The following is a 53,229-nucleotide window of genomic DNA, read 5'->3' on the forward strand; positions in this document are numbered from 1 at the left end:
GCTCCTAACACTGCAGACAGTGGAATGGGTGCTCCTAACACTGCAGACAGTGGAATGGGTCAGCTCCTAACACTGTAGACAGACGGGTCAGCTCCTAACACTGTAGACAGTGGAACGGGTCAGCTCTAACACTGTAGACAGTGGACGGGTCAGCTTCTAACACTGCAGACAGTGGAAAGGGTCAGCTCTAACACTGGGCAGACAGTGGAAGTGGAATGGGTCAGCTCCTAACACTGTAGACAGTGGATCGGGTCAGCTCCTAACACTGCAGACAGTGGAATGGGTCAGCTCTAACACTGCAGACAGTGGAATGGGTCAGCTCCTAACACTGTGGTGGGAACGGGTCAGCTCCTAACACTGCAGACAGTGGCTCTAACACTGCAGACAGTGGAACGGGTCAGCTCTAACACTGTAGACAGGCAGCTCTAACACTGCAGACAGTGGAATGGGTCAGCTCTAACACTGCAGACAGTGGAATGGGTCAGCTCCTAACACTGCAGACAGTGGAATGGGTCAGCTCCTAACACTGCAGACAGTGGAACGGGTCAGCTCCTAACACTGCAGACAGTGGAACGGGGTCAGCTCCTAACACTGCAGACAGTAGAATGGGTCAGCTCCTAACACTGCAGACAGTGGAACGGGGTCAGCTCCTAACACTGCAGACAGTAGGGGCGGGGGAGACTCCCCTTGCAGACAGTGGAACGGGTCAGTCACACTGCAACATCAAACTCTGCAGTCACACGACTTGGCCTGAGCAGAACAATACAAGTCACTTCCAATTGCTGGACTACGGCCCACTAGTTAGTGTTAAACAGGCAGCTTGTAAGTTACACTGCACACAGTCAGGAACACACAGACAACATGCAGGTGTATCTGCTCGTATGAGTTGATGTTAACACACCTTCCCTCTGCCAGGTATTTGAGACCCTTGGGCCCAGCGGTCGTCACCTAACAGAGGACATAGTCTCTCTGACAGAGGTGAACTCTGTGTACATCGTCCAGGAGTACATGGAGACAGACCTGTGTCAGCTCCTGGAGAGGGGTCTCCTCTCTGAGGATCACGCCAGACTCTTCATGTACCAGCTGCTGAGAGGCCTCAAGTACATCCACTCTGCCAACGTACTGCACAGAGACCTGAAGCCTGCCAACTTGTTCGTCAACACAGAGGACCTGGTGCTGAAGATAGGAGACTTTGGACTGGCCGGATCATGGATCCTCACTACTCACACAAGGTAAGAGGCTAGTTAAACTAACAGTCATTACTGTCTGTAATAACCATGTGATACCTGCCTAGCGTTCTGGCTTTATTGCCCAGAAACCAACTGGGCTAATCCCTCGGGTGACGCTATCAGCCTATCACCACACTACACCGCAGGGAAGTTAACAAGGAGGTATGGTAGTTCCTGAAGTCGCGCCTCCGTTTCCCTTCCCAGGGAAATGTTTTCCGCTGAGATAAGGACCCTGGGAACCAATATTTCCGTTGAGGGGTGGGACGCATCCACATCCTGCCCCGGTGCCGAGGACAAGAGTTTAGACTGTTGACCAGGCTGTGTGGTGTTGACCAGGCTGTGTGGTGCTGACCAGGCTGTGTGGTGCTGACCAGGCTGTGTGGTGTTGTCCAGGCTGTGTGTGGTGTTGTCCAGGCTGTGTGGTGTTGTCCAGGCTGTGTGGTGTTGTCCAGGCTGTGTGGTGTTGACCAGGCTGTCCAGGCTGTGTGGTGTTGTCCAGGGTGTGTGGTGTTGACCAGGCTGTGTGTTGACCGGGCTGTGTTGTCCAGGCTGTGTGGTGTTGACCAGGCTGTGTGGTGTTGTCCAGGCTGTGTGGTGCTGTCCAGGCTGTGTGGTGCTGACCAGGCTGTGTGGTGTTGACCAGGCTGTGTGGTGTTGTCCAGGCTGTGTGGTGTGGTGTCCAGGCTGTGTGGTGTTGTCCAGGCTGTCCAGGCTGTGTGGTGTTGACCAGGCTGTGTGGTGTTGACCAGGCTGTGTGGTGTTGACCAGGCTGTGTGGTGTTGACCAGGCTGTGTGGTGCTGTCCAGGTGTGTGCTGACAGGCTGTGTGGTGTGACCAGGCTGTGTGGTGTTGACCAGGCTGTGTGGTGCTGACCAGGCTGTGTGGTGCTGACCAGGCTGCCTGGTGCTGACCAGGCTGTGTGGTGTGACCAGGCTGTGTGGTGTTGACCAGGCTGTCAGGCTGTGGTGTTGACCAGGCTGGTGGTTGACCAGGCTGTGTGGTGTTGACCAGGCTGTCCAGGCTGTGTGGTGCTGTCCCAGGCTGTGTGGTGTTGACCAGGCTGTGTGGTGCTGACCAGGCTGTGTGGTGCTGACCAGGCTGTGTGGTGTTGTCCAGGCTGACCAGGCTGTGTGGTCCAGGCTGTGTGGTGTTGACCAGGCTGTGTGGTGTTGACCAGGCTGTCCAGGCTGTGTGGTGCTGACCAGCTGACCTGCTGTGGTGCTGACCAGGGCTGTGTGGTGTTGGCCAGGCTGTGTGGTGTTGACCAGGCTGTGTGGTGCTGACCAGGCTGTGTGGTGTTGACCAGGCTGTGTGGTGTTGACCAGGCTGTGTGGTGTTGACCAGGCTGTGTGTTGACCAGGGTGTTGACCAGGCTGTGTGGTGCTGACCAGGCTGTGTGGTGCTGACCAGGCTGTGTGGGTGCTGACCAGGCTGTGTGGTGTTGACCAGGCTGTGTGGTGCTGACCAGGCTGTGTGGGTGCTGACCAGGCTGTGTGGTGTTGACCAGGCTGTGTGGTGTTGACCAGGCTGTGTGGTGCTGACCAGGCTGACCAGGCTGTGTGGGTGCTGACCAGGCTGTGTGGTGCTGACCAGGCTGTGTGGTGCTGACCAGGCTGTGTGGTGTTGACCAGGCTGTGTGGTGCTGACCAGGCTGTGTGGTGCTGCCAGGCTGTGTGGTGTTGACCAGGCTGTGTGGTGTTGACCAGGCTGTGTGGTGCTGACCAGGCTGTGGACCAGGCTGTGGTGTTGACCAGGCTGTGTGGTGTTGACCAGGCTGTGTGGTGCTGACCAGGCTGTGTGGTGTTGACCAGGCTGTGTGGTGCTGACCAGGCTGTGTGACCAGGGTGCTGACCAGGCTGTGTGGTGTTGACCAGGCTGTGTGGTGCTGACCAGGCTGTGTGGTGCTGACCAGGCTGTGTGGTGCTGACCAGGCTGTGGTGTTGACCAGGCTGTGTGGTGTTGACCAGGCTGTGTGGTGTTGACCAGGCTGTGTGGTGCTGACCGGGCTGTGTGGTGTTGACCAGGCTGTGTGGTGCTGACCAGGCTGTGTGGTGTGACCAGGCTGTGGTGCTGACCAGGCTGTGTGGTGCTGACCAGGCTGTGTGTGTGGTGCTGACCAGGCTGTGTGGTGCTGACCAGGCTGTGTGGGTGCTGACCAGGCTGTGTGGGTGTTGACCAGGCTGTGTGGGTGCTGACCAGGCTGTGTGGTGCTGACCAGGCTGTGTGGTATATATTGTGCACCAGTCAGGCGTTCAAACTTCAGAGATGTGGAGATGAGGCTGATATGTCTGGCTCTGGGAGAATGTAGGTTGAGGTGTCTCTTTCCCCAGTCGTACACTGCTCTTCAGACAGGACTCTGAGGGGAGAGCAGGAGTCACAGACGAATGAAGAAAGGGGGTGAGGAGAGAGCTGAGGAGTGGAGTAGTCACCATGCAGCTACAGGTGTCTTAGATTAGTCATCACCGGGGCCTGTCTGGTGTGGGACTCGGCCCTCTCTCTGGCACAGCACAGGATTCACTCGGGACTTTTACAGTTAGCTAGGCCTCACACTTTCTCACACACTGCACAGCCCCGTGCCAGAGTCTTTTACAGCGAGGCCACAGCTTCACACACAACTCAGCCCAAAAGCAGCTGGTTTTAGTGGCTCATATCGCAGATCAAGTGTTGACTCGCTACTCTCCAATGACGCATCGCTAGAGAACACTCTCTTCTTTGAATAGCAATCGTGCTGGGGACACAGCAGGAAACTGGCATTTCCGTGTGTGTGTGTGTGTGTGTGTGTGTGTGTGTGTGTGTGTGTGTGTGTGTGTGTGTGTGTGTGCTACAGGTGCCTGTTTGAAGTTGGAGAGATTTTCTCACGATCTTCAGTCTCTAGCCAGACACCCCCTCCACATTCCGTCCTCTTCCTGCCTCTCCTCGCCCCTATAGCAGCTCTGTTCTGCTGTGTGTTTTCCCTTTCTAAGCAGGTTTTGTTTTGATGAGGTGGAGGCAAGGGACCGGCCTATTGAAAAGACCCTCTGCTGATGTCAACTCTTTTTGTATTTCCGTGGACTGCAGAAGCTTGTGTGTGTGTGTGTGTGTGTGTGTGTACATGCTTCTCTCTCCAGAGGATCACGGCCATTTGGTGTCGCATTCCATGTACCATCCAGAGAGCCTGGACACACACACAGCCTGAGTGGACGGGGGGGACAACCACTTGACTCACGTGCCCCTGCCTGCCCAAGCTGCCCTGCTGTTGGGGTAGCTGGCTGGCCCTGCCTCTCTGCATGCTATTTGTACAGCTCACTCTGTCTAAATAAAGAACCAGCCCATTTGCAGCAACTAACCTTGGTCTCTGTCGGGACACTGGCAAGAACTTGCACACGTCTCAATGTATAGATATTCTATAGTGTCTATATAGATGCTATATTTGAGCAATATGGCCCGAGGGGGTGTGGTGTATGGCACGACGTAATGCCTGGATACAGCCCTCGGCCGTGGTATATCGGTCATATACCACAAACCCCGAGGTGCCTTATTGCTGTTAGAACCTGGTTACTAATGTAATTAGGGCAGTAAAAATGTATGTTTTGTCATACCTGTGGTATACGGTCTGATATAACACGGCTGTTAGCCAATCAGCATCCAGTTTATAATAATATATCTTATATATCTTCAGACCAGAGACTGATTGGCTTAGTTACTGATTCCATGTGGGCCCTGTGTTGTACTTAGTATGACCAGAGATGGGCCCTGATTGGCTTAGTATGACCAGAGATGGGCCCTGATTGGCTTAGTATGACCAGAGATGGGCCCAGATTGGCTTAGTATGACCAGAGATGGGCCCTGATTAGTATGACCAGAGATGGGCCCTGATTGGCTTAGTATGACCAGAGATGGGCCCTGATTGGCTTAATATGACCAGAGATGGGCCCTGATTGGCTTAATATGACCAGAGATGGGCCCTGATTGGCTTAATATGACCAGAGATGGGCCCTGATTGGCTTAATATGACCAGAGATGGCCCTGATTAATATGGCCACCATTTGTCTCTGATTGGGTTTAGGTGATTGGGTTCTTATGGAGATTACATTGTCTGTTTCTCAAACTTCCTTTAGGCTCTATTGAAGTTTTCTGAATTTGTCCCATCCCCCCACCCTTAGAAATATTCTGAACTCTGCTAGAGGATTGGGTGGTTCTGTATGTTGAGGGGTTTGTGTGAGAGCCTGTTGTGTGCAGAGTTTCTCAGAGCCTCCTCAGCCTGCTTCTGTGGGACCTGCAGCAGTCAAACACCCAGTGGCCCACCACCAAGAATGTCTGGAATTCACGTGCAGGCAGGAATCAAGCATCCTGTGCATTTCCCTCCCAGTCAGTCAATCATTCCTTTGTCCTGCCTATCGTGGGAGCCTTTCTCCAAGCCTAGAGCTGCTCTCAAGCTGCTAACGTAGCATAATCATGCCTTGAGGTTAAGCAGGGAACGTGGCTGAGCTGTTACAACCAGTGTTAGTTTAGCATTTAGCTTAGCGTGCCCTTGGGCTTACTAGACGCATTGGGTTCGGCAAAAGCATTGCATTTGCGTCCGTTAGCATTAGCAATAGCATCCCTTTTTCGGCTTGGCACAGTGAGCATGGCAGGGACTCGACCGGGACCAGAGTGAGCTAGCTTAGCAGTTAGCTTAGCTTAAGTGTGCCCTTCAGTGAAGCAGGTCAAGGGTCATGGCTGTGTTGACTAGCATTAGCTGAGTGATATGACATCTGCTCAGTGAGGCAACTTGACCTCCTATTTTACAAGATGTAATCCAACCCTGAAGATTTCTTAATGCAAAATGGCCTTGACATACATACTGAGGGTTTGTTTATCGGAATATAAAACGTTTTATTGAACCCAGTTTTGTTCTAGGAAGTTAGATCAAATGAAGACAATAACATGCCGGTCTTTACATGTGAGCAACAAGTGGTTTAAGGGGTGTTTTTTTTTATTTTTTTTATTAACCAAGTAAGTTAGTCATTTTCCAAACAAGTGGTTTTCATCTAAAACCCTGAAAAGACGTCGGTGTGAATGAGACGTATATCTCCTAAACACCCTCCAGGCCTGTGTGTCAATATGAAGAAACAGCAGACTGGTAGGTTTGCAGATGGTCGCTGCTCTTGATGTGCAGGTGTACATTTCCTGGAATGTTATAAGGAGAGAGGAGGGGGGCTGAGACGGGGGAGGGGGCTGAGACTGGGGAAGATGGGGGCTGAGACAGGGGGGAGGAAGGGAAAAATGTGGGGGGGCTGAGGGGGATGGGGGAGGAAGGGAAAGATAGAGGGGAGAGAACGTCATTCCACCACCACACATGCTTCCTGCTGTAGCTCGGATCACTCCACCACAGTCCTCCTCCCATGACACACATACTCACGTTGACCCAATTACCCAGCTATAGCAACACACACACACACACACACAGTCCTCTTGGCTCACCGCTTCCACTCCAAGGTTCACAAGGTTTTTAAAACGGCAGGGAAAAACTTACTTGAGTCGTGTGTATTCGCCTTTTATAAGCAGAGCAACAGCTCTAAAAGAAACCATTCTACATGCCTAACACATCTCCTGGGGATTAAAGCTGTGTGTATAAATCCATGCCTAACACACATCTCCTGGGGATTAAAGCTGTGTGTATAAATCCATGCCTAACACACATCTCCTGGGGATTAAAGCTGTGTGTATAAATCCATGCCTAACACACATCTCCTGGGGATTAAAGCTGTGTGTATAAATCCATGCCTAACACATCTCCTGGGGATTAAAGCTGTGTGTATATATATATATATATATATATATATATATATATATATATATATATATATATCCTATATATATATAATGTATAATATATATAATAATATATGACATATATATATATCCTGGGGATTAAAGCTATATATATAATAATGACATGCCTAACACACATCTCCTGGGGATTAAAGCTGTGTGTAAATGGCATATATTATTACACATCTCCTGGGGATTAAAGCTGTGTGTATAATGACATGCCTAACACACATCTCCTGGGGATTAAAGCTGTGTGTATGTGTGTGTGTGTATATATAAAGCCAGTCAGTGTGTGTGTATAGCTAGCTTCGTGTGGTTCTCTGAGGAAAGCTAGCCACTAATCCTCTGTCACCAGGTTCTCTGAGACAACCCTATAGTACTCTACAACTGCTGCCTTCCTCTCCTTCCTCTTATTTTCCTCCTCCCTTCCTCTTCATCCTCCCTCTCTTCCCTTCCTCTCCCCTCCCCCCCCCCCCCTTCCTTCCACTGAGGTGTTAGCCACCCATCTGAGACAGAAATATATTATGTATTTTGTTTTCGAAACCACATTGCACAAATGAATCTAAAGTAAAAATGTAAACTATTGTACCCAGAAAAATGCTTTACATAGAGAACCATAGCAGCATGGCTGTTCTTCCTGTCATGAATGGAAGACCCACTGGCAGTGAGAACAGCACAGTGCTCAGTGAGTGGAAACAGGCTCTTCTCTCTGTCTCACACTGGGCTAGATAACACGGCCTCTCTGACTGTTACAAACCTGTGGCTTTGGTCTGGTCTGGACAAATGTGTGTGTGTGTGTGTGTGTGTGTGTGTGTGTGTGTGTGTGTGTGTGTGTGTGTGTGTGTGTGTGTGTGTGTGTGTGTGAATTCTCATGAAATGAGTTAGACAATTAGTTAGAATGTTCACTTGTTGTAATCTGCTGTGGATTCTCAGAACCTCTTTCATTCTAGACTTCTTATGCAACATTACAGGCAGTCTACCATGCTGGTTGTTGCCAAATCTCTGACTACAGTCGTCTTGACTGCTGGGAACTGCTTGGAGTTTCCTCATTTGTGATAGTGTATTGACTGATTTCATGACATTCTGCTGGCTGGTTGGCTGGCTGGTTTTCTAACTGCTCCTTCAGTTGCTTAAAAGCTGCTGATGCAAGAGCGACATCTACCCATTTCTAAATATATCCACCCAGCCAACCGGGCCCTGGTGTTGCTTAGAATATCCACCAGGTTTTGTTAAGTAGATCATTTCTCCTGTCTCTACATCTAGATCATTCTGTCATTCAACCTAGATCATTTCCAGTTGGTGCACATGTCTCTTGGCCCGCTAGCTGAGCCTTGTTGTCTCTTGGTCCGCTAGCTGAGCCTTGTTGTCCCTTGGCCCGCTAGCTGAGTCTTGTTGTCCCTTGGCCCGCGAGCTGAGCCTTGTTGTCTCTTGGCCCGCTAGCTGAGCCTTGTTGTCTCTTGGCCCGCTAGCTGAGCCTTGTTGTCCCTTGGTCCGCTAGCAGAGCCTTGTTGTCCCTTGGCCCGCTAGCTGAGCCTTGTTGGCCCGCTAGCTGAGCCTTGTTGGCCCGCTAGCTGAGCCTTGTTGGCCCACTAGCTGAGCCTTGTTGGCCCACTAGCTGAGCCTTGTTGGCCCACTAGCTGAGCCTTGTTGGCCCGCTAGCTGAGCCTTGTTGGCCCGCTAACTGAGCCTTGTTGGCTAGCTTAGCCTTGTTGGCCCGCTAGCTGAGCCTTGTTGGCCCGCTAGCTGAGCCTTGTTGGCCCGCTAGCTGAGCCTTGTTGGCCCGCTAGCTGAGCCTTGTTGGCCCACTAGCTTAGCCTTGTTGGACCGCTAGCTGAGCCTTGTTGGCCCGCTAGCTTAGCCTTGTTGGCCCACTAGCTGAGCCTTGTTGGCCCGCTAGCTTAGCCTTGTTGGCCCGCTAGCTGAGCCTTGTTGGCCCGCTAGCTGAGCCTTGTTGGCCCGCTAGCTGAGCCTTGTTGGCCCGCTAGCTGAGCCTTGTTGGCCCGCTAGCTGAGCCTTGTTGGCCCGCTAGCTGAGCCTTGTTGGCCCGCTAGCTGAGCCTTGTTGGCCCGCTAGCTGAGCCTTGTTGGCCCGCTAGCTGAGCCTTGTTGGCCCGCTAGCTGAGCCTTGTTATGAGCTGAAGACATTAGGCTGCTTAGTATGGGACTATCCTACCTGAGCTAATTCATTGATTTATTGGTATGTCCATAATAAAGGAGGCCATGGTTACAGACTGGTGTTCATTACATTTAGAAGGTCAACACAACTTGTGTGCTTCTCAAAATTGTATAATGATACACACAGGGTGTGTGTGTGTGTGTGTGTGAGCCTTTTTTTTTTTTTACCTTTATTTAACCAGGCAAGTCAGTTAAGAACATGTTCTTATTTTCAATGACGGCCTGGGAACAGTGGGTTAACTGCCTGTTCAGGGGCAGAACGACAGATTTGTACCTTGTCAGCTCGGGGGTTTGAACTCGCAACCTTCCAGTTACTAGTCCAACGCTCTAACCACTAGGCTACTCTAGCGACAGAGACCGAAACAGCCAGTTCACCACTCTGACGTAGCAGGGAACCAAACAGAAGCAAATGGAACACAACGGGGAGGGGCCTACCTGAATTTGTCCAATAGAAACTGGTTTTCGTTGCAAAATGTTTTCCAGTTGGATTAAATGGTTTCAGTTGTGAAATGTTTTTCGACTAATGATTTCTCCCCAGGTCAGAGGGTGTTGTTTTACCACTGTAACACACACACACACACACACACACACACACACACACACACACACACACACACACACACACACACACACACACACACACACACACACACACACACACAGCATGGGACCTTGTGGGGATCTAGAATTGATTTCCATTCAAAATCCTATTTTCCCTAACGGCTAACCCTTAAGCTTAAAATAGCCCTTGTCCTTGTGGGTGTGATCTTGTTTTACTGTCCTTGTGGGGACTTTTGAGGATGGAAAAACAAGACGGGGCACTGGTTTGGTGGGTGCCTTTTGTGTTACAGGGCCTGAGGGCAGACTGGCAGGCAGCGTATTGTTGCTGACTCTACTGTCCCGGAAGTACAGATTGTTGTGTGTGAGGCAGGGGGATTATCCTGCTTTCTGTGGCTGCTGACTGGGCCTGTGTATGTCTCCTCGCTCTTTCTCTCACTGTTTGTGCGGCAAAGGGGCCAGAGGCTGTAGGGGCCAGAGGCTGTAGGGGCCAGAGGCTGTAGGGGCCAGAGGCTGTAGGGGCCAGAGGCTGTAGGGGCCAGAGGCTGTAGGGGCCAGAGGCTGTAGGGGCCAGAGGCTGTAGGGGCCAGAGGCTGTAGGGGCCAGAGGCTGTAGGGGCCAGAGGCTGTAGGGGCCAGGCGCGAGAGGCTGTAGGTGGAGGAGTGAGTGAGTGAGTGAGTGAGTGAGTGAGTGGGATTGAGCTCTGGGACAAACGTACGTGTATCTCCTGCCGTCACTGAGGATACTGCAGGCAGGTCTAATGTGACAGGGCCCGAGCAGAGCTCTAGTAGCTTTGATCTACCAGGGTGGGTGACTGGCTGCTGGGTAACTCAAACAAACAGCAACGGCGGCTGTCTCCCAAATGGCAGCCTATTCCCTTTACAGTGCACTACTGTTGACCAGGGTCCATGTAGGGAATAGGGAGCGGTAGGGCTTTACAGTGCACTACTGTTGACCAGGGTCCATGTAGGGAATAGGTGAAGTTGACCAGTCCAGGGCTTTACAGTGCACTACTGTTGACCAGGGTCCAGGTGAGTGGAAGTTGAGGGAATTGTAGTTGTAGGGCTTTACAGTGCACTACTGTTGACCAGGGTCCATTGTAGGGCTTTACAGTGCACTACTGTTGAGGGTCCCTTTACAGTGCACTACTGTTGACCAGGGTCCATTGTAGGGCTTTACAGTGCACTACTGTTGACCAGGGTCCATTGTAGGGCTTTACAGTGCACTACTGTTGACCAGGGTCCATTGTAGGGCTTTACAGTGCACTACTGTTGACCAGGGTCCATTGTAGGGCTTTACAGTGCACTACTGTTGACCAGGGTCCATTGTAGGGCTTTACAGTGCACTACTGTTGACCAGGGTCCATTGTAGGGCTTTACAGTGCACTACTGTTGACCAGGGTCCATGTAGGGAGCTGTAGGGCTTTACAGTGCACTACTGTTGACCAGGGTCCATGTAGGGAGCGGTAGGGCTTTACAGTGCACTACTGTTGATACAGCTTTGATGAGTCTCTGCTTCTCAACCATTAAGAGGTCGTTAGCAGAATGTAGTTAACAGGATCAATGGTGCTTTTGAAGTCTATACAGACCTGGAGAGAGACCACGCACGCACGCACGCACGCACGCACGCACGCACGCACGCACGCACGCACGCACGCACACACACACAGTAGGATGACAACTGTTTCATTCATTGAAATAAACTAGTAACCTATAGGTCTGTGGTTTAGGTGTATCTCATAAGAGCTGATAAACCGGTTTCAGTCACATTCTGTTTATTCATTCTGAACACACACAGAGCGAGAAAGAGGGGTTGAGTCATTCTGAACAGGGAGAGGGGTTGAGTCATTCTGAACAGGGAGAGGGGTGGAGTCATTCTGAACAGGGAGATTGGAGTCATTTGAGTCATTCTGAACAGGGAGAGGGGTCCATTCTGAACAGGGAGAGGGGTGGAGTCATTCTGAACAGGGAGAGGGGTGGAGTCATTCTGAACAGGGAGAGGGGTGGAGTCATTCTGAACAGGGAGAGGGGTGGAGTCATTCTGAACAGGGAGAGGGGTGGAGTCATTCTGAACAGGGAGAGGGGTGGAGTCATTCTGAACAGGGAGAGGGGTGGAGTCATTCTGAACAGGGAGAGGGGTGGAGTCATTCTGAACAGGGAGAGGGGTGGAGTCATTCTGAACAGGGAGAGGGGTGGAGTCATTCTGAACAGGGAGGAGAGGGGTGGGTCATTCTGAACAGTGGAGAGGGGTGGAGTCATTCTGAGAGAGGGGTGGAGTCATTCTGAACAGGGAGAGGGTTAGAGTCATTCTGAACAGGGAGAGGGGTTGAGTCATTCTGAACAGAGGAGAGGGGTGGAGTCATTCTGAACAGGAGAGGGGTGGAGTCATTCTGAACAGGGAGAGGGGTGGAGTCATTCTGAACAGGGGAAGGGGTGGAGTCATTCTGAACAGGGAGAGGGGTGGAGTCATTCTGAACAGGGAGAGGGGTGGAGTCATTCTGAACAGGGAGAGGGGTGAGTCATTCTGAACAGGGAGAGGGGTGGAGTCATTCTGAACAGGGAGAGGGGTGGAGTCATTCTGAACAGGGAGAGGGGTGGAGTCATTCTGAACAGGGAGAGGGGTTGAGTCATTCTGGAACAGGGAGAGGGTTGAGTCATTCTGAACAGGGAGAGGGGTGGAGTCATTCTGAACAGGAGAGGGGTTGAGTCATTCTGGAGAGAGAGGGAGGGGTCCTATGAATTCAGCTTTATCAGGCTCTTGCTCCCGTTCAACTCTTAGTGTGCACTTCTCACTAAAGAAGTATTAACTCACCCTCCCCTCTTCCTCTCTGCGTCCTCCTCCAGGGTCATCTTTCTGAGGGCTTGGTGACTAAATGGTACCGGTCTCCTCGCCTGCTGCTCTCTCCTAACAACTACACCAAGGCCATTGACATGTGGGCTGCCGGATGCATCTTCACCGAGATGCTCACCGGGAAAACGCTCTTCGCAGGTCAGTCAAGCACAGACTCACACGGGTGACCGGTGAGGCAGGTTCACTTGTGCCACTGAACCGCAGGGCAGAAATGTAGGCCACAGGCTTCATGGCACGTGGGTTCTGGCAGAGCTCACACTCTCTGACATGGTGTGACTGATATGGGGCAGACAGTTTTAAGTGGTGCCACGGGGGGGGGTTTGGATATGGAGCTGCTTGTCTATATCAGTGTTAACTCTGGGGGGGTGTAACCTTGAAAGTTAGCTTGCTAACTGAAGTAACCTGAGAGTTGGCTAGCTAGCCTGAGGTAACCTGGGGAGTTGGCTAGCTAACCTGAGGTAACCTTGAAAGTTAGCTTGCTAACTGAGGTAACCTGGAGAGTTGGCTAGCTAAACTGAGGTAACCTTGAAAGTTAGCTAGCTAAACTGAGGTAACCTGGGTAGAGAGTAACCTGGAGAGTGGGGTAGCTAAACTGAGGTAACCTGGAGAGTGGGGTAGCTAAACTGAGGTAACCTGGAGAGTGGGGTAGCTAAACTGAGGTAACCTGGAGAGTGGGGTAGCTAAACTGAGGTAACCTGGAGAGTTGGCTAGCTAAACTGAGGTAACCTGGAGAGTTGGCTAGCTAAACTGACTGAATCTTATGCTTAGTGACCAGACAGAGAAGCATCAGGTCCTGTTTTTAGAGTCTTTGGCATCACTCACTCGACCGAGGATCGAACCCCTCCACCCCCCTTCAACCTTTCAATCTCAGGATGGACACAAACCACAAGGCCACTGAGTTGGTGGTCTGACAGTTGGGTGTAAACGAACCCTGTGTTTTTAACCCTGTGTTGAACCGGTGTTCTTGCAGGAGCCCATGAACTGGAGCAGATGCAGCTGATCCTGGAGTCCATCCCTGTGCTGAGAGAAGAGGACAGGCAGGAGTTACACAGTGTTATCCCCGTCTTCATACACGGTGACATGTCCCAGCCGCACAACCCACTGGCCAAGCTACTGCCCGACGTCAGCCCACAGGGTGAGTCTAGACTCGCACTCGTGTAGACACATACACAGTGACATGTCCCAGCCACACAACCCACTGGCCAAGCTACTGGCCAAGCTACTGGCCAACCCACTGGCCAACCCACTGGCCAAGCTACTGGCCAACCCACTGGCCAAGCTACTGGCCAAGCTACTGGCCAAGCTACTGGCCAAGCTACTGGCCAACCCACTGGCCAAGCTACTGGCCAACCCACTGGCCAAGCTACTGGCCAAGCTACTGGCCAACCCACTGGCCAAGCTATAGGCCAACCCAAGCTACTGCCCAAGCTACTGCCCGACGTCAGCCCACAGCGTGAGTCTAGACACACAGTCACACTCGTGACGTACACACACACCCACGCCACGCCGCACTGGACAAACTGATGCCTGACATACCACCAGGTGAACACACACAAACTAACACACTCCTATTCTATACCATATTGGCCCGTACACGCCACACTGCACCATGGTAAATGCGCCTCTTCCCTTCCAGCCCTGGATTTCCTGCAAAAGATCCTGACCTTTAACCCCATGGACCGTCTGACAGCAGAAGAAGCCCTAGCCCACCCTTACATGTCTGACTACTCCTTCCCCCTGGACGAACCCGTCTCGCTGCACCCCTTCCACATAGAGGATGAGGTGGATGATATCTTACTGATGGACCAGGGTCACAGCCACACCTGGGACAGGTACATGGAGACGTACTGTAGTCTACATACACACACTGGGGTTCCATGGAGACGTACTGTAGTCTACATACACACACTGGGGTTCCATGGAGACGTACTGTAGTCTACATACACACACTGGGGTTCCATGGAGATGCACTGTAGTCTACATACACACACTGGGGTTCCATGGAGACGCACTGTAGTCTACATACACACACTGGGGTACATGGAGATGCACTGTAGTCTACATACACACACTGGGGTACATGGAGATGCACTGTAGTCTACATACACACACTGGGGTACATGGAGATGCACTGTAGTCTACATACACACACTGGGTTCCATGGAGACGTACTGTAGTCTACATACACACACTGGGTTCCATGGAGACGTACTGTAGTCTACATACACACACTGGGTTCCATGGAGATGCACTGTAGTCTACATACACACACTGGGGTACATGGAGATGCACTGTAGTCTACATACACACACTGGGGTACATGGAGATGCACTGTAGTCTACATACACACACTGGGGTACATGGAGATGCACTGTAGTCTACATACACACACTGGGGTACATGGAGACCCACTGTAGTCTACATACACACACTGGGGTACATGGAGATGCACTGTAGTCTACATACACACACTGGGGTACATGGAGATGCACTGTAGTCTACATACACACACTGGGGTACATGGAGATGCACTGTAGTCTACATACACACACTGGGGTACATGGAGATGCACTGTAGTCTACATACACACACTGGGGTACATGGAGATGCACTGTAGTCTACATACACACACTGGGGTACATGGAGATGCACTGTAGTCTACATACACACACTGGGGTACATGGAGATGCACTGTACATACACACACTGGGGTACATGGAGACGTACTGTAGTCTACATACACACACTGGGTTCCATGGAGACGTACTGTAGTCTACATACACACACTGGGGTACATGGAGATGCACTGTAGTCTACATACACACACTGGGTTCCATGGAGACGTACTGTAGTCTACATACACACACTGGGTTCCATGGAGACGTACTGTAGTCTACATACACACACTGGGTTCCATGGAGACGCACTGTAGTCTACATACACACACTGGGGCATGGAGATGCACTGTAGTCTACATACACACACTGGGTTCCATGGAGACGTACTGTAGTCTACATACACACACTGGGTTCCATGGAGATGCACTGTAGTCTACATACACACACTGGGTTACATGGAGATGCACTGTAGTCTACATACACACACTGGGTTCCATGGAGACGTACTGTAGTCTACATACACACACTGGGTTCCATGGAGACGTACTGTAGTCTACATACACACACTGGGGTACATGGAGATGCACTGTAGTCTACATACACACACTGGGGTACATGGAGATGCACTGTAGTCTACATACACACACTGGGTCACATGGAGATGCACTGTAGTCTACATATACACACACTGGGTTCCATGGAGACGCACTGTAGTCTACATACACACACTGGGGTACATGGAGATGCACTGTAGTCTACATACACACACTGGGGTACATGGAGATGCACTGTAGTCTACATACACACACTGGGTTCCATGGAGACGCACTGTAGTCTACATACACACACTGGGGTACATGGAGATGCACTGTAGTCTACATACACACACTGGGGTACATGGAGATGCACTGTAGTCTACATACACACACTGGATTTCCATGGAGATGACTGTAGTCTACTACACACACTGGGGTACATGGAGATGCACTGTAGTCCATACACACACTGGGGTACATGGAGATGCACTGTAGTCTACATACACACACTGGGGTACATGGAGATGCACTGTAGTCTACATACACACACTGGGGTACATGGAGATGCACTGTAGTCTACATACACACACTGGGGTACATGGAGATGCACTGTAGTCTACATACACACACTGGGGTACATGGAGATGCACTGTAGTCTACATACACACACTGGGGTACATGGAGATGCACTGTAGTCTACATACACACACTGGGGTACATGGAGATGCACTGTAGTCTACATACACACTGGGGTACATAGTCTACATACACACACACTGGGGTACATGGAGATGCACTGTAGTCTACATACACACACTGGGGTACATGGAGATGCACTGTAGTCTACATACACACACTGGGGTACATGGAGATGCACTGTAGTCTACATACATGGAGATGCACTGTAGTCTACATACACACACTGGGGTACATGGAGATGCACTGTAGTCTACATACACACACTGGGGTACATGGAGATGCACTGTAGTCTACATACACACACTGGGGTACATGGAGATGCACTGTAGTCTACATACACACACTGGGGTACATGGAGATGCACTGTAGTCTACATACACACACTGGGGTACATGGAGATGCACTGTAGTCTACATACACACACTGGGGTACATGGAGATGCACTGTAGTCTACATACACACACTGGGGTACATGGAGATGCACTGTAGTCTACATACACACACTGGGGTTACATGGAGATGCACTGTAGTCTACATACACACACTGGGGTACATGGAGATGCACTGTAGTCTACATACACACACTGGGGTACATGGAGATGCACTGTAGTCTACATACACACACTGGGGTACATGGAGATGCACTGTAGTCTACATACACACACTGGGGTACATGGAGATGCACTGTAGTCTACATACACACACTGGGGTACATGGAGATGTACTGTAGTCTACATACACACACTGGGGTACATGGAGATGCACTGTAGTCTACATACACACACTGGGGTACATGGAGATGCACTGTAGTCTACATACACACACTGGGGTACATGGAGATGTACTGTAGTCTACATACACACACTGGGGTACATGGAGATGCACTGTAGTCTACATACACACACTGGGGTACATGGAGATGTACTGTAGTCTACATACACACACTGGGTTCCATAGCTAGTTAGTTATAGAAGAGGGTTTCTTTTACTGTGGAGGTCAGACTCAGGGGTTTGTGCTTTGGGTTGTCTTAACCCTTCATCTCCCTCCACCCAGCAGGTACCGTGACAGCCAGCTTTCAGAAGGGGACTGGCACCTCCACACCCACAGCATTCTGGACACTGACGAGGTACAGGTGGACCCTCGGGCTCTGTCTGACCAAACTGACGAGGAGGAGGTTCAGGTACGGAGAGAAACACACACACACACACACACACACACACACACACACACCTTAAGTCACCACCCTAACCCCTGCCCCTCCTACCCCTCCAGGTGGACCCTCGTAAGTATGCAGACGGAGACCGGGAGTTCCTGGACGGTCCTTCCTACGGCTACTCCTCCCTCTTCACTCCCGAACGCTCGTGGCCCGACCCCGATGACGAACACTTCGACCTTCACCACGAGAACAAGTACTGTGACCTGGAGTGTTCCCACACCTGTAACTACAAGGTGGTGTCTCCGTCCTACCTGGATAACCTGATCTGGAGGGACAGCGAGGTCAACCACTACTACGAGCCCAAGCTCATTATAGATCTGTCCAACTGGAAGGAGCAGCAGAGTAAAGAGAAACAGGCTCAGGCTGCAGGCAGAGACAAGGAGCACAAGGCCCAGAAGAGCAAGTGTGAGAAGAACGGCCTGGTGAAGGCTCAGATGGTTCTACAGGTAGAGAAGGGCCCGGTGGAGAAGGACTCCCAGCAAGAGAAGAACCAGACCCAGACTACTCAACAGAATCAAGGCTTTGACTTTGACTCCTTCATCGCCGGCACCATCAAACTGAGCCTGCGAACTGAGCCCAGCGACGTGGGACTCCTGGGGGACGTGGGCCTCCTGAGCGAGGTGGGAGTGGGCCTCCTGAGCGAGGTGGGCCTCCTGAACGAGCTCAACTCCTCTGTGTCCCAGCTGGAGGCTCCGCGGTCAGGCTCCATGTCCAAAACCATCAGCCAGGAGAAGGAGGAGAAGTGCCTGGTGAACTTTGCTCAGGTCAGCATCACCGTGGGGACCGCTGGGCCTGGGGTGCGTCCCGCACACCCCTGGGAGAGCTTCGGAGGAGGGGAGAGGGTGGAGGAGCGGAGAGGTGGGTGTCTGATGGACGGGGCGGGGCGCTGGGACGTTGGGAAAGAAGAGCAGCTCCAGAAGGAAAGCTGCTACACCAGCTACCTGGACAGACTGTTCAGCAGGAAGGACGAGGGCAGCGGGGAGAGTGCTGCTAGCGCCGCCGACACCCCAGAACCTGAGCCCTCGGATGTGGGAGTGGAGAGGGAACGGGACGAGGCGGGCTTCCTGGCGCGGAGTGGAGAAATCATGTTTAACATGCAGCTGGACTCTCTGGCGCTGCCGGGATTCGATGCTACGACCGACGTGCCGGTCAAATCCATCCAGGCCTCCCTCGCTCCCTCCACGGTCAAATGCTCGCCTCAGATCGCCCACACAACCTACAGCAGCTTCTTCAAGCATCTGAATTAAAAAAAACAAATGATACCCCATACCATGTTCCTCACAGTGCGAGATCTCTAGGCTGGTTCTGTTCTGTTGTCCTTGTATTTGATTTCATTATGATAGTGATGTTATTTTACTTGAATCATTTCATACCAGATCGTATGGCTCCTTTTTTTTTAAATTTTTTTTTTTTTAAATATCAACTTTTATTTTGTATTATTTGTTTTGTTTGTTTTGTTGTTGTAGGAGTTAAAGGTAAAATAGACTGGGCTGAAAAGTTGCCAGCAGATCAAACATCACAGTTATTACCTCCGGGGTCACTGACCCCCTACCTGAGTCGATCTCCCCAATTCTCCCTCAGCATTCACCAACTGGCAGCATTTACACTGCACACTGAGTACTGGAGACTAGAAGGAGAGGAGACAAGGAATGGGGAAGAGAGAAGGAAGGTGGAGAATTGGACAGTGGGAGATATATGGAGGGATATGAGAAGTGGTGCGATGCTAAGCAGAACAGCCCTGTTGATCCTGCAGCCTTTTTCCCCCTGAGCTCATCACTGATCTAAGACCTGTGGCTGAATAAGTGAAAGGAAGGTTTGCACCCTATCACTTAAACCAATCAGACCCTCTCCGATCAGTCATGTGGTCAACACAGGAAGAGGTGTATAGAAATCACAGCTTTGTATCTGTGCCATTCTGGTGTCTGTGACAGCATGGCCAGTGCCATTGAGGCTATCTCCATTTTAAAGTACTCTATTTTCTTCTTCTTTTGATGTTTGAAGAGTGTCTAACGCTAATATTGTTGACTTTACCGCCACCTGCAGTCTTCGAGTCTTGAAACCAAATCGTGTTATTAATTTAGTGGCCACTAGATGGCGGTCATATAGCTTAAAGCCATTTACAAACTAGGCAAACCAATTTGAAGAAGACAAATGCTCTGCTGATCGCTCCCAACCCATAGGAATCCCCACCCAGTTCAATACTTTAAAATGGTGGAAGCCCTCAATGGAAATGTCCAATGCAAAAACAGGTTATTTCCAAGTAATGATCTCTACATCTCCATGGGAGGAAGGATAAATATCTTAACAGAGCCAATGTGAGAAGATGGGAGGGCATTGTGAACTAAAGGAGAGAGGTGTATTGTGGGAGACGTAGTCATGCTGACATCACAATCGCTGTAGGTCTTTTCACTAGGGAGGGGGGGACAGGCTTTTCTTTAAAAAAAAAATTAAAAAGAGGTTTTATTTGAAAATGTACTTTAATTATTTTTACCAAGTGTTTTAATTTATTTCTGTATAATATCCCAAAAGAGGCTTCCTGAAACCCCCTCATTTCATACTGTAGTTTGTTTGACACATGATGCCAGCAGCGAACCATTACTCCTGGACCTTTTGTGAATGTGTTATCTACCTCAAGGTAACAGCAGCGAGAGACATTCGAAGCCGCACTAGTGCTTTACACACACACACACCACACACACACTACCATCCTCATACACACACACCACACACACACTACCATCCTCATACACACACAACACACACTACCATCCTCATACACACACACAACACACACTACCATCCTCATACACACACACACACACGCGCGCACTACCATCCTCATACACACACACACCACACACACTACCATCCTCATACACACCACACACACTACCATCCTCATACACACCACACACACTACCATCCTCATACACACACCACACACACACTACCATCCTCATACACACACCACACACACACTACCATCCTCATACACACACCACACACACACTACCATCCTCATACACAACACACAGTACCATCCTCATACACACACACTCTCTCACTACCATCCTCATACACACACACACACAACACATACTACCATCCTCATACACACACACACACACACACACAACACACACTACCATCTTCATACACACACACACGCACTCTCACTACCATCCTCATACACACACACACGCACTCTCTCACTACCATCCTCATACACACACACACGCACTCTCTCACTACCATCCTCATACACACACACACACTCTCTCACTACCATCCTCATACACATTGCATTGACATAGTGACCTTCTCTTCTGTTTTGACAGTCCGTGTTTCCATTATTTATTTCTAGCAGATATTTATTTGAACGAGACAACGTGTTATTTCAATGTAACTGTTCTGGACACCGAGGCGTTGGACGGGGGGACGACACGGGGGACTCTCGGGGGGACGGGGGGTGAGATGGAAGGACATCCCATTCTTCAATGTAACTGTTCTGGACAACTGTTCTGGACACCGAGGCGTTGGACGCAGAGGGACTGGGGGGAGTGAGATGGAAGGACATCCCATTCTTCAATGTAACTGTTCTGGACACCGAGGCGTTGGACGAGAGGGACGGGGGGGGGGAGTGAGATGGAAGGACATCCCATTCTTCAATGTAACTGTTCTGGACACCGAGGCGTTGGACGAGAGGGACGGGGGGAGTGAGATGGAAGGACATCCCATTCTTCAATGTAACTGTTCTGGACACCGAGGCGTTGGACGAGAGGGACGGGGGGGAGTGAGATGGAAGGACATCCCATTCTTCAATGTAACTGTTCTGGACACCGAGGCGTTGGACGAGAGGGACGGGGGGAGTGAGATGGAAGGACATCCCATTCTTCAATGTAACTGTTCTGGACACCGAGGCGTTGGACGAGAGGGACGGGGGGAGTGAGATGGAAGGACATCCCATTCTTCAATGTAACTGTTCTGGACACCGAGGCGTTGGACGAGAGGGACGGGGGGGAGTGAGATGGAAGGACATCCCATTCTTCAATGTAACTGTTCTGGACACCGAGGCGTTGGACGAGAGGGACGGGGGGAGTGAGATGGAAGGACATCCCATTCTTCAATGTAACTGTTCTGGACACCGAGGCGTTGGACGAGAGGGATGGGGGGGAGTGAGATGGAAGGACATCCCATTCTTCAATGTAACTGTTCTGGACACCGAGGCGTTGGACGAGAGGGACGGGGGGAGTGAGATGGAAGGACATCCCATTTTCATTGTGTCACTACGGTGATTCATTAGTTATGGTAGGTTTCAAGTTAATAATTAATTAATCTGTCTAAGTTATAGAAGCTTTCCATTTTCAATCATTTGTCATTTTTTATTTATAGGTGCATTCTGTTTTTTTGGGGGGAGGCACCGAAGTCTTACTTTAAAACAAAATGTAAATGGTTAAAATCGTGTGCATGGAAGAAACAGGAGGTACATTAACATGAAGTTAAGGGTGTACATCATTACATTTAATTGTGTTTTTATTACATATTTAAGTTTCCAAGCATGATACGATTAAGTTCTGAAGGTGTAGCATGTTCAACATGAGGACATTAGTTTTTGCCTTAAAGCTGCCTGTCCATTTTGTAATAATCGGTTCCCCTGTTCTATGAAATATCTCATTTAATAAACATGACCAGCAAACAATTGGACTGTCTTTTTCTTTCTTCTTTGTTTTTAGAAAGGATTTGAAACCATTTGTTTCAAAGACAACTGTTGAAAAAGCGCTATGGACAAACACATCTTCATGCATGTCTCCCTTCTCTCTCTCTCCTCTCTCTCTCTCTCCTCCCCCTCTCCTCTCTCTCTCTCCTCCCCCTCTCCTCTCTCTCTCCTCCCTCTCCTCCTTCTCTCTCTCTCCATTTGGGATGCACATTGACTCTGTCTACCCCCTAGGGCCCTGATCTATACCAGCAGATACCAGCACTCTACCCAGCCCAACACCTCACTAGGACTGGGTTAATGTATCACTGTTGGTATGCCTGGGCTTATGACTGTGTTTACAACACCTATTCCCACTTGGCCTAACAGTTCCGGAACACTGGCTGTTCCTCTGTTGTTATAGTAACAACTCATTAGTCTACACTAGAATGGTTTACGGGTGCTAGCCTGCTAGGCAGAGCCATATATTTACAACTGCCTCCTGTTTCAGTCTGGCCCAAGTTCTTATGCAGTAGTTCAGCCAGGCAGCCGGAGAGTTTCAGTCTGGCCCAAGTTCTTATGCAGTAGTTCAGCCAGGCAGCCGGAGAGTTTCGGTCTGGCCCGTTTCATATCCAGGGTTGGAAATGAAATGTGTCCTGAATTGGCTGTCATTTACAGTGGGGTTCTGAACTTGACACCCTTGAAAAAGATGACCAATAATGACTTAAGTGTTACCTTTTGACCCTCTAACTTCCTCACTCTTTATTCACAATTCATTTAGATTTTTATTTAGTTTTATTTCACCTTTATTTAACCAGGTAGGCTAGTTGAGAACACCTTTATTTAACCAGGTAGGCTAGTTGAGAACACCTTTATTTAACCAGGTAGGCTAGTTGAGAACACCTTTATTTAACCAGGTTAGTTGAGAACACCTTTATTTAACCAGGTAGGCTAGTTGAGAACACCTTTATTTAACCAGGTAGGCTAGTTGAGAACACCTTTATTTAACCAGGTAGGCTAGTTGAGAACACCTTTATTTAACCAGGTAGGCTAGTTGAGAACACCTTTATTTTTATTTAACCAGGTAGGCTAGTTGAGAACACCTTTATTTAACCAGGTAGGCTAGTTGAGAACACCTTTATTTAACCAAGGCACCTTTATTTAACCAGGTAGGCTAGTTGAGAACACCTTTATTTAACCAGGTAGGCTAGTTGAGAACAAGTTCTCATTTACAACTGCGACCTGGCCAAGATAAAGTGTAGCAATTCGACACATACAACAACACAGAGTTACACATGGAATAAACAAAACATACAGTCAATAATACAGTAGAACAAATGAAAACAAAAAGTCTATATACAGTGAGTGCAAATGAGGTAAGTTATTATATTATATTATAAATAGGCCATGGTGGCGAAGTAATTACAATATGGCAATTAAACACTGGAATGGTAGATGGGCAGAAGATCATTCAGAATTCTATCTAATTGACATGCGTATTCACATCCCCGAGTCAATACTTTGGAGAAGCACCTTTTGGCTGCGTTTACAGCTGTGAGTCTTTCTGGGGTAGTCTCTTCGACCTTTTCATTTCACACCTGGATAAAGCAACATTGGCACATTTGATTATTTTCTAAATTCTTCAAGTTCTGTCAAATTGGCTGTTGATCATTGCTAGACAACTATTTTATGGTCTTGCAATAGATTTTCAAGTAGATTTAAGTCTAAACCGCCACTCAGGAACATTCTATGTCTTTTTGTTAAGCAAGTAGAGTTTAGATTCAGCCTTGTTTTTAGGTTATTGTCCTGCTGAAATGTAAATTCATCTCACATTGTGGAAAGCAGACTGAGCCAGGTTTTCCTCTAGGATTTTTGCTTGTGCCTAGCTCCATTCAGTTTCTTTTTTTTATCCTGAAAAACTCCCCAGTTCTTACAAGCATACCCATAACATGATGCAGCCACCACTATGCTTGAAAATATGGAGAGTATTACTCCGTAATGTGTTGTATTAGATTTGCCCTAAACATAAGGCTTTATTTTCAGGACAAAAAGTGCATTTCTTTGCCACATGTTGCAGTATGACATTAGTGCCGTGTTGCTAACAGGATGCATGTTTTGGAATATTTCTTATTCTGTACAGACTTCCTTATTTTCACTCTGTCAATTAGGTTAGTATTGTGGAGTACTTACAATGTTGATCCATCCTCAGTTTTCTCCAATCACAGCCATTAAACTCTGTTAAAATTGGTCTCATGGTGAAATCCTTGAGCCGTTTATTTCCTTTCCAGCAACTGAGTGAGGAAGGACTCCTGTATGATTGTAGCGACTGGGTGTATTGATAAAGTGATCTAAAGTGTAATTATTAACTTTACCATGTTCAAAGGGATATTCAATGTCTGCTTTAAAAATACATGTTTTACCCATCTGCCAATAGGTGCCCTTCTTTGTGAGGCATTGGAAAACCTCCCTGGTGTTTGTGGTTGAATCTGTGTTTGAAATTCACTGCTTGAATGAGGGACCTTACAGATAATTGCATGTGTGGTGTACAGAGATGAGGTAGTCATTCATGTTAAACACTATTATTGCACACAATGAGTCCATGCAACTTATGTGACTTGTTAAGCACATTTTTACTCCTTTTTTCACATTTTTAGGCTTGGCATAACAAAGGAGTTGAATACTTATTGACTCAAGACATTTCAGCTTTAAAACATTTTATTCATTGGTAAAAATGTCTAAAAACATAATTCCACTTTGACGTTATGGGGTATTGTGTTGAGGCCAGTGACAATGTTTGGGGTGATTTAATCCATTTTAAATTCAGGCTGGAAAAAGTCAAGGGGTGTGAATACTTTGACGGCACTGTATCTCACGCGGATAGATTTTGGGGTCCGAGTAAGTCCTCTTGCTTCGCCTCATCATCTCTGATACAAGGTCAAATATTTTTGAATTGGCAGATTTGAAACCGGGTCCTGTCTGGCTCAGTTGGTAGAGTATGGCGCTAGCAATGCCAGGATCGTGGATTCCATTGCCCCTGGGGCCACCCTTACGAAAATGGATGCATGCCTGATTGTCGCTTTGGATGACAGCGTCTCCTAAATGACCAACCCACCTGAAGTTGACCCGTCTCAGGTGAAGGTCTAGACTTGCACTAATAATGTCTGGGATTCAGAGAGGGTAAGCTGATCCTAGGTCAACTCTTACCAGAGTATGAGCGACACACATTCACCAATTGTACAGGCAAGCTATCCAATGACCACTGCACACAGAATTGTAGGTAGATACGTCATTGCCTGCACAACTTTAGCCAACTTCTCCTCGACAGCTCCATGCTGCCTGGGCTGATGTCACTAGCTGTCTGTTGTCAGTAGATAACGAGTTAACCCACAAAAGCATTCCTGACACGAGGCCAACAGCTCCCTTTCGCTCTCTCTTTCCTGGAAGACCAATTAAAACCAACGTGGCAATATGAGCGCCGGGTGGAAATGGCACCGAAGCCTTCCTTCTAGTACGGGGCTAAAATAAGTCCAATGGTGGAGGACATCTGTTTACTCAAATCTAACATGGATAACCTCAGAGCACAATTCTGACTTATCTCCAAGTCTCACTTTGACATCAATCTCTGACTTGACCTCTTAGTACACGTTTATGATGCTTCCTTAAATGTTATCTGTCTGCCCATGGGCTATAGAAGAAAACTGGCCAGCTGGCAAAATCTAGCACTTTTACAGAAATGTTCATTCAAATAAATATATTTGTTTACCCAGCAGGCCATTTGGTGGGTGATGTTTACTGTTTTGGCACTACTAGTTCCAGAACACTACAGTACAGGCAAGTTATCCATTTAGTTCCAGAACACTACAGTACAGGCAAGTTATCCATTTAGTTCCAGAACACTACAGTACAGGCAAGTTATCCATTTAGTTCCAGAACACTACAGTACAGGCAAGTTATCCATTTAGTTCCAGAACACTACAGTACAGGCAAGCTATCTGTTTAGTTCCAGAACACTACAGTACAGGCATGTTATCCATTTAGTTCCAGAACACTACAGTACAGGCAAGTTATCCATTTAGTTCCAGAACACTACAGTCCAGGCAAGCTATCTGTTTAGGTCCAGAACACTACAGTACAGGCATGTTATCCATTAAGTTCCAGAACACTACAGTACAGGCAAGTTATCCATTTAGTTCCAGAACACTACAGTACAGGCAAGTTATCCATTTAGTTCCAGAACACTACAGTACAGGCAAGTTATCCATTTAGTTCCAGAACACTACAGTACAGGCAAGTTATCCATTTAGTTCCAGAACACTGTCCATTTAGTTCCAGAACACTACAGTACAGGCAAGTTATCCATTTAGTTCCAGAACACTGTCCATTTAGTTCCAGAACACTACAGTACAGGCATGTTATTCATTTAGTTCCAGAACACTACAGTATAGGCAAGTTATCCATTTAGTTCCAGAACACTACAGTACAGGCAAGTTATACATTTAGTTCCAGAACACTACAGTACAGGCAAGTTATCCATTTAGTTCCAGAACACTACAGTACAGGCAAGTTATCCATTTAGTTCCAGAACACTACAGTACAGGCAAGCTGTCCATTTAGTTCCAGAACACTACAGTACAGGCAAGCTGTCCATTTAGTTCCAGAACACTACAGTACAGGCAAGTTATCCATTTAGTTCCAGAACACTACAGTACAGGCAAGCTGTCCATTTAGTTCCAGAACACCTACAGTACAAGCAAGCTGTCCATTTAGTTCCAGAACACTACAGTACAGGCAAGTTATCCATTTAGTTCAAGAACACTACAGTACAGGCAAGCTGTCCATTTAGTTCCAGAACACTACAGTACAGGCAAGCTGTCCATTTAGTTCCAGAACACTACAGTACAGGCAAGTTATCCATTTAGTTCCAGAACACTACAGTACAGGCAAGCTGTCCATTTAGTTCCAGAACACTACAGTACAGGCAAGCTGTCCATTTAGTTCCAGAACACTACAGTACAGGCAAGCTATCCATTTAGTTCCAGAACACTACAGTACAGGCAAGCTGTCAATTTAGTTCCAGAACACTACAGTACAGGCAAGTTATCCATTTAGTTCCAGAACACTACAGTACAGGCAAGTTATCCATTTAGTTCCAGAACACTACAGTACAGGCAAGTTATCCATTTAGTTCCAGAACACTACAGTACAGGCAAGCTGTCCATTTAGTTCCAGAACACTACAGTACAGGCAAGTTATCCATTTAGTTCCAGAACACTGTCCATTTAGTTCCAGAACACTACAGTACAGGCAAGTTATCCATTTAGTTCCAGAACACTACAGTACATGCAAGTTATCCATTTAGTTCCAGAACACTACAGTACAGGCAAGTTATCCATTTAGTTCCAGAACACTACAGTACAGGCAAGTTATCCGTTTAGTTCCAGAACACTACAGTACAGGCAAGCTATCTGTTTAGTTCCAGAACACTACAGTACAGGCAAGCTATCCATTTAGTTCCAGAACACTACAGTACAGGCAAGCTGTCCATTTAGTTCCAGAACACCACAGTACAGGCAAGTTATCCATTTAGTTCCAGAACACTACAGTACATGCAAGTTATCCATTTAGTTCCAGAACACTACAGTACAGGCAAGTTATCCATTTAGTTCCAGAACACTACAGTACAGGCAAGTTATCCATTTAGTTCCAGAACACTACAGTACAGGCAAGCTATCTGTTTAGTTCCAGAACACTACAGTACAGGCAAGTTATCCATTTAGTTCCAGAACACTACAGTACAGGCAAGCTGTCCATTTAGTTCCAGAACACTACAGTACAGGCAAGCTATCTGTTTAGTTCCAGAACACTACAGTACAGGCAAGTTATCCATTTAGTTCCAGAACACCACAGTACAGGCAAGCTGTCCATTTAGTTCCAGAACACTACAGTACAGGCAAGCTATCCATTTAGTTCCAGAACACTACAGTACAGGCAAGCTGTCCATTTAGTTCCAGAACACTACAGTACAGGCAAGTTATCCATTTAGTTCCAGAACACTACAGTACAGGCAAGTTATCCATTTAGTTCCAGAACACTACAGTACAGGCAAGCTGTCCATTTAGTTCCAGAACACTACAGTACAGGCAAGTTATCCATTTAGTTCCAGAACACTACAGTACAGGCAAGCTGTCCATTTAGTTCCAGAACACTACAGTACAGGCAAGCTATCCATTTAGTTCCAGAACACTACAGTACAGGCAAGTTATCCATTTAGTTCCAGAACACTACAGTACAGGCAAGCTGTCCATTTAGTTCCAGAACACTACAGTACAGGCAAGCTAAATCAGGCACACGTAACATATTTGGACAAACACATACTGTTTGGATCCAGCGGATCCATGTAATGTGTAACATGTAATGTGCTCTGTCCATCTAGCTGACCCCAGAACAGCTCTGAGCTGAGAGGGACTGGACCAGGGCCAGAGAACACTAGGCTGTTATATTACAAAGTGCTCTTATAAATAGACATGTTGCTCTCTCTCTCTCTCTCTCTCTCTCTCTCTCTCTCTCTCTCTCTCTCTCTCTCTCTCTCTCTCTCTCTCCATCTCTCTCTCCCTCTCTCTCTCTCTCTCTCTCTCTCTCTCCCTCTCTCTCTCTCTCTCTCTCTCTCTCCATCTCTCTCTCTCTCTCTCCATCTCTCTCCATCTCTCTCTCTCTCTCTCCATCTCTCTCTCCATCCCTCTCTCTCTCTCTCTCCATCTCTCTCTCCATCTCTCTCTCCATCTCTCTCTCCATCCCTCTCTCTCTCTCTCTCCATCTCTCTCTCCATCTCTCTCTCCATCCCTCCTCTCTCTCTCTCTCTCTCCATCCCTCTCTCTCTCTCTCATCCCTCTCTCTCCATCTCTCTCTCTCCATCCCTCTCTCTCCATCCCTCTCTCTCTCTCTCTCTCTCTCCCTCTCTCTCTCTCTCTCCATCCCTCTCTCTCTCTCTCTCTCCATCCCCTCTCTCTCTCTCTCTCCATCCCTCTCTCTCTCTCTCTCTCTCCATCCCCCTCTCTCTCTCTCTCTCCATCCCTCTCTCTCTCTCTCTCTCTCCCTCCCTCTCTCTCTCTCTCTCCATCCCTCTCTCTCTCTCTCTCTCCATCCCTCTCTCTCTCTCTCTCTCTCCATCCTCTCTCTCTCTCTCTCTCTCCATCCCTCTCTCTCTCTCTCTCTCTCTCCATCCTCTCTCTCTCTCTCTCTCCCTCCCTCTCTCTCTCTCTCTCTCTCCATCCCTCTCTCTCTCTCTCTCTCTCTCCATCCCTCTCTCTCTCTCTCTCTCCATCCCACTCTCTCTCTCTCTCTCTCTCTCTCTCTGCAGCTATCTCTCACCTTCTCTCTGCGCCCATCTCCCCCTTTCTCTCTCTCTGCGCCTATCCCCTTGGCTTTCTCTCTCTGCGCCCATCTCCCCCTTTCTCTCTCTGTGTCTCCCTCTCTCTCAAATGACAGCAATGAAGTTGTCAAGACAGCTTAAACAGCCTCTGGACTCAGGCTATAGTTTAATCACCTTATAATATGACTCAGGCTATAGTTTAATCACCTTATAATATGACTCAGACTATAGTTTATTCACCTTATAATATGACTCAGGCTATAGTTTAATCACCTTATAATATGACTCAGACTATAGTTTAATCACCTTATAATATGACTCAGACTATAGTTTAATCACCTTATAATATGACTCAGACTATAGTTTAATCACCTTATAATATGACTCAGACTATAGTTTAATCACCTTATAATATAACTCAGACTATAGTTTATTCACCTTATAATATGACTCAGACTATAGTTTAATCACCTTATAATATGACTCAGACTATAGTTTATTCACCTTATAATATAACTCAGGCTATAGTTTAATCACCTTATAATATGACTCAGACTATAGTTTAATCACCTTATAATATAACTCAGACTATAGTTTAATCACATTATAATATAACTCAGACTATAGTTTAATCACCTTATAATATAACTCAGACTATAGTTTAACCACCTTATAATATGACTCAGACTATAGTTTAATCACCTTATAATATGACTCAGACTATAGTTTAATCACCTTATAATATGACTCAGACTATAGTTTATACACCTTATAATATAACTCAGGCTATAGTTTAATCACCTTATAATATGACTCAGACTATAGTTTATACACCTTATAATATGACTCAGACTATAGTTTAATCACCTTATAATATGACTCAGACTATAGTTTAATCACCTTATAATATGACTCAGACTATAGTTTATACACCTTATAATATAACTCAGACTATAGTTTAACCACCTTATAATATGACTCAGACTATAGTTTATTCACCTTATAATATAACTCAGACTATAGTTTATTCACCTTATAATATTACTCAGACTATAGTTTATTCACCTTATAATATGACTCAGACTATAGTTTAATCACCTTATAATATAACTCAGACTATAGTTTAATCACCTTATAATATGACTCAGACTATAGTTTAATCACCTTATAATATGACTCAGACTATAGTTTAATCACCTTATAATATAACTCAGACTATAGTTTATTCACCTTATAATATGACTCAGACTATAGTTTAATCACCTTATAATATGACTCAGACTATAGTTTATTCACCTTATAATATGACACAGGCTATAGTTTAATCACCTTATAATATAACTCAGACTATAGTTTAATCACATTATAATATAACTCAGACTATAGTTTAATCACCTTATAATATAACTCAGACTATAGTTTAACCACCTTATAATATGACTCAGACTATAGTTTAATCACCTTATAATATGACTCAGACTATAGTTTAATCACCTTATAATATAACTCAGACTATAGTTTAACCACCTTATAATATGACTCAGACTATAGTTTAATCACCTTATAATATGACTCAGACTATAGTTTAATCACCTTATAATATAACTCAGACTATAGTTTATTCACCTTATAATATGACTCAGACTATAGTTTAATCACCTTATAATATGACTCAGACTATAGTTTATTCACCTTATAATATGACACAGGCTATAGTTTAATCACCTTATAATATGACTCAGACTATAGTTTAATCACCTTATAATATGACTCAGACTATAGTTTAATCACCTTATAATATAACTCAGACTATAGTTTAACCACCTTATAATATGACTCAGACTATAGTTTAATCACCTTATAATATGACTCAGACTATAGTTTAATCACCTTATAATATGACTCAGACTATAGTTTATACACCTTATAATATAACTCAGGCTATAGTTTAATCACCTTATAATATGACTCAGACTATAGTTTATACACCTTATAATATGACTCAGACTATAGTTTAATCACCTTATAATATGACTCAGACTATAGTTTAATCACCTTATAATATGACTCAGACTATAGTTTATACACCTTATAATATAACTCAGACTATAGTTTAACCACCTTATAATATGACTCAGACTATAGTTTATTCACCTTATAATATAACTCAGACTATAGTTTATTCACCTTATAATATTACTCAGACTATAGTTTATTCACCTTATAATATGACTCAGACTATAGTTTAATCACCTTATAATATAACTCAGACTATAGTTTAATCACCTTATAATATGACTCAGACTATAGTTTAATCACCTTATAATATAACTCAGACTATAGTTTAATCACCTTATAATATGACTCAAACTATAGTTTAATCACCTTATAATATAACTCAGACTATAGTTTAATCACCTTATAATATGACTCAGACTATAGTTTAATCACCTTATAATATGACTCAGGCTATAGTTTATACACCTTATAATATGACTCAGACTATAGTTTAATCACCTTATAATATGACTCAGGCTATAGTTTAACCACCTTATAATATGACTCAGACTATAGTTTAATCACCTTATAATATGACTCAGACTATAGTTTATTCACCTTATAATATGACTCAGGCTATAGTTTAATCACCTTATAATATGACTCAGACTATAGTTTAATCACCTTATAATATGACTCAGACTATAGTTTAATCACCTTATAATATAACTCAGACTATAGTTTAATCACCTTATAATATAACTCAGGCTATAGTTTAATCACCTTATAATATGACTCAGACTATAGTTTAATCACCTTATAATATAACTCAGACTATAGTTTAATCACATTATAATATAACTCAGACTATAGTTTAATCACCTTATAATATAACTCAGACTATAGTTTAACCACCTTATAATATGACTCAGACTATAGTTTAATCACCTTATAATATGACTCAGACTATAGTTTAATCACCTTTAATATGACTCAGACTATAGTTTAATCACCTTATAATATAACTCAGACTATAGTTTAACCACCTTATAATATGACTCAGACTATAGTTTAATCACCTTATAATATGACTCAGACTATAGTTTAATCACCTTATAATATAACTCAGACTATAGTTTATACACCTTATAATATAACTCAGACTATAGTTTAACCACCTTATAATATGACTCAGACTATAGTTTAATCACCTTATAATATGACTCAGACTATAGTTTAATCACCTTATAATATAACTCAGACTATAGTTTATACACCTTATAATATGACTCAGGCTATAGTTTAATCACCTTATAATATGACTCAGACTATAGTTTAATCACCTTATAATATAACTCAGACTATAGTTTAATCACCTTATAATATGACTCAGACTATAGTTTAATCACCTTATTATATGACTCAGACTATAGTTTAATCACCTTATAATATGACTCAGACTATAGTTTAATCACCTTATAATATAACTCAGACTATAGTTTAATCACCTTATAATATGACTCAGACTATAGTTTAATCACCTTATAATATGACTCAGACTATAGTTTAATCACCTTATAATATGACTCAGACTATAGTTTAATCACCTTATAATATAACTCAGACTATAGTTTAATCACCTTATAATATAACTCAGACTATAGTTTAATCACCTTATAATATAACTCAGGCTATAGTTTAATCACCTTATAATATGACTCAGACTATAGTTTAATCACCTTATAATATAACTCAGACTATAGTTTAATCACCTTATAATATGACTCAGACTATAGTTTAATCACCTTATAATATAACTCAGACTATAGTTTAATCACCTTATAATATGACTCAGGCTATAGTTTATTCACCTTATAATATGACTCAGACTATAGTTTATTCACCTTATAATATGACTCAGACTATAGTTTATTCACCTTATAATATGACTCAGACTATAGTTTAATCACCTTATAATATGACTCAGGCTATAGTTTATACACCTTATAATATAACTCAGGCTATAGTTTAATCACCTTATAATATGACTCAGGCTATAGTTTATTCACCTTATAATATGACTCAGACTATAGTTTATTCACCTTATAATATGACTCAGACTATAGTTTATTCACCTTATAATATAACTCAGACTATAGTTTAATCACCTTATAATATAACTCAGGCTATAGTTTAATCACCTTATAATATGACTCAGACTATAGTTTAATCACCTTATAATATGACTCAGACTATAGTTTAATCACCTTATAATATAACTCAGACTATAGTTTAATCACCTTATAATATAACTCAGGCTATAGTTTAATCACCTTATAATATGACTCAGACTATAGTTTAATCACCTTATAATATAACTCAGACTATAGTTTAATCACATTATAATATAACTCAGACTATAGTTTAATCACCTTATAATATAACTCAGACTATAGTTTAACCACCTTATAATATGACTCAGACTATAGTTTAATCACCTTATAATATGACTCAGACTATAGTTTAATCACCTTTTAATATGACTCAGACTATAGTTTAATCACCTTATAATATAACTCAGACTATAGTTTAACCACCTTATAATATGACTCAGACTATAGTTTAATCACCTTATAATATGACTCAGACTATAGTTTAATCACCTTATAATATAACTCAGACTATAGTTTATACACCTTATAATATAACTCAGACTATAGTTTAACCACCTTATAATATGACTCAGACTATAGTTTAATCACCTTATAATATGACTCAGACTATAGTTTAATCACCTTATAATATAACTCAGACTATAGTTTATACACCTTATAATATGACTCAGGCTATAGTTTAATCACCTTATAATATGACTCAGACTATAGTTTAATCACCTTATAATATAACTCAGACTATAGTTTAATCACCTTATAATATGACTCAGACTATAGTTTAATCACCTTATTATATGACTCAGACTATAGTTTAATCACCTTATAATATGACTCAGACTATAGTTTAATCACCTTATAATATAACTCAGACTATAGTTTAATCACCTTATAATATGACTCAGACTATAGTTTAATCACCTTATAATATGACTCAGACTATAGTTTAATCACCTTATAATATGACTCAGACTATAGTTTAATCACCTTATAATATAACTCAGACTATAGTTTAATCACCTTATAATATAACTCAGACTATAGTTTAATCACCTTATAATATAACTCAGGCTATAGTTTAATCACCTTATAATATGACTCAGACTATAGTTTAATCACCTTATAATATAACTCAGACTATAGTTTAATCACCTTATAATATGACTCAGACTATAGTTTAATCACCTTATAATATAACTCAGACTATAGTTTAATCACCTTATAATATGACTCAGGCTATAGTTTATTCACCTTATAATATGACTCAGACTATAGTTTATTCACCTTATAATATGACTCAGACTATAGTTTATTCACCTTATAATATGACTCAGACTATAGTTTAATCACCTTATAATATGACTCAGGCTATAGTTTATACACCTTATAATATAACTCAGGCTATAGTTTAATCACCTTATAATATGACTCAGGCTATAGTTTATTCACCTTATAATATGACTCAGACTATAGTTTATTCACCTTATAATATGACTCAGACTATAGTTTATTCACCTTATAATATAACTCAGACTATAGTTTATTCACCTTATAATATGACTCAGACTATAGTTTAACCACCTTATAATATGACTCAGACTATAGTTTAATCACCTTATAATATGACTCAGACTATAGTTTATACACCTTATAATATGACTCAGACTATAGTTTAATCACCTTATAATATAACTCAGACTATAGTTTAATCACCTTATAATATGACTCAGGCTATAGTTTAATCACCTTATAATATGACTCAGACTATAGTTTATTCACCTTATAATATGACTCAGGCTATAGTTTATTCACCTTATAATATGACTCAGACTATAGTTTATTCACCTTATAATATGACTCAGACTATAGTTTATTCACCTTATAATATGACTCAGACTATAGTTTAATCACCTTATAATATGACTCAGGCTATAGTTTATACACCTTATAATATAACTCAGGCTATAGTTTAATCACCTTATAATATGACTCAGGCTATAGTTTATTCACCTTATAATATGACTCAGACTATAGTTTATTCACCTTATAATATGACTCAGACTATAGTTTATTCACCTTATAATATAACTCAGACTATAGTTTATTCACCTTATAATATGACTCAGACTATAGTTTAACCACCTTATAATATGACTCAGACTATAGTTTAATCACCTTATAATATGACTCAGACTATAGTTTATACACCTTATAATATGACTCAGACTATAGTTTAATCACCTTATAATATAACTCAGACTATAGTTTAATCACCTTATAATATGACTCAGGCTATAGTTTAATCACCTTATAATATGACTCAGACTATAGTTTATTCACCTTATAATATGACTCAGACTATAGTTTATTCACCTTATAATATGACTCAGACTATAGTTTAATCACCTTATAATATAACTCAGACTATAGTTTAATCACCTTATAATATGACTCAGGCTATAGTTTATACACCTTATAATATAACTCAGGCTATAGTTTAATCACCTTATAATATGACTCAGGCTATAGTTTATTCACCTTATAATATGACTCAGACTATAGTTTATTCACCTTATAATATGACTCAGACTATAGTTTATTCACCTTATAATATAACTCAGACTATAGTTTAATCACCTTATAATATAACTCAGGCTATAGTTTAATCACCTTATAATATGACTCAGACTATAGTTTAATCACCTTATAATATGACTCAGACTATAGTTTAATCACCTTATAATATAACTCAGACTATAGTTTAATCACCTTATAATATAACTCAGGCTATAGTTTAATCACCTTATAATATGACTCAGACTATAGTTTAATCACCTTATAATATAACTCAGACTATAGTTTAATCACATTATAATATAACTCAGACTATAGTTTAATCACCTTATAATATAACTCAGACTATAGTTTAACCACCTTATAATATGACTCAGACTATAGTTTAATCACCTTATAATATGACTCAGACTATAGTTTAATCACCTTTTAATATGACTCAGACTATAGTTTAATCACCTTATAATATAACTCAGACTATAGTTTAACCACCTTATAATATGACTCAGACTATAGTTTAATCACCTTATAATATGACTCAGACTATAGTTTAATCACCTTATAATATAACTCAGACTATAGTTTATACACCTTATAATATAACTCAGACTATAGTTTAACCACCTTATAATATGACTCAGACTATAGTTTAATCACCTTATAATATGACTCAGACTATAGTTTAATCACCTTATAATATAACTCAGACTATAGTTTATACACCTTATAATATGACTCAGGCTATAGTTTAATCACCTTATAATATGACTCAGACTATAGTTTAATCACCTTATAATATAACTCAGACTATAGTTTAATCACCTTATAATATGACTCAGACTATAGTTTAATCACCTTATTATATGACTCAGACTATAGTTTAATCACCTTATAATATGACTCAGACTATAGTTTAATCACCTTATAATATAACTCAGACTATAGTTTAATCACCTTATAATATGACTCAGACTATAGTTTAATCACCTTATAATATGACTCAGACTATAGTTTAATCACCTTATAATATGACTCAGACTATAGTTTAATCACCTTATAATATAACTCAGACTATAGTTTAATCACCTTATAATATAACTCAGACTATAGTTTAATCACCTTATAATATAACTCAGGCTATAGTTTAATCACCTTATAATATGACTCAGACTATAGTTTAATCACCTTATAATATAACTCAGACTATAGTTTAATCACCTTATAATATGACTCAGACTATAGTTTAATCACCTTATAATATGACTCAGACTATAGTTTATTCACCTTATAATATGACTCAGACTATAGTTTAATCACCTTATAATATGACTCAGGCTATAGTTTATACACCTTATAATATAACTCAGGGTATAGTTTAATCACCTTATAATATGACTCAGGCTATAGTTTATTCACCTTATAATATGACTCAGACTATAGTTTATTCACCTTATAATATGACTCAGACTATAGTTTATTCACCTTATAATATAACTCAGACTATAGTTTATTCACCTTATAATATGACTCAGACTATAGTTTAACCACCTTATAATATGACTCAGACTATAGTTTAATCACCTTATAATATGACTCAGACTATAGTTTATACACCTTATAATATAACTCAGGCTATAGTTTAATCACCTTATAATATGACTCAGACTATAGTTTATACACCTTATAATATGACTCAGACTATAGTTTAATCACCTTATAATATAACTCAGGCTATAGTTTAATCACCTTATAATATGACTCAGACTATAGTTTATACACCTTATAATATGACTCAGACTATAGTTTAATCACCTTATAATATAACTCAGACTATAGTTTAATCACCTTATAATATGACTCAGGCTATAGTTTAATCACCTTATAATATGACTCAGACTATAGTTTATTCACCTTATAATATGACTCAGACTATAGTTTATTCACCTTATAATATGACTCAGACTATAGTTTAATCACCTTATAATATGACTCAGGCTATAGTTTATACACCTTATAATATAACTCAGGCTATAGTTTAATCACCTTATAATATGACTCAGGCTATAGTTTATTCACCTTATAATATGACTCAGACTATAGTTTATTCACCTTATAATATGACTCAGACTATAGTTTATTCACCTTATAATATAACTCAGACTATAGTTTATTCACCTTATAATATGACTCAGACTATAGTTTATTCACCTTATAATATGACTCAGACTATAGTTTAACCACCTTATAATATGACTCAGACTATAGTTTAATCACCTTATAATATGACTCAGACTATAGTTTATACACCTTATAATATAACTCAGGCTATAGTTTAATCACCTTATAATATGACTCAGACTATAGTTTATACACCTTATAATATGAAAAGACTATAGTTTAATCACCTTATAATATAACTCAGACTATAGTTTAATCACATTATAATATAACTCAGACTATAGTTTAATCACCTTATAATATAACTCAGACTATAGTTTAACCACCTTATAATATGACTCAGACTATAGTTTATTCACCTTATAATATAACTCAGACTATAGTTTATTCACCTTATAATATTACTCAGACTATAGTTTATTCACCTTATAATATGACTCAGACTATAGTTTAATCACCTTATAATATAACTCAGACTATAGTTTAATCACCTTTTAATATGACTCAGACTATAGTTTAATCACCTTATAATATGACTCAGACTATAGTTTATTCACCTTATAATATGACTCAGGCTATAGTTTAATCACCTTATAATATGACTCAGACTATAGTTTAATCACCTTATAATATGACTCAGACTATAGTTTAATCACCTTATAATATAACTCAGACTATAGTTTAATCACCTTATAATATAACTCAGGCTATAGTTTAATCACCTTATAATATGACTCAGACTATAGTTTAATCACCTTATAATATAACTCAGACTATAGTTTAATCACATTATAATATAACTCAGACTATAGTTTAATCACCTTATAATATAACTCAGACTATAGTTTAATCACCTTATAATATGACTCAGACTATAGTTTAATCACCTTATAATATAACTCAGACTATAGTTTAATCACCTTATAATATAACTCAGACTATAGTTTAATCACCTTATAATATAACTCAGGCTATAGTTTAATCACCTTATAATATGACTCAGACTATAGTTTAATCACCTTATAATATAACTCAGACTATAGTTTAATCACCTTATAATATGACTCAGACTATAGTTTAATCACCTTATAATATAACTCAGACTATAGTTTAATCACCTTATAATATGACTCAGGCTATAGTTTATTCACCTTATAATATGACTCAGACTATAGTTTATTCACCTTATAATATGACTCAGACTATAGTTTATTCACCTTATAATATGACTCAGACTATAGTTTAATCACCTTATAATATGACTCAGGCTATAGTTTATACACCTTATAATATAACTCAGGCTATAGTTTAATCACCTTATAATATGACTCAGGCTATAGTTTATTCACCTTATAATATGACTCAGACTATAGTTTAATCACCTTATAATATAACTCAGACTATAGTTTAATCACCTTATAATATAACTCAGGCTATAGTTTAATCACCTTATAATATGACTCAGACTATAGTTTAATCACCTTATAATATAACTCAGACTATAGTTTAATCACATTATAATATAACTCAGACTATAGTTTAATCACCTTATAATATAACTCAGACTATAGTTTAACCACCTTATAATATGACTCAGACTATAGTTTAATCACCTTATAATATGACTCAGACTATAGTTTAATCACCTTATAATATGACTCAGACTATAGTTTAATCACCTTATAATATAACTCAGACTATAGTTTAACCACCTTATAATATGACTCAGACTATAGTTTAATCACCTTATAATATGACTCAGGCTATAGTTTATACACCTTATAATATAACTCAGGCTATAGTTTAATCACCTTATAATATGACTCAGGCTATAGTTTATTCACCTTATAATATGACTCAGACTATAGTTTATTCACCTTATAATATGACTCAGACTATAGTTTATTCACCTTATAATATGACACAGACTATAGTTTATTCACCTTATAATATGACTCAGACTATAGTTTATTCACCTTATAATATGACTCAGACTATAGTTTAATCACCTTATAATATAACTCAGACTATAGTTTAATCACCTTATAATATGACTCAGACTATAGTTTAATCACCTTATAATATAACTCAGACTATAGTTTAATCACCTTATAATATAACTCAGACTATAGTTTATTCACCTTATAATATTACTCAGACTATAGTTTAATCACCTTATAATATGACTCAGACTATAGTTTATACACCTTATAATATAACTCAGGCTATAGTTTAATCACCTTATAATATGACTCAGACTATAGTTTATACACCTTATAATATAACTCAGGCTATAGTTTAATCACCTTATAATATGACTCAGACTATAGTTTATACACCTTATAATATGACTCAGACTATAGTTTAATCACCTTATAATATAACTCAGACTATAGTTTAATCACATTATAATATAACTCAGACTATAGTTTAATCACCTTATAATATAACTCAGACTATAGTTTAACCACCTTATAATATGACTCAGACTATAGTTTATTCACCTTATAATATAACTCAGACTATAGTTTATTCACCTTATAATATTACTCAGACTATAGTTTATTCACCTTATAATATGACTCAGACTATAGTTTAATCACCTTATAATATAACTCAGACTATAGTTTAATCACCTTATAATATGACTCAGACTATAGTTTAATCACCTTATAATATGACTCAGACTATAGTTTAATCACCTTATAATATAACTCAGACTATAGTTTATTCACCTTATAATATGACTCAGACTATAGTTTAATCACCTTATAATATGACTCAGACTATAGTTTATTCACCTTATAATATGACACAGGCTATAGTTTAATCACCTTATAATATGACTCAGACTATAGTTTAATCACCTTATAATATGACTCAGACTATAGTTTAATCACCTTATAATATAACTCAGACTATAGTTTAATCACCTTATAATATAACTCAGGCTATAGTTTAATCACCTTATAATATGACTCAGACTATAGTTTAATCACCTTATAATATAACTCAGACTATAGTTTAATCACATTATAATATAACTCAGACTATAGTTTAATCACCTTATAATATAACTCAGACTATAGTTTAACCACCTTATAATATGACTCAGACTATAGTTTAATCACCTTATAATATGACTCAGACTATAGTTTAATCACCTTATAATATGACTCAGACTATAGTTTAATCACCTTATAATATAACTCAGACTATAGTTTAACCACCTTATAATATGACTCAGACTATAGTTTAATCACCTTATAATATGACTCAGGCTATAGTTTATACACCTTATAATATAACTCAGGCTATAGTTTAATCACCTTATAATATGACTCAGGCTATAGTTTATTCACCTTATAATATGACTCAGACTATAGTTTATTCACCTTATAATATGACTCAGACTATAGTTTATTCACCTTATAATATGACACAGACTATAGTTTATTCACCTTATAATATGACTCAGACTATAGTTTATTCACCTTATAATATGACTCAGACTATAGTTTAATCACCTTATAATATAACTCAGACTATAGTTTAATCACCTTATAATATGACTCAGACTATAGTTTAATCACCTTATAATATAACTCAGACTATAGTTTAATCACCTTATAATATAACTCAGACTATAGTTTATTCACCTTATAATATGACTCAGACTATAGTTTAATCACCTTATAATATGACTCAGACTATAGTTTAATCACCTTATAATATAACTCAGACTATAGTTTAATCACCTTATAATATGACTCAAACTATAGTTTAATCACCTTATAATATAACTCAGACTATAGTTTAATCACCTTATAATATGACTCAGACTATAGTTTATTCACCTTATAATATGACTCAGACTATAGTTTAACCACCTTATAATATGACTCAGACTATAGTTTATACACCTTATAATATGACTCAGACTATAGTTTATTCACCTTATAATATGACTCAGACTATAGTTTATACACCTTATAATATGTCTCAGACTATAGTTTAACCACCTTATAATATGACTCAGACTATAGTTTATACACCTTATAATATGACTCAGACTATAGTTTATTCACCTTATAATATGACTCAGACTATAGTTTATACACCTTATAATATGACTCAGACTATAGTTTATACACCTTATAATATGACTCAGACTATAGTTTATACACCTTATAATATGACTCAGACTATAGTTTATACACCTTATAATATGACTCAGACTATAGTTTAACCACCTTATAATATGACTCAGACTATAGTTTATACACCTTATAATATGACTCAGACTATAGTTTAATCACCTTATAATATAACTCAGACTATAGTTTAATCACATTATAATATAACTCAGACTATAGTTTAATCACCTTATAATATAACTCAGACTATAGTTTAACCACCTTATAATATGACTCAGACTATAGTTTATTCACCTTATAATATAACTCAGACTATAGTTTATTCACCTTATAATATGACTCAGACTATAGTTTATTCACCTTATAATATGACTCAGACTATAGTTTAATCACCTTATAATATAACTCAGACTATAGTTTAATCACCTTATAATATGACTCAGACTATAGTTTAATCACCTTATAATATAACTCAGACTATAGTTTAATCACCTTATAATATAACTCAGACTATAGTTTATTCACCTTATAATATAACTCAGACTATAGTTTATACACCTTATAATATGACTCAGACTATAGTTTAATCACCTTATAATACAACTCAGACTATAGTTTATTCACCTTATAATATAACTCAGACTATAGTTTATACACCTTATAATATAACTCAGACTATAGTTTATTCACCTTATAATATAACTCAGACTATAGTTTATTCACCTTATAATATAACTCAGACTATAGTTTAATCACCTTATAATATAACTCAGACTATAGTTTAATCACCTTATAATATAACTCAGACTATAGTTTATACACCTTATAATATGACTCAGACTATAGTTTAATCACCTTATAATATAACTCAGACTATAGTTTATTCACCTTATAATATGACTCAGGCTATAGTTTAATCACCTTATAATATGACTCAGGCTATAGTTTAATCACCTTATAATATAACTCAGACTATAGTTTAATCACCTTATAATATAACTCAGACTATAGTTTAATCACCTTATAATATAACTCAGACTATAGTTTATACACCTTATAATATAACTCAGACTATAGTTTATACACCTTATAATATGACTCAGACTATAGTTTATTCACCTGATAATATGACTCAGACTATAGTTTAATCACCTTATAATATAACTCAGACTATAGTTTAATCACCTTATAATATAACTCAGACTATAGTTTATACACCTTATAATATAACTCAGACTATAGTTTATTCACCTTATAATATAACTCAGACTATAGTTTATACACCTTATAATATGACTCAGACTATAGTTTAATCACCTTATAATACAACTCAGACTATAGTTTATTCACCTTATAATATAACTCAGACTATAGTTTATACACCTTATAATATAACTCAGACTATAGTTTATTCACCTTATAATATAACTCAGACTATAGTTTATTCACCTTATAATATAACTCAGACTATAGTTTAATCACCTTATAATATAACTCAGACTATAGTTTAATCACCTTATAATATAACTCAGACTATAGTTTATACACCTTATAATATGACTCAGACTATAGTTTAATCACCTTATAATATGACTCAGACTGTAGTTTAATCACCTTATAATATAACTCAGACTATAGTTTAATCACCTTATAATATGACTCAGACTATAGTTTAATCACCTTATTATATGACTCAGACTATAGTTTAATCACCTTATAATATGACTCAGACTATAGTTTAATCACCTTATTATATAACTCAGACTATAGTTTAATCACCTTATTATATGACTCAGACTATAGTTTAATCACCTTATTATATGACTCAGACTATAGTTTAATCACCTTATTATATGACTCAGACTATAGTTTATACACCTTATAATATGACTCAGGCTATAGTTTAATCACCTTATAATATGACTCAGACTATAGTTTAATCACCTTATAATATGACTCAGACTATAGTTTATACACCTTATAATATGACTCAGACTATAGTTTAATCACCTTATAATATGACTCAGGCTATAGTTTAATCACCTTATAATATGACTCAGACTATAGTTTAATCACCTTATAATATGACTCAGACTATAGTTTAATCACCTTATAATATAACTCAGGCTATAGTTTAATCACCTTATAATATGACTCAGACTATAGTTTATTCACCTTATAATATAACTCAGACTATAGTTTAATCACCTTATAATATGACTCAGACTATAGTTTATTCACCTTATAATATGACTCAGACTATAGTTTAATCACCTTATAATATAACTCAGACTATAGTTTATACACCTTATAATATGACTCAGACTATAGTTTAATCACCTTATAATATAACTCAGACTATAGTTTATACACCTTATAATATGACTCAGACTATAGTTTAATCACCTTATAATATAACTCAGACTATAGTTTAATCACCTTATAATATAACTCAGACTATAGTTTATACACCTTATAATATGACTCAGACTATAGTTTAATCACCTTATAATATAACTCAGACTATAGTTTAATCACCTTATAATATAACTCAGACTATAGTTTATACACCTTATAATATAACTCAGACTATAGTTTATACACCTTATAATATGACTCAGACTATAGTTTATTCACCTTATAATATGACTCAGACTATAGTTTAATCACCTTATAATATAACTCAGACTATAGTTTAATCACCTTATAATATAACTCAGACTATAGTTTATACACCTTATAATATGACTCAGACTATAGTTTATACACCTTATAATATAACTCAGACTATAGTTTATTCACCTTATAATATGACTCAGACTATAGTTTAATCACCTTATAATATAACTCAGACTATAGTTTAATCACCTTATAATATGACTCAGACTATAGTTTAATCACCTTATAATATAACTCAGGCTATAGTTTAATCACCTTATAATATGACTCAGACTATAGTTTATTCACCTTATAATATCACTCAGACTATAGTTTAATCACCTTATAATATGACTCAGGCTATAGTTTAATCACCTTATAATATGACTCAGACTATAGTTTAATCAACTTATAATATGACTCAGACTATAGTTTAATCACCTTATAATATGACTCAGACTATAGTTTATTCACCTTATAATATGACTCAGACTATAGTTTAATCACCTTATAATATAACTCAGACTATAGTTTATACACCTTATAATATGACTCAGACTATAGTTTAATCACCTTATAATATAACTCAGACTATAGTTTATACACCTTATAATATGACTCAGACTATAGTTTATACACCTTATAATATGACTCAGACTATAGTTTAATCACCTTATAATATAACTCAGACTATAGTTTATACACCTTATAATATGACTCAGACTATAGTTTAATCACCTTATAATATAACTCAGACTATAGTTTATACACCTTATAATATGACTCAGACTATAGTTTAATCACCTTATAATATAACTCAGACTATAGTTTAATCACATTATAATATAACTCAGACTATAGTTTAATCACCTTATAATATGACTCAAACTATAGTTTAATCACCTTATAATATAACTCAGACTATAGTTTAATCACCTTATAATATGACTCAGACTATAGTTTATTCACCTTATAATATGACTCAGACTATAGTTTAACCACCTTATAATATGACTCAGACTATAGTTTATACACCTTATAATATGACTCAGACTATAGTTTATTCACCTTATAATATGACTCAGACTATAGTTTATACACCTTATAATATGTCTCAGACTATAGTTTAACCACCTTATAATATGACTCAGACTATAGTTTATACACCTTATAATATGACTCAGACTATAGTTTATTCACCTTATAATATGACTCAGACTATAGTTTATACACCTTATAATATGACTCAGACTATAGTTTATACACCTTATAATATGACTCAGACTATAGTTTATACACCTTATAATATGACTCAGACTATAGTTTATACACCTTATAATATGACTCAGACTATAGTTTAACCACCTTATAATATGACTCAGACTATAGTTTATACACCTTATAATATGACTCAGACTATAGTTTAATCACCTTATAATATAACTCAGACTATAGTTTAATCACATTATAATATAACTCAGACTATAGTTTAATCACCTTATAATATAACTCAGACTATAGTTTAACCACCTTATAATATGACTCAGACTATAGTTTATTCACCTTATAATATAACTCAGACTATAGTTTATTCACCTTATAATATGACTCAGACTATAGTTTATTCACCTTATAATATGACTCAGACTATAGTTTAATCACCTTATAATATAACTCAGACTATAGTTTAATCACCTTATAATATGACTCAGACTATAGTTTAATCACCTTATAATATAACTCAGACTATAGTTTAATCACCTTATAATATAACTCAGACTATAGTTTATTCACCTTATAATATAACTCAGACTATAGTTTATACACCTTATAATATGACTCAGACTATAGTTTAATCACCTTATAATACAACTCAGACTATAGTTTATTCACCTTATAATATAACTCAGACTATAGTTTATACACCTTATAATATAACTCAGACTATAGTTTATTCACCTTATAATATAACTCAGACTATAGTTTATTCACCTTATAATATAACTCAGACTATAGTTTAATCACCTTATAATATAACTCAGACTATAGTTTAATCACCTTATAATATAACTCAGACTATAGTTTATACACCTTATAATATGACTCAGACTATAGTTTAATCACCTTATAATATAACTCAGACTATAGTTTATTCACCTTATAATATGACTCAGGCTATAGTTTAATCACCTTATAATATGACTCAGGCTATAGTTTAATCACCTTATAATATAACTCAGACTATAGTTTAATCACCTTATAATATAACTCAGACTATAGTTTAATCACCTTATAATATAACTCAGACTATAGTTTATACACCTTATAATATAACTCAGACTATAGTTTATACACCTTATAATATGACTCAGACTATAGTTTATTCACCTGATAATATGACTCAGACTATAGTTTAATCACCTTATAATATAACTCAGACTATAGTTTAATCACCTTATAATATAACTCAGACTATAGTTTATACACCTTATAATATAACTCAGACTATAGTTTATTCACCTTATAATATAACTCAGACTATAGTTTATACACCTTATAATATGACTCAGACTATAGTTTAATCACCTTATAATACAACTCAGACTATAGTTTATTCACCTTATAATATAACTCAGACTATAGTTTATACACCTTATAATATAACTCAGACTATAGTTTATTCACCTTATAATATAACTCAGACTATAGTTTATTCACCTTATAATATAACTCAGACTATAGTTTAATCACCTTATAATATAACTCAGACTATAGTTTAATCACCTTATAATATAACTCAGACTATAGTTTATACACCTTATAATATGACTCAGACTATAGTTTAATCACCTTATAATATGACTCAGACTGTAGTTTAATCACCTTATAATATAACTCAGACTATAGTTTAATCACCTTATAATATGACTCAGACTATAGTTTAATCACCTTATTATATGACTCAGACTATAGTTTAATCACCTTATAATATGACTCAGACTATAGTTTAATCACCTTATTATATAACTCAGACTATAGTTTAATCACCTTATTATATGACTCAGACTATAGTTTAATCACCTTATTATATGACTCAGACTATAGTTTAATCACCTTATTATATGACTCAGACTATAGTTTATACACCTTATAATATGACTCAGGCTATAGTTTAATCACCTTATAATATGACTCAGACTATAGTTTAATCACCTTATAATATGACTCAGACTATAGTTTATACACCTTATAATATGACTCAGACTATAGTTTAATCACCTTATAATATGACTCAGGCTATAGTTTAATCACCTTATAATATGACTCAGACTATAGTTTAATCACCTTATAATATGACTCAGACTATAGTTTAATCACCTTATAATATAACTCAGGCTATAGTTTAATCACCTTATAATATGACTCAGACTATAGTTTATTCACCTTATAATATAACTCAGACTATAGTTTAATCACCTTATAATATGACTCAGACTATAGTTTATTCACCTTATAATATGACTCAGACTATAGTTTAATCACCTTATAATATAACTCAGACTATAGTTTATACACCTTATAATATGACTCAGACTATAGTTTAATCACCTTATAATATAACTCAGACTATAGTTTATACACCTTATAATATGACTCAGACTATAGTTTAATCACCTTATAATATAACTCAGACTATAGTTTAATCACCTTATAATATAACTCAGACTATAGTTTATACACCTTATAATATGACTCAGACTATAGTTTAATCACCTTATAATATAACTCAGACTATAGTTTAATCACCTTATAATATAACTCAGACTATAGTTTATACACCTTATAATATAACTCAGACTATAGTTTATACACCTTATAATATGACTCAGACTATAGTTTATTCACCTTATAATATGACTCAGACTATAGTTTAATCACCTTATAATATAACTCAGACTATAGTTTAATCACCTTATAATATAACTCAGACTATAGTTTATACACCTTATAATATGACTCAGACTATAGTTTATACACCTTATAATATAACTCAGACTATAGTTTATTCACCTTATAATATGACTCAGACTATAGTTTAATCACCTTATAATATAACTCAGACTATAGTTTAATCACCTTATAATATGACTCAGACTATAGTTTAATCACCTTATAATATAACTCAGGCTATAGTTTAATCACCTTATAATATGACTCAGACTATAGTTTATTCACCTTATAATATCACTCAGACTATAGTTTAATCACCTTATAATATGACTCAGGCTATAGTTTAATCACCTTATAATATGACTCAGACTATAGTTTAATCAACTTATAATATGACTCAGACTATAGTTTAATCACCTTATAATATGACTCAGACTATAGTTTATTCACCTTATAATATGACTCAGACTATAGTTTAATCACCTTATAATATAACTCAGACTATAGTTTATACACCTTATAATATGACTCAGACTATAGTTTAATCACCTTATAATATAACTCAGACTATAGTTTATACACCTTATAATATGACTCAGACTATAGTTTATACACCTTATAATATGACTCAGACTATAGTTTAATCACCTTATAATATAACTCAGACTATAGTTTATACACCTTATAATATGACTCAGACTATAGTTTAATCACCTTATAATATAACTCAGACTATAGTTTATACACCTTATAATATGACTCAGACTATAGTTTAATCACCTTATAATATGACTCAGACTATAGTTTAATCACCTTATAATATAACTCAGACTATAGTTTATTCACCTTATAATATGACTCAGACTATAGTTTAATCACCTTATAATATAACTCAGACTATAGTTTAATCACCTTATAATATGACTCAGACTATAGTTTATTCACCTTATAATATGACTCAGACTATAGTTTAATCACCTTATAATATAACTCAGACTATAGTTTATACACCTTATAATATGACTCAGACTATAGTTTAATCACCTTATAATATAACTCAGACTATAGTTTATACACCTTATAATATGACTCAGACTATAGTTTAATCACCTTATAATATAACTCAGACTATAGTTTAATCACCTTATAATATAACTCAGACTATAGTTTATACACCTTATAATATGACTCAGACTATAGTTTAATCACCTTATAATATAACTCAGACTATAGTTTAATCACCTTATAATATAACTCAGACTATAGTTTATACACCTTATAATATAACTCAGACTATAGTTTATACACCTTATAATATGACTCAGACTATAGTTTATTCACCTTATAATATGACTCAGACTATAGTTTAATCACCTTATAATATAACTCAGACTATAGTTTAATCACCTTATAATATAACTCAGACTATAGTTTATACACCTTATAATATGACTCAGACTATAGTTTATACACCTTATAATATAACTCAGACTATAGTTTATTCACCTTATAATATGACTCAGACTATAGTTTAATCACCTTATAATATAACTCAGACTATAGTTTAATCACCTTATAATATGACTCAGACTATAGTTTAATCACCTTATAATATAACTCAGGCTATAGTTTAATCACCTTATAATATGACTCAGACTATAGTTTATTCACCTTATAATATCACTCAGACTATAGTTTAATCACCTTATAATATGACTCAGGCTATAGTTTAATCACCTTATAATATGACTCAGACTATAGTTTAATCAACTTATAATATGACTCAGACTATAGTTTAATCACCTTATAATATGACTCAGACTATAGTTTATTCACCTTATAATATGACTCAGACTATAGTTTAATCACCTTATAATATAACTCAGACTATAGTTTATACACCTTATAATATGACTCAGACTATAGTTTAATCACCTTATAATATAACTCAGACTATAGTTTATACACCTTATAATATGACTCAGACTATAGTTTATACACCTTATAATATGACTCAGACTATAGTTTAATCACCTTATAATATAACTCAGACTATAGTTTATACACCTTATAATATGACTCAGACTATAGTTTAATCACCTTATAATATAACTCAGACTATAGTTTATACACCTTATAATATGACTCAGACTATAGTTTAATCACCTTATAATATAACTCAGACTATAGTTTATTCACCTTATAATATAACTCAGACTATAGTTTATTCACCTTATAATATGACTCAGACTATAGTTTAATCACCTTATAATATGACTCAGACTATAGTTTATACACCTTATAATATGACCCAGACTATAGTTTAATCACCTTATAATATGACTCAGACTATAGTTTATACACCTTATAATATGACTCAGACTATAGTTTAATCACCTTATTATATGACTCAGACTATAGTTTAATCACCTTATAATATGACTCAGACTATAGTTTATTCACCTTATAATATGACCCAGACTATAGTTTAATCACCTTATTATATAACTCAGACTATAGTTTATACACCTTATAATATGACTCAGACTATAGTTTAATCACCTTATTATATGACTCAGACTATAGTTTAATCACCTTATAATATAACTCAGACTATAGTTTATACACCTTATAATATGACTCAGACTATAGTTTAATCACCTTATAATATAACTCAGACTATAGTTTATTCACCTTATAATATGACTCAGACTATAGTTTAATCACCTTATAATATAACTCAGACTATAGTTTATACACCTTATAATATGACTCAGACTATAGTTTAATCACCTTATAATATGACTCAGACTATAGTTTAATCACCTTATAATATAACTCAGACTATAGTTTATTCACCTTATAATATGACTCAGACTATAGTTTAATCACCTTATAATATAACTCAGACTATAGTTTATACACCTTATAATATGACTCAGACTATAGTTTAATCACCTTATAATATGACTCAGACTATAGTTTAATCACCTTATTATATGTCAAAGTGCACAGTCAGGGTTTCCTCATCAGGTGAATGTGGTACCTTCAGGCATTTGGAAATTGCTCCCAAGGATGAACCAGACTTGTGGAGGTCTACAATGTTTTTTCTGAGGTCTTGGCTGATTTCTTTAGATTTTCCCATGATGCCAAGCAAAGAGGTACTGAGTTAGAATGTAGGCCTTGAAATGCATCCACAGGTACACCTCCAATTGACTCAAATGATGTCAATTAGCCTATCAGAAGCTTCTAAAGCCATGACATAATTTTCTGGAATTTTCCAAGCTGTTTAAAGGCACAGTCAACTTAGTGTATGTAAACGTTTGACCAACTGGAATTGCGATACAGTGATTTATAATATGTCTGTAAACAACTGTTGGAAAAATGACTTGTGTCATGCACAAAGTAGATGTCCTAACCGACTTGTCAAAACCTATAGTTTATTAACAAGAAATTTGTGGAGTGGTTGAAAAATGAGTTTTAATGACCCCGACTTCAACTGTATCTATCCAAAATATGTATATGTAAGATGTATGGTGTATGGATATGTAAGATGTATGGTGTATGGATATGTAAGATGTATGGATATGTAAGATGTATGGATGTGTAAGATGTATGGATATGTAAGATGTATGGATATGTAAGATGTATGGTGTATGGATATGTAAGATGTATGGATATGTAAGATGTATGGATATGTAAGATGTATGGATGTGTATGATGTATGGATGTGTAAGATGTATGGATATGTAAGATGTATGGATGTGTAAGATGTATGGATATGTAAGATGTATGGATATGTAAGAT

General features: G+C 39.1%; 1 pseudogene across 1 annotated transcript; it reads left to right on the forward strand.

Annotated features, from left to right (window-relative positions):
* The first annotated feature begins 915 nt into the window (after nt 1–915).
* Nucleotides 916–20,959, forward strand: LOC127926012 (mitogen-activated protein kinase 6-like; annotated as a pseudogene). The gene is made up of 6 exons (XR_008123054.1): nt 916–1,232; nt 12,598–12,742; nt 13,575–13,739; nt 14,241–14,436; nt 17,511–17,637; nt 17,730–20,959. The product of XR_008123054.1 is annotated as a mitogen-activated protein kinase 6-like (transcript).
* The last annotated feature ends 32,270 nt before the right edge of the window (nt 20,960–53,229 follow it).

This window comes from Oncorhynchus keta, unplaced genomic scaffold, assembly GCF_023373465.1.
Source record: "Oncorhynchus keta strain PuntledgeMale-10-30-2019 unplaced genomic scaffold, Oket_V2 Un_contig_6604_pilon_pilon, whole genome shotgun sequence".
NCBI classification, from domain to species: Eukaryota; Metazoa; Chordata; class Actinopteri; order Salmoniformes; family Salmonidae; genus Oncorhynchus; species Oncorhynchus keta.